Source organism: Tamandua tetradactyla, chromosome 1, assembly GCF_023851605.1.
Source record: "Tamandua tetradactyla isolate mTamTet1 chromosome 1, mTamTet1.pri, whole genome shotgun sequence".
Lineage (NCBI taxonomy): Eukaryota > Metazoa > Chordata > Mammalia > Pilosa > Myrmecophagidae > Tamandua > Tamandua tetradactyla.
This window is the reverse complement of record NC_135327.1, coordinates 56,026,560-56,094,023: the sequence shown is the minus strand read 5'-3', so window position 1 is coordinate 56,094,023 and position 67,464 is coordinate 56,026,560. Positions and strand designations below refer to the sequence as shown.

The following is a 67,464-nucleotide window of genomic DNA, read 5'->3' as shown; positions in this document are numbered from 1 at the left end:
TGAAAGATTCAATTTTAATAATAGCTCTTCTCTGAGAGTCTAGTAGCTCATCTTTTATTTCCATTACCAAGGTGTTTCCTCCCCAAAGGTCACAATGCCCTCTGGCTCTTTTATTTCTCTCTCTTCTGTATACTCACAGCACTGTCATCATCTTAGGGCATGTTAGTAGCTTCTAAGAGAGCCGTTTTTTAAAAGTGCCTGACAAGGTGATGAGAGTGGCCTGTTCATGAGTTACTGAGGACTTAGAAATCCAGCATCATAGAGTTGTTTGGGGTGAACACAGTCACCTCTTCTGCTCGTCCTTTTCCTGCTGCTTTTGCACTAAATTTCTCAGCTGTGAAAATCTCTCTAACGAATTTTCTTATTAAATTAGCATTAAAACATAAGCAAAAAAAGAATGACATACTAAAAATCTCCAAAGCGGGAGCTACACATAAATGTTACCAAAGATATTAGATAAGGAAAAGAATGCAATAAGCAATAGACTGACCATACATATACTCCAGAAAACTGGAAGAAAAAAAAATACAGACAAGATCTTCTCTAACTCATTGTTTCCTAAACTCCACGAAAATTAGAAGCCATGCCATCATTTCCATCAATATTGTCCAGTACCCGGTAAAGCACCTCTACATAGAAAATATTCAATAAATAATTGCTAAACGAATGAATAAGCTTCAAAAAGAAAAAAAAACCTAATAGAGCATGTGCTCCATGAACCAGGAGATCAAAGAACAGGGAAGAGAAGAAAATAGAAACAATGAAAGAGTGGGAGGAGAGGAAAACTTGGCTGATGAGATTAAGAAAATAAATTGGAGAAATAACTAAAACCATCACAGAAATGAATATCGCAGTACAGATAAATTAGATCAATGTGTCAGAAAACAGGCAATAATATGGGGGCAGCCTTTTAAAACAGAGAAAGCAGCAGGAAAAAAAAGCTGATAAAGAAAAGGTGAAAAGTAAAAACCCAAAAGCACATGCGAAGAATTAATTTATTGTTTTAGAAATCACATCGTGCATTATACTGTCCTTCCCTTGGCCCACACCCCCTCTTTAGTCCCTAAGACATGGAGTGCCTCTTGGAGTAGGAGGAGTGGGGAAACAGCAAACCAAAGCCATCTTCTTCCCAGCTTCTCAGGGCAAAAGGGAAGATCTGTAGTGAGAGAAGACTCTTAAGGGGAACCTGTGCTACCTCCCTACAAAATTCCCAGGGAAGGGTGAGGCGCCTGAGAGAAGCTTTTCCTCAGACTTATGGGAACTACAAAAGGAGAGGACTTCGATCCGCTTCTCATCCGGAGATTCTGAAAAGCAAAAGTCCCCAGAGGAGCCTCAGGCAGCAAGGTGTAAAGAAGCTGTCTATGAGGCACCCACTGAGAAAGTCAGCAACTACTGCTGCAAGTGGGGATGGCATAAATAGGTTTGGAAACAAATACAATCTCCTTTACTCAGCTAGTGAGAGAAGAAATGCATCGCCATCTAGAAGGAAATCTAGCCACAAGCCCTCAGTGTGGCATGGCCATCAGTCACTGCGTTTTATAGAGGTATGCCAATCTAGCTCGTGGAAGGCTCAGATTGGGGCAGCCACAAAACCCAAGAAACCACTAGGCACAGAGTCAGACAAGAGTTTTGTTAGGACTTACGAACAGGAGAGAGTCTCGAGTGCCCGAAAAGGCAGGAGTGTAAGGGGCAGCTTATAAGGGTTTAGGGCAAAGACATTCTGTAGGGTTTCAGCAGGGTCTAGCGACACAGTGGTCTGGAGATCTGTTATCAACATATTCATCGGGGAAGAGGAGTTTTAATGCTTTACAAGATAAGTGGTTTACGATACCATCTGTGCATTATTTCCTCCCTGAGGAGGTGTACTGACCTTTAACGTCTGTCCCGGTCACATAGGCAGCTACACGCAGCAACTTACTCTCCGAATGGAGGGGGGAGCCCGGGCCCTGGGTCTCCACAAGAGGGAATAAAAAATGATTGTAAATCTGGCAAGCGAGTTGTAAGGAGGCAGTTTAAAATTGTGCCTAAATTTATTTGCCCCGATTCCACCAAGAAAACCCAAAATGGGCTGGGGGCCTGAAGACAGAATTTATTTTTTTTCAGTTATAAAATTTTTTAAAATTCCCAGGCACACTCAATTTGTGACTGGGAATATTATACCTCTTATGTGCATAACTGAAGTTTTTGAAAATAGAGATAAGAATTGTTTCAAGAAGAACTAAAAAAAATTAAATAGATCAAGAAATCCTGGAAGAAGTACAGAGGGTTGTCAGACATACAAAGAAATACCACTGTCATTTCCATGGGTGAATTCATTCCTTTCTCACAGTAATTAGTCTGTTGGTGCAAAATCCCTTCTCTGAAACCTGACAAAGATGGCACAGAGAAAGAAATCTGCAATTCAAAGATTCCTAGGAATATAGAAAGGCATTTCCAAGCTACCTATTAGCAAATATTAAAATAATAGCACAATTTGTTATTTGATTCGATATTTGGAAAATTGTTATAATAAATATGCTAATAAATAAGGGATAAACAACAAAATAGTATTTTATGAAATCCAGTATTCATTCCTGGGTTTTCTCAATTTTTAATAAAATGGTAATAGAGATTTTCCACAATATAAATCACAGCACCACGCTTAAATCTTTAATAAAATGGTAATAGATAGAGATTTTCCACAATATAAATCACAGCACCGGGTTTAATGCTGCCGAATCTGGAAGAAACCTCATTAGATTTAGGAACAAACAGGGATAGACATTAGTACCACATTATTCACCCAGGTTTTAAAAGCCTCACTCAATCCAATTACGGAATAGAACAAACTAGAAAACACTATACACAAAAACGGCTCCATTATCGTAATTGATGGATGCTATAATGGTGTTCCTGGAACTTGAATGGATCAACTGAAAACTTTAGAAACAATGAGAGAATTTAATAAAGTGAGAGATTATGAAATTAACATACGAAAACCAAAGATTTCTGTGGAATCAAACAGTAATCAGTTAAAAATACAAAGAAAGTGGAAAAATAATGAAATGTGACCAGCCATACAGCATACAAAAAAAAAAATACAGTGAAAGAAAACACTCCATTAGAGATGGAAATAAAAACAATTTATATGGACATAGTTTTGATAAGAAACGTGGATGTCCACATAAAAGTAACTACAAAAATCTCTTGAGAAATGTAAAAGATTTGAAAAGATAATAATAATGATAATCTCATTAGCTAACCTTTTTCTTATGGGGTAGGCACTTGCTAAGCTCTTTCATGGGTTATTTCAGGTAATTCTCCCATTGACCTGAAGCAGGTATTATCATTACTCTGCTCATCATAGACAGAACACTGTTAAAGTAAATCCTTTCTAATATAGATCGTCTTAATGCCATGCCAACCAAAATAGCAAGAGATTAACTCCCTGGTCTACTGCATAAACTTAGGCAAGTTACTCACCATCTCCATTTCCTCATTTGTAAAATGGAAAGAATGAAAGTTCCCATAATAAAAGATGAAATTAGTTAATACTTATACAGCATTTGTAACTGTGTAACCAGTGCCTGCTGGCAATGGTGCCAGCTGAGCCTCGTTTCAGGTTTCATGAGTCTAGACACTTAAAGAATTTAGAGACAAGAAGACCAGTAGAATAAATAGTGAATTTTATTAAAGAGAAAGAGAGAGTACACGTTAAAGAAGTTAACGTGGGTGTTCAAGGAGAAACAAGCACTGTGTGCAGTGGGTTAGATTGTTTTGTAGGAGAGTTTGACTGGTGACAGGTTTCCACAGTAACTTTTGAGTACCAGGTGTTGTCATTATGCTGGTTCTCATAGTGACCTTTGAACGCCAGGGGCTCACATGGTTTGTGTTAACCAGGTGCTCACAGGATTAGCATTGTTTCAGGAAGAGATAACTATTGATGTTTGTGACAAGCTCATCACATATCTAAAATTTGTCTTTGGGCAGATATTTAACAATCTTTATAACCCTAGCCTTTTTGCTATTAATTAAGACTTTGCTTCAGGCCCATGATTTTACAAACTTTTATGGTTTGGGGAGGTTTGGGGAAGTTTGGGAGCTTTAGGAAAAATTTTTTTCCCCATGAAGTTTGCAGCTTTGCATTAATTCCTTTGAAGCTAGATAGGAAACTAGGGGCTCACCGTTGTTCATAAACTCTTTTAAGAGCTGGACAAGTTGCCAGGGACTTGCAGTGTCCTATTTTATCCTGCTTTAACAGTACCTGGTGACTAAGGTGTGAATATTAGCTCTATCATTACCTGCGGGTATAAACATGAGCAGAGCCCAGGAAATTCTGGGCAGTGGGGGGTGCCCGAAGAGCACTATAATAGGCTAGTCCTATCAGATATGAAAATTGTCTACAGAGCTACAATAATTTTTTAATTAAATATTTTAATACTGTATTGATGTGTTCATATCAGCATCATGCATCCATTCAATAATTTTTTTTTAAGAAAACAACATGGAATCGGCAGAGATAAATGGAATAAAAGAAAGTGTAGATGTAAACTCAAATACATATGAGAATTTAGTACATTATTTAAAGGTGGCATTTCAAAGCAATGGGGAAAATCTGTGTTATACCAAAAGGTTTGCAGAGACGATCTGCTAAGCATTTGGAGGAAAACAGCTGCTCCCACGATGGGCAGGCTACGAGGAGGCAGCAATTGCTGCTTCATGTTTCACTCTCAGTTCTCAGCACAAACTGCAGAAACTTGGTGTTGTGATGACAGAGAGGGTCTCAACAGATTGCAACTGATGTTTGATAAAAAAGGAAAAAATCCTTTTCCATCCAGAGATCTAATGTCTCTGACCATGGTCTAATTATGCTATATAAAATTATCGTTTACTTCCCAAAGAATATACGCACACACACCGTTTTCCCCTCTCCCTCTTTCTTTTATCTTCACCATTCCCCCTTGTTCACTCACAATAAATCTGTGCCTTAAAGGGTTTCCTTGGCAAGAGTGAAAATAATTCTAGGAAAAGTCAAAACTAGGTAGCTCTGCTGAGCTTGAATTTCATATATATAAACTAAGGTTCTTAATTATTTCCTTTGTGGCAGATGGCTTCTCCCCAAGCCTACTTTGGGACCACAAGTAAAAGGGGGAAGGGAGATTGTGAAAAGGGACTTGAGAGGAGGGGGGGGGAGGGAGTAGGCCCAGGGGAGCCCCCTCTAATGAAAAGGCAAACCCCAGCGTTTCCTCGGGAAGGCAGAAGGCGGGATGAGCAGGAGAACTTCTGCAATTCTGAATTAGCGCCTGCTTCTTTGGCAGTTTGTCTGCTCAACTACAGGTCCAACAAGGGTGAAAGCAGGGCCCAACATGCTACACACATGTGGCTCCGGCACCCACCCACCTCCTTAACACTCCGGGCACGTCTTGATCCATTGGTGGAGTGTGGTGGGTAGAGGAAGGGTTTCCCGGTGCTGAGCATTTTCCCCAGTACCCTCTGCTGTGCGTCAGTTTAATGGGAACTCACACATCAGTGGAAAATATGTCACGTTCAGACCAACTCCGGCATCCCTCCGGCTCCCTTCAACAGTGTTCACAGCTAAAGGCTCTTGCTCCTCAGCCAGGCTGCAAACACAGCTGCAGCACCCGAAAGGGAAACGGCATCACCAAAGAAAAAGAGGAGCTCTTTGAAGAAGAGAGAAACTCCTACTACTGAAGGGAATAGGCTGTTCTCTGCCTGCCCCATCCCCACTCCGTGCTGAAACTGGCACTGCATCCCATCTAAGACACTGCCATTGCCTATCCATCTCCCATCACCATAATAGAAGTGAAACTGCTGCAGAATGTGTCCTTCAAATTCACATCTCATCCTATGGACATATAGTAATTGCATCTCTTCGCCATGGATTTTATAAATTTAGCTCTTATCACAAAGCACATCAAAGAAATATTGGCTTGGAAATGTGTGTGTAGTGTCAGCGCTCCAGATAAATGGCAGATCTACCACATTTTGGAGATCTGGGGTGTTCTTGGCTAATCTAGTCACACGGTGACCATTAACATAGGGTCCTAAGCACAGAGAATTTTTACCCGCAAATCCATTCTCCATAAGGCAGCCAGGATTATTTCTCTTACAAATATACCCCAGAGCCTACCATCGCCAGCTGCTCCTCCATTCACACAGAAAACTGGCACTTGCCCCTGCTGTCCCCCGTGCCTCTATCGCCACTTTCCCAGAGTCCACAGGGCTTACCTCTCATTTCCTTCAAATATCTACTCAAACAGGAAGAAGAAGGACTGGAGATATAAATTGGGCATCACCAGCTAACAGAAGTTGTTTAAGACCATGGGACTGGGTGAGAGCACTCAGGGAGAAAAGAGAGGGAAAGGGGCACTGTAGCCTGAGTCCCAGGGCAGGTGGCCACGCACAGATTGGCAGTGGGGGGAAAGAGAGCGGTGATAGTGAGAGGAGGGGAACCAGGAACGTGGGCTCCAAGAGCCAAGGGAAGGACGTGGCTGAGGAAGGATGGAATGATAGGTACTTCCAGATAAAAATGGCAGCTTGAACCCAGGTAAAGCACAAACGGGCAAACACAAGGAGGATGAGAGAGGAGACCGCAGCTACCATATTTTGGAAGTGGAAAGCAGATTGAGGAGAGGTAAATAATGTAGCTGACCCAAGGAAACTGACTCCTAAGCTATCAGCAGGGAAAGCTGAAAACCAACCTTATTTATACTGTTGAATCTTCACAAGGCTAAGAAATGGGGGATACCAGGTCCCTCTGGAAGCAGGAGTGAAGGACACGGTTAGAGTAAGAAGAATGGACTGAAATAGTGTTTAAGAAGTGGTCATATCCCCAGATTTCTCCAACTCTGTTCAACCAGATCGTGGACCTGCCCTCCCCTGCAGAAGACTGGAGTCTTATTTCCTAAAGAGGATGAATGGTTAGTGGATCTCTCAGCTAGCAGAGACCAGATTCAGTAGAAAGCAGGGATTCCAAATGCAAAACAAGGAAATTAAGTAAATGTAAATATTCTGGATGCTGACAGCCTTCCCCTGTGCTCATCCCTCACTCAGCACATAGAATACTAGCCACCAGGCCTCCCCAATCCAACAGGAAACTGAGAGAGGTTCCCAGTAAAAGGACCCAGGCAACTAGAACTGACAAGCTTACTCATGCATTCAGAGCTTCCAATCAGCTGTTTAGTTCTCCAATCTTAAACATGAGCAGGCAACCAGAGATTACCAGACATCTGAGAAAAGTATCTACCGTGAAAGACAAATCCAAAACAGACACAAAACAATCAATGAGAGGAAACTAAAACTATGAAAGGAGAAGAAAACTTAAAAAAAAAAAAAAACCTACTAGTAATACACTTAGACAGATAAGAGAAGAAATTGCATCCATGAAATTATAAAGGATGCTATAAAAAATAATCCAGGGAACAAAGCACTTAGAAAATAAAATCATGTAACAAAACTGGAACACAAAATACAGGGAATGGAAGATAAAATTGGGAAAACCTCCAGAAAGTGGAGGAAAAACCCAAAGAAATAGAGAAGAGGAAAGAAAAGATAAGAAAAAGAAGACCATTCTAGGAGGTCCAGTAACTGAATACTAGGCATACCATATAAACAGAAGAGAAAAACTGGAAGGGAAGAAGTCATTAAAGGAACAAATTAAGAAAAATTTACAGAGCTATAAAATATGAGTTTCCAGACTGTAAATAACTATCCAACACAAAGAAAGAAAATTGATCTACCCCAATCACATTACTATGAAATTTTAAAACACTGGAGACAAGAAGAAGATCCTACAAGCTTCAGAAAGGAAAACAGATCACATACAGAAAACCAAGAATCAGAATCGTTTTGGACTGCTCAAAGGCAACCCTGGAAGCCAGAGACAATGGAGCAATACCTACCAAACTATGAAGGAAAAACATCCAACCTAGAATTCTACACTTAAAGAAAGGAAAAATTTTTAAAGTTTGAGGATAGAATAAAGATACCTTCAGAAATGCAATAATTAAAATATTTACCTCCAAGATCTTCTCTCTCAGGAAACCACTGGTGGAAGTGTTTCATCAAAATGAGAGCATAAACCAAGAAAGAGTGAGACAACAGGCACAGAAAAGAAGAGATCCATCATGGGTGAGAGGCAAAGGGCAGCCTCAGGGTGGTGGAGGAGGGAAACTCTGGATGACAATTGTGAGACTGGAGCAGGTCAGAAGATGCAGGAGAAGTCTTCTTCAGGAAGATACCTGAGGCACCTAAATACCTTGTGAGATTCAGACAATTGAAGAAAAGTTTGAGGTTGGACTTATGTTAACACAAAGGACAAAAACAAGCAAGTAATTATTAACTCTAGGAAAACAAAAAAAATTAGGCAAGAAAAATAACCATAATTTACTACATGGCGCAGCTTGACTAGCATTTTCAGATCATGGTAAATATAAACACCAAATATTGATCTACATAAAATTACAATATATTTTTATTGGGATGATAGGGTGGGATACAGGAAGAGTATATGTGGGGAGTGGGCAGGACAGGGAAAGAGCTAAATTCTGATCTTCTGTAGTGGATGTCAGAAAGTAATACTTAAAGAAAAATCAAGACAGAGCAATGGAAAAGTGTTATTAGGAATATAGGGCTAAATATCAAAATAATCAGTTAAAAGAGACAAAAGTATTTTCTTCAAAAGAAGAGAATGTTGCAGGGAAGGAAGGAGGTGGAGGACTGCTAATTTCCTTACAAATTCTGTAGAAGGATTTGACTTCATAAATTCTATGTACGTATAACTTTGGTAAAAATGGGAACAAAAATTAAAAATAAAATTACATTTAAAATCTGAGAGAGTGGGACGTCCAGTTTCTGAGTGGAAATGCAGTAACTGAGAAACAGTTTTATGTAAATCACAAACACATTGAAAGAGAAAACATTGCCATAACAATGTATTTCATAGAAAACAGTATAAGGAACTTCAATGATAATGAAGACAATTAAATTCAACCAGAGAAAAAAGAAATTCTCAATTTTCTGTACTTTCCACACTACTTTTATTATAATGCCAAATATTTCTCTGGCACATTTATAAAGGAAAAATATCTCTAGTGTATTCCAGGTATATTGGTTTGTTAAATGCTGCTGGGATGCAATATAACAGAAATGGAACAGCTTTTAAAAAGGAAATTTATTAAGTTACAAGTTTACAGTTCTAAGGCTGTAAAAATATCCAAAGTAAAGCATCCAGAGAAAGATACCTTGACTCAAGAAAGTTCAGTGGGTCTGGACCATCTCTGTCAGCTGGGAAGGCAAGTGACTGGTGTCTTTGGCTTCTGGTTTCAAACAGCTTCCCCAGGGACATTTACTTTCTGCATATCCAAACATCTGGGTCTCGTGTTGGCTCTGTCGGCTCTGTGCTTTCTCCAAAATGTTTCCTCTTTTAAAGGACTCCAGTAACTAATCAAGACCCACCTTGAAAGGGCGGAGCCACCACATCTCCATCTTATCAAAAGGTCACACCCACAATTGGGTGTGTCACCTTCACGGAGACAATTCAACCAAAAGGTCCCTCACAAACTGGGTGTATCACTTCTCATGGAAACAATCCAAGCAAGGTCTCCACTCCACAATATTAAATCAGGATTAAAGAATATGGCTTTTCTAGGGTACACCACCATTTCAAACCAGCGCACCAGGCTAGATATAACAGCATTCACAATGGTGGCCAGAAACACAGGCTATAAGATCAATAATAGTAGTAATTATACAACTAAGAAGGAGAAGAGAGACCAAGAAACCAAAAGCAGGCAATTTAATGGATGGTTAGAAATATTTCTTCCTCGCTTTGTCTCTTGGGATTCTAACAACCAGGACTTCCCATTTCAATGTTAAAGTGATTGGAAAGGCTTAATCACTGCTTTAAATATTTAAATACCATTTTCACTTATCGAATTGGCAAAAATTAGAAAAATGTGGTCATCCTGCTGGACGAATTGTGGGTAGTGGGTGCTGATGCACTTGCTTCCAAAGGTTAAAAACATGAACATCCTTGATGCGTGTCCTGCTCCCAGCATTGTATTTAGCTGTAAGGATGGTCATCCAGCCATGTAATGGAATTAAAATATGGTGCTGCACATCTGTATTTTCATGTGAAAAGCTTATAGAAATTGTTATATAGGGGGAAAAGCTACTTATAAAATCATGATTCTATTGCAGTAAGGAAAAACTGCATGTATGTATAAAAGTCACCTCAAAGTGGCAGAATCATCAATGTTTTATTTTCTTCTTTATAATTATCTGTATTTTAAAGGCCTCTTTAGTGAACATATACTGCTTATGCAAGAAAACAATTTAAATGACCCCCCCCCCAAAAAAAGGAAGGAGGAACAGAATAACTGTCTTAAATGCTGCTGAAAGGTCAAAGAAAATGAAGACTGAGAACCGAGCTTTGGATTTAAAAGGTGGCAGTCAGTGGTGACCCTGATTAGTTACGATACAGTGGTGGTGGAGGCAAAAAGCCTTATTGGAGTGGATGGAAAAGAAAATGAATAGTGAAGAAATGGGGATGCTGAGTATAATCAAATCTTTCAAAGAGTTTGTCTGAGTCCAGGGGCAGCTTTTTTGTTTTGTTTTATTATGGGAGGAATTTCATTATGTTTTTATGTTGATGGGAATAATCCAGTCATTAGAGAGAAACTGATGTAGCACGAGTGAGAAAGTAGACTTTTCAGGAGAAGAGTGAGTGAATAGATAAGAGCTGCTGGGACCAGTGCACTAGGGCAGGTCAGTAGATCTCAAAAAAAGAGAAAGGGTAGAGTAGCAGGCACGGATGCAGGTTGAATGATAGCGATGGTGGGGAGACAATGAGGTAGTTCTCTCGTACCTGCTTCTCTTTCTTTGGTGAAATAAGAGACGAACTCATCAGCTGAAAGTGAGGAACAGGAAGGGAGGAGAGAGGAGATGGTAAGAAACAGGTCCTTCTAGTCTTTCTGAATAATGGGAGAGTGAAGTGACTAGGAAAATGCAACATGAGGGCCAGCAGCATCAATGGCTCACTTGAGGTTTGCAATCTAAATTTTAAATAAGAACATCAGCATGTTTGTGTGTTTTCCTTCAGCCTGTACCCAACTGATCAGGTGTAAACATAGAGAAGGTAGAGAGTTGGGTCTGATTGTGGTTGAGATTGAGCCAGCTGGCTGTGATGAGACAGGGTCAGAATGAGTTGAGGTGAGAAGGTATGGGATTGCCAGGATTCAGACTCTGAGACAATATTAGCAGGAGGTTTATTAGGGAATACTCTCAGAATCGATACCTGGAAGGGAAAGGAAGCAAGTAGGATTGGGCAGAGGGAGACACTGAGCTGTGATGCTATCACAAAATAGGCCTCAGCCAACCCAAAGGCAGCTCTAGAGCTGTGGGAGCCTTCAGAGTTGCCTTAGGTTGGGACAAGGGAAACAGATCTTCATACTCCTGCATCAGCCTGGGCACTGAATGTGGGAAGCCCAGGAAGGGGGTATGACCTCAGAAAAGGCCACTCCCTTGAGCTGAGGCACTTACCCAAAACAGCTGACAGTTGAGGGTCATCTCTAGCAACACTCCCAGCAGCTGCAGAAATAAGTCTTTCATTCCCAAAAGGGGACTGAGCTGTACAATGCATAGCCCACCACAGTGGGTATATTAGCTAGAGTTCTATAGAGAAAGAGAATCAGCAGGAGATATTTGTAAATATAACATTTATAAAAGTGTCTCACATAACCGTGGGAGTGTAGAGTCAATGCAAAAGACATTCCCCTTAGCTGATTACAAATGCAATCAGCTGTGGATGCAGCCAGTATAATCATGATTTAAGTCCATGAAATGTCCTCATAGAAACAGATGGACCAGAAATTGCCCAATCAGACAACTGGGCACCACCACCTGGCCCAGTTGACACAGGAACCTGACCATAATAGATGGTATATAACGATATGAATATAGAGCTGGACAATGAAATCTTTAAGGGTAAGGAAGGACAAGAGGGCAAGTAGATGGGCCATGAAAAAGAGCCAGCATCAATATAACCAAAGAATTCTGGAGATAACTGAGAGAGTGCCCTGGAAAAAAAGGGGTGGTAGATAGAAAATGGAATTTTCATTTTCAAGATTTTGAAAGTGTTACAGGAACTGGAAATGACAAAGTCATTAGGATCATGGGAGTGAATGGATGGATTTGGATGGAGGAAAAGAAAGTTGGGACTTTCAAAAGGAAGAGGGATGGATACTTACGCAAATCACTTGCCTAGCCAGAAACCAATTACCTATTCAACAATTATTTATGGAGTACTGACTATGTCCCAGACACAACCATATTCTCTCAAAAACATAAGAGCTGCAGAAATTGTAGTTGGATGCAGAGACTGTAGATGCTAGCCCAGCAGCCATGATGTGGGAATGGAATGAAATGGAACAGAATGAGAAACAGACCAAAGAAGGGTGAGGCAGAGATGAATAGGACCACCCAATCTTAGAGAAAGAGTTGTGAGATCCCACAGCTTCAAAAAACAGAGGATGGTTTTAGTTCTGACTCTGTCCCCATCAGCAGATCCTATGAGGCATGGCTGCCAGCTGTGTCTCCAGCTCCCAGGGGAGGCGGAGGGATGGTTTGGGCGAGGTGGGGGGAGGCGGAGGGGGTAGACTGGAGCGGGTAAGGGTAATCATCTATTGTTGCATTATAACAAACCTCCATTTACTTGACTGAGTAGGCTTCTCTTCCTTGCTCTAACTAACTCAAATTTTGCATCAGCAAGGGGAACTAGCCAAAGAATAAACCCATGTATTGATTTTTTATTCTACCACCACCAAATCCACCATCGAAAGCTTTAAAACTTGTGAAAATAAAGTCAAATCCTCAAAATCTGGAACAGTTGGGACCATCTTATATTCTCTCTACACTAGGATTAAACAGCCGCCTTGTCATCTCAGACCATTTCCAAGAAGGCACAGTTTGGTTTTGAGGTTTGAACCGCAAGTATGGCACTCCTCTCTCAGGCACAAGTTTTTACTTGTCCCAAGATGTAATCAGATCCGGAAATGTGAATGCATTTAGAGCAAGCGAAGGCTTTCTCTCCTTACCCATCTGAGCCTTTCGGTCCCCCTACTGCAGCGCTCATTCACCCTTTTCCCCCCTCGAGGTACTTCTTCCTGGAAGAAAATTAAAAGCAAAATATGAACAAGTGTAAACCTCCCTTTTTAAGAGTAATTTTCAGATTACTTCAAAGGCAGAATTCCCAACCCTAGTCTGTCTCCTTTATCCAGTAGGAAAAAAAAACAACATTGCCAAGTACAGCCTCATCATGACCTTCAATCAGTTTTATATTCATATTAATTTTGCTGTTCAATTTTGCTTCTGCTATATTGTTAATTATTTCCACACTCCACTCATTTAAAATTTTTCTGAAATTTTCCACTGTTGTCCCACTCGAGCAATTTCCACTTATGTAAGCCAACCCTGCTCTCAGTTCAGTCTTGGCATAAAGTCTCATTCAAAGAAACAGCAGTCCAACGCAAAATTAAAACAATTAAAAATGTTAAGTGCTTCTCAAGCAAGTAAACAAAAGTTGTGCAAACAAGACAGAGAATCTACATTGGGAGAAGGTCCCCTGAGGCAGAGTTAGAATTTTGATGTGTGAGGTACCAACAGCAAGTTGTGAAAGAAAAAGAGCTGTGTGGTAAGAGCTGCAGGCCTGGAAGCCAATCCTGGCTGGCATCACTGAAAGCAAAAAGACAAAGATCCAGCTAAGGGGAAGCACAGAGGGCGGTGGCAATTGTCCTGGTGGAGAACAGAAGGCACCGTGTGAGACAGTGGGCTGGGAGTTCCCAAAACTAGGAGTGACGGAAAGGGTGTTTGAAGATGTGCCTTGGAAACCTGACATTAGAGAAGGAGGACCTACAAAATAGACTGAAGAGTGATGCATTTCACACAATAATCATCTGCAACATTAACACCATTTTGACACATTTTCACCCTCTTGTTTCAATAAAAAACATAAATTACATGTAAAACCCATTAAAAGCAAAGTCCATTTCTGATGTAGTTCAAAATAACCTCCATGTTATTGCAGCATAAGCAAACCGTGTTTTATTAGCAGAGATGGGTAAAGGAAACTGAAGAGGAAATAACTTCTTTTATAAATGCTTCTTTATTTCTGTCACCCCCACCAGGATGCATAAAGGGCTGGGGGTCTTGAATGTGAGAAGGTTAGAGCACTACAGTAGGTTTGGGAAACATCTGGATTCCCCACCAGCTAATATAGGACTTCGGTGCCTGCAAAGCACTTTCCGCCCATCCAAGAGTTTGGGGAATGCAGATCTGCTCATGCATGTTCAGGGTAAAGTCCCTTTCCCAGGCGCGAGGCTACCTGGGCACCAGGTCCCCCTCCTTGGGTGACTGAGGTCACCACTGCTGACGTTCTGGAAACCTAGATACCAGAGGGCCTTCCACAGCCACACAGGGATTTAAGCAGAAATGAGAAAACCCCCTCTGCCTTCTCTGTTTTACTGGAACCCGAGTAGCTTCGAGCACTTGTGTGAGAAAATGCTTTCCATTTTCTATCATTCGCCCACCCTCTGCACAGAATTCAGACTTTCATCTGTAGGGGCTGGACAAGAAGAGATAAAGAACAAGTGGCCTTGCTACTAGGCCAAGCTTTGCTGATTGACTTTCTCACTCCTCAGAGAAGTCCTCTCTCCAGGGACTCCCGGCAGTCAGGGCCACCAGGCTGTAGGGCCCACCTGACAAGTTTGTGCTCCAATCACGCAGTCTCCCTACTCCAGCCTTTCCCTCCCCCAGTGTACCAGCCACACATTAATAGAAACTACAGCCACGAGGACGCATAGAACCCCTAAGGGAGCAAACACAGGGTCAGAGGGCTAGCTTCCTGGACCATGGCTGAGAAGGCAATATTTGTCCTCAGAGGGGAAGAGTGGCATCAACAGGGAAACATGTTTTAAAACAAGGCAAGAGCTAGTTTCACCTCCCAACCACATATTATCGACAGCCCCTTCCAACATGAAAAAGTTAGAATGGCCATAGCCCAATACCCCTAAAGAGTGGGAGAAAGATCAAAGGTGATGATGAAGTTATACAGAGAAGGTAAGATTTAACAAACAAATATGATTGCTAAATCATTAAATTGATATTTCTTTTAGTCTCCAGTATCTTAGAGTAACTAGAAGTAAAAAACCTAAAATTGCGAAATTGTAACCCATACCAAACTCTGAAATCTGTTCCACAACTAACTGTTGCACTGTACCTCGAACTTCATTGCTTTGTTGTATATATGTCATTTTTCACACACACACACAAAGTCGACTGTGATGATAGAAAAATATTGATTCCTTCTAAGCCTCCAATGTTCTGGAGCAGCTAGAAGGAAAAATCTGAGATGATGGTATGGTAGCCCATGACAAATGGTCTGTCCTGTAACTACTTGTTGAAGATGCTTTGAAAACTATTGCTTTTTTCTTTCTTTGCTTTGTATATATGCTATAATACACAGCAAAAAAAAAAAAGTTTTAAAAAATTTAGGAAATGTTACACGCCTTCACCTTCAATTAAATGCTGTTAATTTTTAAGCATATAACGGATCCTCAATTACTGTATTTGGAATATGTTTTATGAGTATATAGTAGGGTTAATACTTTACATCAGAAAACACATGAGATGCTATGGTTAAAGGACAATTACACACATTGCAAATTCTCCTGGTTCAAGCACACCGCATCTCTGCAAAGTGCATAACCCCACACATAAGCATTTCCTTGTAATAAAGAGGATAACTTGCACCTGTGTTCTCAAGTAGCATTCTGCCACCAGCCATCACAGATGATCTACTAAGTGCATACAACCAGATTGCCTGGATGTTATTCCAGCCACACTACCAATTAGTGGGGCCCTATGCTGTAAAATGAAGAGATTAATAGTATTGACCTCATATAGTTTTGGCAAGGATAAAGTACATTTAAAAAATTGTAAAATGCTTAGAACATTGCCTGTCACATAACACTTATATATAATATTTCTAATGAATTAAAATATAAATGCTTATAATTTTTTATTTGAAAATCATGGTCATATTTATACCTCTTTCATTAAATTAATATATGAATGAAGAAAAAAAAAAAACTAGACAAGGACACTCTGGTAAAGCAAGACTGAAAGTGCCAGAAGAAGCATATTAGGTAAAGAGAAAATGCCAGACTCCCTGATTGGCACCATTCCCAGAACAGCCTCAGAAAGGACATTCAAATCTTTTTGCTCTGGTTATAGGTTCCTTAGCCACACTCCTGTGTTAAGGTACTTTTTACCGGTGACTTTGAGCAGCCAGGGCCAGAACTGCTCATGACACCCAAAGGGCCACTCCTTCACCCCCACAGACCCAGGCTCCAGCCACCACTTCACCACCTCACCCTAGGGCGAGCCAATGAAAACGAGGCCCACCTCAGCATCACCCATCTCCCTTCCTTAAAAAAAGGGGGGCAATAAACATGAACCAAATCGCAAACCCATTGTGAGGCTGGTAGACCAGGCATCAGCAACATTATCAACAAGCCTTTCACCAGCACTGATAGTCTTAGAAAGCAGTCCTTTCCTCTGGCATACAAGCTGCAATTCTGGGGGCCACAGACCCCTTTTTCTTGCCACAGTCACTAATGTCTCCCAGCCACACATGCACACTTGTATACAAACATCCACAAAATCACCTTATTTCTATGACAACATACTACAGTTACCTTTTCCCCTTTCATTTGTATTTGCGTATTTCCTGGAAAACGCCCACATGTCTTTCTCCCTGGATAATGCTTGATTAAATATCATTAAATGGTATTTATTGAGATTCATAGTCTTTCTTCTTTCTGCAAGTGTTAGACATTAGTGAAGTAGAAGAAAAAGCAAAAAAAAAAAAAAGTGCAAATCAATCCAATATGTTATCACACTTCTAATTCTATTTGTGCAATATTTAATTTTACAAGTTATTATTTATGTAAATTTTTAACTGTATCCTTTTTGGAGATGCATTATTGTCTTGCTTAGTTTGAGGCTGCCATAGCCAAACTTTCTGCTGCTGTAAAATAACAACAACAACAAAAAAAAACACTGTCAAAGCAACACAGGCATTCAAAATAGCAATTTAACAAGAGATGTGTCTGTCCTCTATAAATAAAACTACAAAGCTGTGTGTTGGAGGGGATCCTCTAAAAGCCCACACTGAGACTTGGATGCAAATGGCTGATTTGGGAAATGATCACAGGAAGGTCAAAAGAGGAAATGGGAAGCATGAGACAAGGGAGAAGAGCAAACAAAAGGTATGTTAAAGGGCCAATTATCACTGTGGACAAATAGGGCTCCAGCCTACAGGGCACCTTCAGGGAGATGGGGGACACACCTCAGGTCATTCAACTGCAGGATAGAGAAGCTGGAGCATTTATTCACCAACGCCCATCTCCCATTGGTGAGGCTGGCCCCTGGAGCAGGCACGTTTTGGGGGTGCTCCTGCCTGATGGTGCCAGAGAAAAACCTCCAACAGAGCAGACAGATGCAGACTTCAAGGTGGGAAGGTGTCAGCATTGCGGAGCCCACAATTCAAGTGAACTCAGGTGGGTCAAGATATGAGACAAAGCTTCACCGACATGTGCCACATGTCTATGGGGAGAACACAAAAAACCCTGAAAACATGGAGATTTGTTTTTTTTGTATTACTTCCTTGGATACAGGAACAAAGGCCTCAGTTCTTCGCAAGTTCATTCATAACTGTAAACTCATTAAAATGAAAATCCCAACAATGAGTTTCATAGAAGTTAACAAAATGATAAAATTAATCCAAAAGGAGACGTGACTAAGAATGTTAGAGTATTCCAAAGCAAAGAGAAGGTAATGGGGGACATTAGTCCCTACCAGGCATTGCAGCATATTCTAAAGCTTTTATCAGCCTTTTGGATTAGTATTATCTGAACTTAATAGAGCATGAGAGGAAATGCCTCTCTCCCTCTCACACAATCCCCAGTTGTATCAACCTAAATTGCATGATAATGTCTTATGTACAAGCTATATAATAAGAAGGTTGCTTGTACACACTGAGGGCTGAGTGAGGATGGCAGCTGGCTGCTCATTGGTGATGAGAAAAATTACCAAGGCCTCGGGAACTGCCAGCAAAGACACAGGAAGGCTCCAATTTCCAGAATAGAACAAGTCAGAAGCCAAGCCTGGGGGTGGGAGGCAAAGAGAAGAGCTGACAGAATCACAGTTAGTCCCATAAAATGTGACACAGAAGAAAGCAGGTGGAGAAGGGCCCAAGCATGGTAAAGGATCTAGGTGATACCAAAATTGTTTTGGGTAGAAGGACTCCTCAGACATGGTAGATAGAAAGAGAAAAGGAAAAAAATCAGGAGGAACAAAGGGGGAAATGTCACAGCAGCCATATCAGTGAATGGGAGAAGCAGCTACACCTAGAACATAATTTGCTGGGCACCGACCATCTGCAAAGCACCAAAACTCTTCTGCCAAGGAATTCATAACCTAGCTAAAGACCGACAGGTAGCTATTAAGGCATAATAAAACTGGGTTGAACTGCAGTACAAGCCAGGAATGGCCAGAGCTAGGAGAAAGGAGCCCTTGAGCCCCAGCAGGATTTCAGAGGAGCATGCGTCTGGGCTAGGGCCCCACAGAAGAGACGTGGGGTCAGGGCTGAGGAAACTGCTGGAATACAGCCTTACTCAGCAAGGCAATTAAAAAAGGGACAAGTGGTCCCGCTGCCCTGCAGAGATGCTGGTAGAAACAGAGTCAAGGGTTTTGCAGAAAGCCTTCAACTTGGAGTCTAGCCATCAAGGAACCATCAAGTGTTTTCAAAGAGTGGACACTTGAGCCACACTGCATTGCAGCAGCAGACTGGCTAAATTCATGATCAGACACTTTTAGGGAAAATGTTCCTCAACCCTAAGAGATGACCACCAAAATAGATTTGCCCTTTCCTTCCTCAGGCTGTAGTAATGTCTGATGTGATACCTCAACTCACTGTAGCAATCAACGGCATTCTGGGACAGGCACAGTGGACAGAGGGGTGGAAGGAAGGCATCATTGACTTGGCCCAGCCTGAAGAGGACCGGCCACTGTTAGAGGGACAGAGAGAGATCAAAATACCTCCCTTGAGCCCACATTCACCCCAGCTACTGCCTATTTCCCTGCTCCTCTCAGAATAAAACCTCTCAGGAGAGTTATCTCTACTCCCTCACCTTCCTTTCCCTTTTGAATATTCTTCTGACCCCATCACTTTATTGACACTACTCTTCATAAGTCCCCAACCACCTCCACATCACAAATCCAGTGAACGCTCTCCTGCTTTCACTCTGTCTGGCTTCTCAGTAGCTGACTCCTGTGTTCTTGGAATGCTCTCTTGTCTGACCTCTTGGTTTTCTTCCTACCTGGCTGGCCATCACTTTGCAGGTTCTCTTGCTGGCTACTCCCCCTCCACCTCAAATTGCGGTCCTGGGTCAGTGACATCAGTGATACCTGGAAACATGTTAGAAATGTAGATTCTGGAGCCCAACCCCAGACCAAATGAATCAGAATCTCTGGGATGGGGTCCAGCAATCTGTGTTTTAACAAGTCCTCCAGGCAAGGCACCTTAGAGATTGAAAACCACTGGTGGAAAAATGTCAATGTTCCTTGTGGTTCCATCTGACTCCTTTTCTCTGATTACAATTTTTCCCTTGATTTCACCCAAGCCCATAGCTTTGAAAACCATCTCCTTACAACAACTTCTAAATGTATATCTTCAGCACCTATCTTTTACCCTTTCCCCTCCTTGCCAAGTCCCAGAATCCCCAGATTGACCCATCTGGATGTCACAGGCATCTCAACTTCAGCATGTCCAAAATGCAAGAAACTCCTGATTATCCCCCCTCCATTTTTTTCACCATTTCATGAAACAATTCCACCTTCCCCCAGTTGCTCACCGTCCATTAAAATACTTGAGTCACCCATGATTCCTCCTTTTCCCTCACTCCTTATATCACTGATATGAGTATATCTGGTTTCCCCACCAAATTGTCTTGAATCCATCCTCACCACCACCCTCGACCAAGCCATGGTTTTCTCTCCCACAGGCAAAGCCACCTAGGCCATCCTTGTCCCCTCGCACCCCACATAACATCCAGAGTGGTCTTTTAAGAAGGCAAATCAAAGTTTTGGTAATGGCTGGCGGTGATAGTAGTAACACACTGTGAAGCTAATTTACACCACTAAGGTGGTCAAAATGGAAAATTTTATGTTATATATATGTTATAACAATAAAAATTACCAAAAAATAATTTTTGGTAAACACACAAGAAAGCAAATCAGGTCATCCCACTCCCCTGCTTAAATCTTCAGAGGCTTCCCATCACATTTAATTAAAATCCAAGTACCTTACCATGGTCTGTTAAGCTCTGCTTGACCTGTTCACTTGTGATGTCCTGTATTCTCTTTGAAGTCTGACATCAAGAACTGTATCCGTCTAATTTACACTAGGTGCTTGTTTTAGTTTGCTAAAGCTGTCAGAACGCAAAATACCAGAAATGGATCAGCCCTCATAAAGGAGATTTATTAAGTTACGAGTTTACAGTTATAAGCTACAAACATCCAAACTAAGGCATCCAGAGAAAGGTACCTTGACTTGAAGAAAGGTCAATGTCGAATACATGGGAAGGCATGTGGCTGGCATCTGCTGGTCCTTATTTCTGCTTCATTGCCTTTAGCTTCTGATTCCAATGGCTTTCTCTTTAAGCGTCTACAGGCCCTTACTTAGCTGCTCTGGGGTGAACTCTGGATTTCATCTCTTAGCTTTCCTTTGCTCTCTCCAGATCCTGGCTTACTTAGCATCTCATGGAAAGGTACATGGCTACATCTGCTGGTCTCTGGTTCCTGTCTAGCTTCTGTTGGCTCTCTCAGTTCCTGGTGCCTCCTGGGACTTCTGCATTTCCAAACATCTGTGTTGGCATTCCAAGCACCTCCAAAATGTCTAAGTCTCAGTAAACTAATCAAGGCCCACCTTGAATGGGCAGGGTCACATCTCTATCTAATCAAAAGGTCACACCCACAATTGGGTGTGTCACATCTCCATGGAAACAACCTAATCAAAAGCTCATGCCCATAACTGGGTGGTCACATCTCCACGGAAACAACTAATCAAAAATTCTACCCTAAACAATAGGTCTGCCCTCATAAGCGCGGACTAGATTTGAGAGGATTTGGCTTTTCTGGGGTACATAACAACTACAAACCAGCATGGTGCTCAGTAAAGTTGAATGAAGTCATTCTCCTTCTGTGCATAGATAAATGTACCATCTAGCTTCTTTAGCTTCATCGTATTTGCTGAGTAGGATCTACATGAGATTGACAAATAATTCTGAGCTGGGACACAGGAAATGCAAAGGGAAGACATCCAAACAATGACTTGAAGGTGCTGTGAGGTTCAGCACAGGAGGAGACAGGAGGGCCACCAGATGAGGTCCCAGAGGACAGACCCTAAACCCTACTCTTTACCCAGTGGAGAAAATGCCTCCGTGATTTATACAGGAATACGGGTGGGTACAGCAATGGGAGAGGCAACTGACTGAGGTGGTAATGAGAGACGTGCAGGGCGTCTTCTTGTGGGCTCTCCACTTCTGGGCTGTTCACGAGGTCACCGAAGGCTCTTAAGAATCTACAGGCCTTTATAGGAAAACTGGGCCCTAGGCCGCAAGCTCTTACAGCAGTCACATTTATTCTGGCCAGTTCAGTTAAACAACCTATACACATGGATTGGGAATGAGGTCTTGCAATTCGGTATAGCTTAATGTAATGCTGGGATACAGTCCAGAGTATATTGGGCAGATAATAAAGAAGTATTGGCAAAGTCCCTTGGGGAGCTAGAGAAAAAAACATACAAACCATTAAACTTTCCCACCTGGGAAATCAGGACTCCCAAGCTAATAGGCTAAGCCCTTGATCTTGAGGCTTGTGCTTATGAAACTTATTTCTGCAATGGAGAAGGTAAGCCAACCTACAATTATACCTAAGAGTTACTTCCAGAGAACTCCTTTTGTTGCTCAGATGTGACTTCTCTCTGCAAGGAAAATCATTACCCAACTCTGTAAGGAAAATCATTTCCTCTGTAAGGAATATCACTACCTTCCCCCCTATGTAGGACATGACGTCCAGGGGTGTAAGTCTCCCTGGCAATGTGGGACCAAAAGGGGGAAAAGAAATGTAATAAAACAAAGTATCAGTGGCTAAGAGAGTTCAAATATAATCAAGAGGTTATTCTGGAGATTACTCTTATGCACGCTTCAGCTAGATATTGCAAATTGCCATGGTATGCCAAGCCCCAACCAACAGTATTCCTGTAAATCCTAAAGAATACCAAGGGTTCTATCTAAGACTCTCTAAAAGTTTCAGTCTCTAAGCTTATTTTTCAGAGATGGTTCCTAGGCCAGTTAAGCCCTGAAACAGAAAGGTACCGGTCTCTATAGGAGCATCAACCAGTTGCATCTCCCTATACCATAATGTCAACGTGCCTTTTTAACATGAAGAAGTTAGAGTGGTCATTGCCCAAATATTCCTAAAGATTGGGAGAAGGATCAAAGGAGAAAGAGGAGTTGTAAGAGAGAGATAGGATTTAATAAATGAGTTTATGACTACTGAATCCTTACATTGATATTTCTTATTCTCCAGTGTCTTAGAGCAGCAAGAAGGAAATACCTGAAATTGTGGAACTGTAACCCATTCCATATATTGAAATTTGTTCTATAACTACCTGTTAGAATGTACTTTGAAATTTACCATTTTTTGTATATATATTTCACAGTGAAAAATGTTTTTAAAACAATGCAATGGGAAAAAGGAGTTCAAGGCATTTCCAAAAAAATATTAACTTGATAAAGTGATAGAGTTAGACCATGATATTCTGTTGAATGTCCAGATGATCAAGGTCCCATTGGACTATATTATGACAGAGGACAGGTGAGTTGATACAGCCTGAGGACATGACAATAAATGCATACTTAATTCTATTGCAAAAAAAAAAAAGAATCTACAGGCCCAGCCACCAACCCTAGTGTGGTATAAGGCCTTGAAATTAGGGTTCAATATCCAGTATTGCTTTGACAGCTGATGAAATTGGGAGGGCCTTGAAAGGCCTACTCACAAGTTCCCCTACACCTCTGCGCCTATGGATAAGGTCCCCGAGCCAAACAAGCCTCCTTATCAGGGGGCCCAGGCACTGCTGCTGTGAGAAAGCCAGCCACACGGAGAAACCAGGTGTCAGTATTCGGGTCAGTCCACCTGGTCTTCCTCCCAGGCCTGGTGCCAGCCTTCAGGGAGCAGGGTCAAGTCCCACTGTGCCGGTTCTACACAATCAGTGGGCGCAATAAAATGGCTGTTGTTTTAAGCTGCCAAATTTTGGGGTAGTTTATACTTAACAATCATTACCAGACTAGCATATAAGGCCCTCTTTGGTTCCTTTTGATTCCCTAATCCCTCCTAAATCCCCTGCTTTTTCCTCTCCCCCCGTTTTTTTCATGATCCTTTTGAGAAAAAGCTTGGTTTTAGTATCTCCCAAAAATTTACAGAACCACCTTCTGTCAGGGGGAGCAGCCCTTTGCTTGTCTGATTCTGGCTACCCACTCCCAACCCCACCCCAGCTCTCCTCCCAGCAGCCCAAAAGCCTCCCAGCCACTCACAGATGCTTCGCTGGCCCTGGTTCACCCCCAACAAGTCAGCTTTGAAGAAAAGAGGTAGGGCTCTAAGAGCACGGTGACCTAACCATTTTATAAGTCTGATGGGATTTAGCCTTGGTATTGCTGCCCAATGCTCATTTCTAACTGGCCGCTATCCCATCCTCCCTTTTTACTGAATCATCTCCATCCAATGGCCATGTTTTCCAGCCCCTCCCATATCCTTTTCCCAGCAAATCCCTGAAGACCCCGGACACGTTGCACATATTACCCCTGGCTTCCCATCACCTTTATTGTGTACAATCCTCCCTGGCTTCTCCCCTTCCACCTGAGTGAGCACTCTTGACATTCAGGAATTCAACAACAAATCCTGTTTCCAATGAGGGCCTCCATACTCTTAAACCTCTTTTCTTACGAGCCTCAAAGAGTCTCCCACCCATAAGGAGGGTACTGGAGGTCCCACTCTCTAAAGTGCCCCGATGTGGGTAATAATTTATATGGTCCTCCTAACCAACTCCTGTCCTTCTAGCACTTCATCCCTGGCCTTCCTTGAAATGAGACAAACCCTAACTAATTTTTTCAGCAAGAATGAACAAGAACACACGATTCCCGTTTCTTAAAAGATACCTCAGGTAATGTAAAGAGCCCACTTGTTAAATTGTAGGGCGTTTTTTTCATTGGTGAATTTATCAATACTCTAAATCGCCTCTTTCGCATACAATAAGAGTAATTGAAGAAACAGGGTGACTGCCAATTTCCATTCAGTCTTCAAATTTTATGGGTTTATGTAAAAGTTCTTAATATAGAACTCAATCTAGAGACGCATTTTTTTCCTCTTTAGAAAATTCTAGCTACCAAAATTCCAGAAATTACTTTCTCATTCCCTGATCTTTGATTTTCTCCATTACGTAACAAGAGAGCTAGGGTTGGGGGCCGAATTTCCCATTTAAAGATGACTTTTTACAGTCAGTGAGCAACGTCAGGCAGCTGATGCAGGTGTTGAAACGAATCCCAACTCATGTTCCGATGACTCAGACCCGCGGCCGGGGTCGGGAGGGCCGCCAGGCTCACACGTAAAGCTGGCCGGGCGGCTCCGGGTGGGTGCGCGAGTCCATTGGCCCCAGCGCCGACCTCTGCCCGCGAGCGCCGCCGCCTCCCTTCCCCGCCCCCTGCAGCTCCGCCCTCGCCCCGGCCCTGCTCCGCGCGCGCCCGCCCCTCGCGCCAGTCGCTGACAGCCGCGGCGCTGCGAGCTACCTCTCCTCAGCTCCGGACCGAGGCAGGTAAAGAGCCCCGTAGCCCTCGGGCGCCTGCGGGGGGGCGGGGGTTCAGAGAGCTGGGAGGCGGCGCGGGGCGGCCCGTGGGAGCGCCGGGGTCCCGGAGGCCGAGGCGCGGAGGCTACGGCCGCTGAGCGCGGGAGGCAGCCCTTGACCGTGAGGGGCGCGTCCCAGGCCTGCCCCGGCCTGCTGGCTTCCTTTCGGATGACGCCGCTTGGACTCACTCTGGACGGTTCGGCAGGCCCTTTTCACTCCGAACCGGGGTCGTCGGGGGTCCCCAGGGCGTCTCATGGCCGACGCCGCGGGGCCGCAGGGCGGGGGTTGGGACGCTCGCGGGCCCGGGCGCCCACCGCCCGCGCTGACGCGGCGGCGGAGCCATCCCAGGAGGGGCCCGGCTCCCCGCCGGCTGGAGCTTACGGGCCGGGGCCGGGGCCGGGGTCGGGGCCGGGCCCCCTCTCGGCGAGGCCAGGCCCTCCGCGATGTCCCGAGAGCGCGCCGCGGGCTGCTGGCAGAAGCTCCGGGTTCGCACTGCTGGGAGTCTGGGCCGCCCTCCACCCACGCGACCCGGCCTTACCTGGCGGGGGGGGGGGGGGGGGGGGGCGGTTCTCCAGGTCCCGGCGAGGGGCGGTCTGCGGCGGCCTCTCCCTCCACGCCGGCGGGCCGGGGTCGGAGCGCTATGGCCTGGTGGCCCGGGCCGGCCCCGGGTGCAGGGAGGTCGCGCTAGCCCCGCTTTTCGCGTTCTTTTCTGCCCCTTTGCAGAAGAGTAGCTGGCGATGGAGGGCCCTGCGGGAGGCACCCGGCCCGGCGGCTCTCAAATAATCACATACTGAACATTTGAGACGTTTCCCTTTTCCATAAGAAAAAATTGCAGAGTAGGAGGAAAGGTTTTTTGCAAATCGTATTTGAAGAAAAAAACAGAAAATTAAATTAGAATGTCAGATCTCGGAAAGAATCGACTACCTCAGATTTGAAGGAAGGAAAAAAATCAGATGCAAAATCCTCTTTACACGAACACTGAGAAGCTCTCACAGTGAAAAAGAGTTAGAAATAAAAAGAAAGCAGGGAACTAGGATGTTATCTGCATATCATTTTTATATAACAGTGGTTTTCATAGCTGTGAGAGGAAAATATCAAGGTTATAATAGGTAATTGGTGAAATGAGTTATCTATAGGATACTAATGCAAATGTAGGTTGTTTTACATCTTTTAAATTAAGCAAACAATAACAGTAATATTAACAGCAACCTCTTCCGGACGGTTGCCCTGAAACTTACCTGTTGAAGGGTACAGGGAGGTGACAGGCAGGACTTGGGGGTTAGAAAGATGGCTTTGCATTAACTCATGACTTTGGACATCTTATTTGATTTCCTGATCTTCCTTTTGTCCATTCTCAAAATGGAGGACGTTTCACCCACTTCCAGATTTGTTGCAGAGTTAAACTTTCACCATCCATGTAAAACCGATCCCTTAGTATATATGTATCTATTCTTTTTCCTATTCACACCCATTGATGACACAGAATCCGTTTCCACCCTTCATTAAGCAGTTGGGTGACACTTTATAAGAAGTTAGATCCTGGAACTCCACTCCTGGGAATTTACCTGCAACGGAAGAAACAAACAACAGCAAGCGCATATGCAGGCACATTTTCAGGCAACTTGATCTAAAATTAGAACTGGGAAATAACCTAAATGTATAACAGGTAGGACAGTAGCTAAGAAAATCATGGCTTAATACCTGAAAGGAACATTATGTAACCATCAGAAATCATGCTTATGAAGCCTGTTGTATATAGAAGAAACTGAGATGTCAAAGTACAGGTTACTAAGCTGTCTACTTACACATGATGTATATCTGAAAAATTTGAAAGAGAAAAAAGCACAAGAAAAATATTTTAACAGAAATTATAGATTTTAATTTTCTTTTTGTTGATACAGTACTTTTACTATAATTAATTTTTAAAAATATTTCACGTTTAAAATAATGTAATTTTAAAAAATATTTAAGAATTATAAAAAATAATTCTTAAAATGGAACAGACCCACAGTTTCCTGTGTGAGGGAAAAAGGGAGAAAATCTTCAGGGGGGTTGCTTCATAGAATAAATTGGGTCACTTATCAATTTCTTTGTTTTAGAACAATTTATTTGGGAATTATCAGTTCTTTACATGTTTCATCATTGTATCCTTCCTTTCCTTTAGGTGAGAAGTAAAGAGGTTAATTATTTTATAGTTTTGATTTTATATTTTTGTAGAAAATCATTCCCTTAGCTTTCAAATTTAGAAACAGTTGTGCATGATGCTTCCTCATTATTTTAAAACATTTTTAGGCAGCCTCTTTTCCTATTTCAAATACTCTGGTTTTTTCTTGAATAGATTTATTAGTGGTTTATTGATTTATATATGTATTTTTTTAAGAATCGTTTCTTATATTTATTTATCAATTCTACTTTTTGGATTTTAAGGGCTTCTGAATATATTTCAAAATGAACAGTTTCAGCCAGGTTGAAGCATTCTGTCTTCCTGGAGGCACAGATCCAGCTTAGCTGAGCAACGACAGATTGTACATGCCCTGCCTAGAATCTCTGTGGTCTTGTAGTGGTTAAAAGTCACCAGCTGCCACTGGAAATGAGGGTTGGGACAGGCTGTGCTCACAACCCCTTGCCCAAGAGGCCATTGAGGTCTATATATAACTCAAGCCTATTACATCATCATTGATCGGTAAAGGCAGCTTGATTTTGCAGAGAAAGGACCACACCTCTTTCCTAGAATTATGTTGAATTACATAAGAGAGCAATCATTTTAGAAGTAATAAAAGCAGAAAACAACAATAATCCTATAACAAATATTTCTATATCACTGAGCATGACTATCAACCAACTGATAAAAACCAAGGCAAAAGGTTTTCTAAACTATAGTTTTAACTTACCTATTCCATTCTCGCATTTTGGATCTTATTTCTTTTTCCCTGGCTGTGAACTGTTGCCTATTAAACATTCAGAACGTGTCAGTATCTAACCCACTGACTGCCAGAGCATTATAAAATAATGCTTGAGAGAACAGTGTGTTGCAGCAGTTCCTGTGTTTGGGAGATTTTTTCCCTCAATTTGTTAAACAATCCTGGTATCCTTTTTTTTTTGTATTCTACTTCTTATTGTTGCAATATTGTGCATTCAAGGAAAATGTGCCCTTTTGTGAAAAGCATCATAAAATGTGAATTGTTAAGCTTCTGAAAACGTAGTTCCCAAGACTGACAAGTAGTGCAATTCCCTGGAACGTTTGTACAGTCCCAAAACCTGTTGCTAGACACTCAGGCTGTTGACCTGGGTTAGGTTCCAGCAGTGTTGGTTTTTAAAAGCTCTTCAGGTAATTCTGACATTGGGCCAGAAGGAGGACCCTTTGTCTTTCTCAATCCAGAGATGGGCCTCAGCACGCAGCAAGAAACCCCCACCCCAAAACTCGGTGTAAATTTTGTACAACTTTTATCAGATTCTTTAAGAAAAGATTAAAGTATGACAAATGAGTTCTACTTAGTTCAAGAAAGAACAAGAAGTTCTCCTGGGGTAGGGGTCGGGGGTAGGGGCAGTATCCGTGGAATGGCGGGTAGGCACCATTTGATCACTATTTGACCAAAATCATTATTTGATCCTTGCCTTTCCAATTAAATTTAAATTTAAATTAAATTTAAAGCTGTAATATATTCTGGCTCCAGCGTGTTTCTCAGTAGAATGGAAGGTTTTGCTTACTGTATTTGGATCCCAGCTCCCCCACTTTGGACCGTTCTTTCCTGACTCTTTATCATCATCTATAAATGGGAATAAGGATCAATGTGATAACCACTGACTTTTTTGTACCTTCCCTCGAGTTCCATTGCTCTGTCATTCTGCTCATGTACCAATGCCACATTATCGTATTTATTGTTGCTTTATAATACATTCTAATATCTAGCAGAGCAAGTGCCCCCTGCATTATCTTTTTCAAACATTTCCTTAATCTTTTTAATATTTAGTGCATGTATGTGTGTATATATATTTTTTTTTTAATTAACTCTGTGAATTGTGACTGAAATTGTGTTGACTTTATGAATTATTTGGGGGTAAAATGATAATCTTTCAATATTGGTTTTTTCTTCCAAAAAAATGTGGTATGTCTCTCTCTTCTGTGTCTCTCAGTAAAGTTTTATAGTGTTGTCCATAGAAGCCCCACTTTTTATTTTTAGATTAAATCCTGGATAGTTTTAATTTTTAATTGCCATTGTGAATGGAATGTCCCCCCCCCACCCCATAAATTTTCTATCTAGTTATAACTCAGTTAGAGGATCACTGATTTTTTTATATATATTGATTTCAAAAGCAGCCACCTCTAATGAGCTAGATATTTGGGAGTGATTTTCCTGAATTTTCCAGATAGAAAATTATACTTGGCTAGAATTTCCAGAACAATTTAAAATAACAACAATGCCTTGTTTCTTGTCTTGTTTCCTGCATTAACAGGACCACTTTTCTCTTTCAATTAAGAGAGGGATAGGCTTTCGGCTTGTGATCACTTCTCTTGATTACATAAACCCGTCTACTCCTCCTTTCTAAAGGTGGCTTTGCTGTCCATGGACATCAATTTGTCCAAGTATAGTTTAGAATAAATGGTATCTTATTGAGCTCTTCAAAAAAATTCAACTAGAATTTTGGTTGGCATTTTATTGAAACCATAGGTTTGTATAATACTAAGTTGTTCCAACCAAGACCATGGAATGCCTTTCCTTTTTTTTAGATCATCCTCTGTGCTCTTTAGAGTTGTAATGTTTTTGTCCCTGTCGAGAGTTTCTCTTCTCTCAATTAAGTCAGTTCCTTAAAGCTTAGTTGCAATTGTGAATAACTTATTTTTTAAATCATTTTTTTTTCCTAGTCAGTTATTGCTGAAATGGAGAAATGCTACTGACGTTTATAGGCTAATCTTTTATCCCACAACCTTGCTGGACTCTAGTATTGGTTCTCATATTTCCTGTTGATTCTGTTGGGTTTTCTACGTAGACAATCACATTAATGCAAATGACGACAGCTTAAGCTCTTTCATTCCAATTCAAGTACCTGTTTCTTGTTTGCACTTGGCATTTGGCACAGCCTCTAGTCCTGAGAGGGGGCACACCCTTTTCTTTTCCTACTCTTAAAGGGAATGCCTCTAAAACTTATCCTGAAGTGGTTGCTATTTTTGTCATATAGCCCTTATCAGGTTACAGACATTTTCTTCTATTCCTCAAATAGCTGTTAACCATTATAAAGTGTTTAACAGAATGTCTTGAATGCTTTGTAAATAAATATGGTTCTCTTTAGATAACGATTTTAGTTTTTTTCTTATGCTTTCTTAGAGATGTTTTCATACTCATTCACTCATTCAGCGTTTTTTCTGCGTATCTGAGTCAGGCACCATTCTAAGCGCTAGGGACACAGCTGTGACCAAAACAAACCTCTGCCCTATGGGAGCTTACATCCCAGTGGAAGAGATGAAGGATAAGCCTGTGATAATGTATCAAGTAGCCATAATTGCCCTGGAGATAAATGTAGTAAGGGGATAGTATAGGGGTGCTGATTTAGGGAGGGTGGTATGAAAAGCCCCTCTGAGCTGACAGTGGAGCAGACGAGCCCTATGATTAACTGAAGGAAGAGCCTTCCTGATAGTGGGAATAGCAGGTGAGAAGGCCCAGAGGTAGGAAAATGCAGCTGGAGCCAGGTCTTGTCGGGTATAATTGGCATAGTCAGGACTTTGGTGTTTATCCTAAGTATGAAAGAGCAACATTTGGGTAGTTAGGGGGCAGGGGAGGTGGCACCATGTAACCTGTATATTAAAAGGCTCCCTCGGGCTGCAGAATGGAGAACATGATGCAGACAAAGGAAGAAGCTGGGAGGCTAGGCGAGAAATGGTAGAGTCTTCAGCCAGGATCTAGTGTTGGAAAATGTGGGATTTGGGATTTATTGTCAAGGTAGACTGATAGGATTGGTATGATAGATTTAATACATGGTGTGAAAGAGAAAATTCAAGAATAACTCCCAGGTGTTGACTAGGTTTGGCTCTCCACAGGGGTGAATGAAAAAGTTGTCATAAAAACCCTTCGGATTGGGAGTTGTTAACTAAGGTAATAATAATAATCCTCCAGTTCAGTTCCCTGAGGTGTTTGAACACAAGTGTGTGAGCTGGGTCCCATGAGAAAGTGGAGGGGTGCCTAGGGAGGCAGGCCTGCAAAAAACTGGGGTGCTCGGAAATGCGGAGTGCAAGAAAGGCCAGTCAGCACGTCCCAGGATCCCTACCCAAAAGAGTCTCCAGAAATCCTAGTTAGCCTGATCTAACTTAACTCTATTTATAACTTATAAATGTATTTTAATTTTTTACCACCAAGACAGCACGTCTGATTTTAATAGTGGTAGAAGAATAAACAGTATCAGTTCATTCGTTGGTTTAGCAATTCTTCCTATAAATGTTCCCCAACTTAATGTTTAGCTCTGAAGGATGTAAAAACTCATTTTCTGATATTTGAGGCCACTTTTATTTGTCCTTTTACTGGGGACAAAACTAACATCAGTGTTAGGGGCTTACCATCTTATGTAGTATGGCATGTAATGACACATGACGACAGTTTGATCTCTCTTTGGACCGGAACGCGCAGGCTAATAAGATCTTTAATCTGAAAGGAGATTTTTACTTTGCCAAATGTAGATTCCACAAAGGGTCATGAACTGTCATCCAGGTGAGTTTTTTTTTTTCTTGAACTACACTAGCCCTGTTAGATGACTGTTTCTTTTGTACTAAAAATTAGAAGAAAATAAGTTACTTATAAACAGTAAATGCCGAACTGAAACTCATCAGAGAGCTGAGTGACTGCCTTTCTTACCCCACCTCGGGTACGGTTACATACCTGGATGCATACAAAGAGAGAGATTGAGATGAATTTACAAGTGAGCTTGCAAAATACTTGATAGTTCCTATTTCCAATGAAATTATATTGAGAATCCCTTTGAGGAAGTTCTTGGCATTTCTGCATGTAGGGGACATTAATTCTTTCTCATAAACATCTATCATATGCTGCTCAGTACCAGGCAGTGCCCTGGCCTCTCCTTACATTCCTGCAGAGGAAGGACAACATTAATAAATAATTATTAATTAGTTTACTCTAATTACAGTTATTTAATTATTGTAGTGCCCACCCAGGGTCTTCCTAACTAGACAGTAGACTTCACAGGACGTCCATGGGCCACACTTGGCTCAGCTTACCCAGAAGTTCCTCTCCAGCAGGGGGAGTCCTTGTCCTTGCATAAGTTCACGCCGCAACCAGGACCTTGTTTCCACCCCCAGCCCCCACAAGCGACTGCTCTGGGCTAGGGAATGAGATCCATGTTGGTGGACAAAGGGTTCCCCTGAGCATAGAAGCCCTGTGCCCCACAGGAGCGGGGATCCCTTATAATAGTCTGATAGCTGCTTCCAGAGTCCCCCAAGGACATGCCCAGGTGAAATAACTACTGAAAAGCTCAAAGCAATGGCAAACCAACCAGATATTTTTCATTTTCAGTTTTCCCAGTCCAGATGCAATTTGCCAATCAGCAATTATTTTTACCATAAGCAGTGTTGCCAGCATTGCACTTATCGGGTTTCCAGGAAGCAGAACTAGAAATTAATATAGGTCAAACTTGTCCTTGGAAGAGAAAGAGCTTCGCTAACCTTTCACATGCTGTGAGTAGAAGTGCAGCATATCAAGGGCATTTATAACTGAGGAATCCAGCATGATTGCTATTTGTTCATTCATTCATTCATTATGCAGCAAAAGCAGCCGCTCTAGGTTTCAACACTGACATCCACTTCTTTTTGCAGATCAGCCATCATGGTGAAAAGCCACTTGGGCTGCTGGATCTTGGTTCTCTTTGTGGCCACATGGAGTGAGGTGGGCCTCTGCAAGAAGCGACCAAAGCCTGGAGGAGGATGGAACACTGGGGGAAGCCGATACCCGGGGCAGGGGAGTCCTGGAGGCAACCGCTACCCACCCCAGGGTGGTGGCTGGGGTCAGCCCCACGCTGGTGGTGGCTGGGGTCAGCCTCATGCTGGCGGTGGATGGGGCCAGCCTCACGCTGGCGGTGGATGGGGCCAGCCTCATGGTGGTGGCGGATGGGGTCAAGGTGGCACCCACAGTCAGTGGAACAAGCCCAGTAAGCCGAAAACCAATATGAAGCACGTGGCGGGAGCTGCCGCAGCCGGGGCAGTGGTGGGGGGCCTCGGTGGCTACCTGGTGGGGAGCGCCATGAGCAGGCCCCTCATACATTTTGGCAATGACTATGAGGACCGCTACTACCGAGAAAACATGTACCGTTACCCCAACCAAGTGTACTACAAGCCCGTGAACCAGTACAGCAGCGAGAATAATTTTGTGCATGACTGTGTCAACATCACCATCAAGGAGCACACGGTGACCACCACCACCAAAGGGGAGAACTTCACCGAGACCGATATCAAGATGATGGAGCGTGTGGTCGAGCAGATGTGCATCACGCAGTACCAGAGGGAGTCCCAGGCTGCTTATTTCCATGGAGGGTCGGGCACAGTCCTCTTCTCCCCTCCTGTGGGCCTGCTCATATCTTTCCTCATTTTCCTGATAGTTGGATGAGTAAAGTCTTCCCATTTGCCCCGTCTCTTTGGTTTTTACCACGTTGGGAGAGGGGGTATTTACCTGCAGCCCTTTTAGTGGTGGTGTCTCATTCTGGCTTCTCTCTTTGTCACCCATAGGTTAATTCACCTGGCACTGATGGGCACTGGGAAATGTAGACACAGGATGCTATTTATTCAAGCCGCCTTTGGTCGAGTCCTTAATAGGTTGATGCTAGAAACTAAAAAAAAAAAAAACAGGTTGATGCTAATACCAAGCTGATAAGGCTATAACAGCAAATAATTCTTGGTTGGTGTAGGCTTCTTTTTTGTCTAGTGAGACTAGACAAAACAGTTTTTAAATGGCTAAAGATCTCCAGGCCTTCCACAGCTAGAATCCAGTAAACTCATGTCCCAGTTTAGCAGCGACTTCATAGCAATCTGGAAAATTTTTAGAAATCTGTTCTAAGAAAACCTGACTGCACTTTCTTGCTCAAACAGCATTTCCGCCAGATCTGGAAGGAGGCCACATGATATACATTCAGGAAAAAAAAAAATTAGAAATCCTTAGCTCTTAGACTGTGGGCTCAGCCTGGGGCAGGGGGCGGGAAGGGGCGTTCCTGTCCTTTGCATGTTGTGGTACAGAACACACTGCAGCTGTTGCATCAAGAGTAAATATTCATGCAACAATAGTTCTCTGACCAGGGGACATTTTCACAGGGAATGAATCTACTGTATATAAAAGGCTTTTGGGATCTGTAGGAGGCAGTCTCCCATTTTGGATGTTTACAGTATCTACATGTAGCATTCCTTTCTACAGTAACATAAACTATAGGTGATTAAGGCAGCAAAAATTAAATTAGATTCTAGACACTGAAGGCAGCTCTCCTTTGTTCATTTACCTGGAAACCTGAATAGTTGTTAACATGTTTGGTTGAAGCCAGGAGGTTTTATCATGAGAAAGCTGCAGCTGTTAAAAGCAGGATTATCATAGAGGATTATGTAATGAATAAGTGGTTGGTATACAAAGCAAAATATTTGCAATTTTGTTACTGTCTCATAACTCAATAATCAGAACTAGGTCAAGGTCTTAGTTTCTGTAATTGGCTTTTGAATCAAAAAATAGGCAGATGGTCTAAGAGTACTTCAGGTTAGAGATGATATGCATATGATCCATTGAAAGTGGAAAAAATGTTAATGTTATTTAAGTAAGGTAAAATGATTCCCTGAATTGTTCACTATTGTCACCTAGCATAGATATATTACTACTATTCTGCAATGTAATTTGCTTGCACTGTGGATATTCTATGTAAAAATATATATATAGCATATGACAAGCAGAAGATTTGTTTAGAGCATTAACTTAAGTATCTAATGCATTAACTGTTTTTTGTAAGATGTTAATACTTAATATGTGGGAAATCTTTTTGCGTGGTCTTGGGCTTACAATGTGCACTGAATAGTTTTGTATAAAAGTCCAAAATGGACACCATTAACTGGTCTTTGAAATATGCATGTACTTTATATTTTCTATATTTGTAACTTTGCATGAACTTGTTTTGATGTGTACAAAATTTATAAATGTTTACTATCTGCCTAAAATTAAACAGGAGCTCAAATGAGCGTCTTCTGGCATGTTGGCCATAGTTTTCACTCGGGCTTGTCCATTCTCTGCAGGCTCATCGTGGGGGTTAATCTGAGCAAAGTGCCCCTCTCAGTTCTCACACCGCAGGTGACGGCTGATATTCCATGATGCTACCCTTACCTTTACTTTCCAGCCACATACTGCTGCCTCTTCATTTTCTCCACAAGTATCATAAATGTGCTTTGCACTGGATAAATACAAAAACAGACCATCACAGCAGAAAGTACACAGTCCTTGCATGCTGGAAGCTTTTTTCCTACATGTGGAAATAGAAGGGATTTCTTTGTTGTTGTTTTTATCAAGAGGAAACGTAAGGTGTTTTTTTGTTTTTGTTTTGTTTTGTTTTTATTAAAATAAAACTTAAGTTCCTCTAACTCAGGTCCCATGAGCCCCTAGTGGGAATCATCTCTTCAGATTGAAATTTAGCACCGTTTTCATTTGTCACAATCTTTTAACTCATTCTGCATGTTTCCTGCCTCCTTTCTAGGTGTGAGGCACCAGTGCTAAGATGATCATAGAGGTCCTTGGCAGAGGTATTCCACAAATAATTTACTAAAGGCAGGAAGTAAGCTTAAGTGAGTGACAGTGATTGGAATCACAGTACTTAGCAAATACCAATATCCTGCAGTAATTAGAGGATCAACCGTGTATTAAGAAAGGAAAGATAGAAATCAACAGCCTGAAACCCCATAATTCACAATATTGTTGAAACAAATGGCATATACATTCTCAAAAGTATCACTCATTTAAAAAGCCATTAGCCAGTGTCTAGGACCCGTGCAGGCCTCTTCTCTGTCCATCCTGCCACAGATGGAGCAGGCCACAGGTGTACACGCTTCAGTGTTTGAAAGGTAGACAAAGGGTGGCTTTTGGGGGCAGGAGGCTACAGAGAGAGCTGGCACATGTAGGCCTGGGTGTCTACATCTGAACGTGAGACCCTTGGCGGTGCAGGATGGAACCAGAGTGGGAAGAGAAGGCCTCCCAGGGGCTGTAGGTCTCCATTTGGATGCTTCCTCCAGGCCCTGCTAATATTCAAGGCAGTCCTACCCCCGAAGCTTAGCAGGGAAATCACTGAAGGCTTTGCCATAAAGGCATTTTTTCACAAATGTCCCCAGAGTCGTTCTTGAGAAGGCCAGGCTGGTTGTGTCAAGTTCCAGCTCACCCCTTTCCTTCTGAGGTCCCTCCAGCTTTCACACTGGTGCCTCCCACCCAACTCACCACCCCTGGCTGCCACTCCTCGCATTCTTCCCCACGCCCAGTTCCTCCACGCACACCCATACTCCCAAACGCCTTTTAGATGAACGTGTAGAAAGTGACAGGTGCTGCTGAAATTTCTTGTAGTATGTGCCCAAATCTAAAGACTCATACCAGTCAGATGACAGCAGTCTTTGCTTCCACCGAGAATTTGTTAGCACTTACTTCTAAGACCTGACCTAAAAGCAACCAATTGTCCATTCAGTGGAATGCTACACAGCCACTAAAAATCCTACATTAGAAAAGTTATTCACTGCAAGGGGAAGTGTGCATATAATTTTAAGTAAAAATCACTATGAATCTATAAGGACAGTATATCCAAATTTATGAAACAAAATCTTTAAATGCACAGACAATATCCTGGAAATGTGTCTTAATGTTAACTGGTTATTGCTGGGTGGTGGGATGATAGGTGATTTTTATCTTCTGTATTGTTTCTATGTTTTCTAAAGAATTTACATTGACCAAATATTTTTATAATGAGAAAAAGATCAGTAACTATTCCTTTTAAATCCTTGATGGTGTGGTAACCTGGCCAATATGTCTTTAGGGGCCACAGCTATAGTGTTTCCTCAGACTAAAGTACAGGTTTTAAGAGTGTTTCGTGTATCAGGCTCTGTGGCAGACACGTGGCATACATGCTCTCATTTGATCTTCACAACAATCCCATTTTAGGAACCTGATGGTCCAGAGACATCCTGCCATTTGCCCAAGTTCATACAGCTGGTATGTTCCCCCAAAGAACATTGTGGGAAACTCTTTGCCTTTAGTTTGTGAGAATTTAAGGGTTTGATATAGAAGTCCTAGTCCTGGGGTGCTGTGTACACAATTCATGGCCTATTTAAATGGTGCCTCTGGACTTATGCAGGGCACCAGCTTCAGGAAACTTTGATGACTTCACATGGTTCCTGGTGGAAGGGTCAGCAATCCTGAAAGCCAACTTGATATCACATGCTACCTACCCTGGCCAGAAACTCTGTCACTCCTGTGCATGCCCCTCTTGCACTAATACTTCATCAAAAGCCCAAAGAGTGTCCACAGATAGTGGCCCCTCCAATGAAACCGTGGTCCTCCAGAGCTTGGGTGACCCCCTGCTGGAGACCCCAGGCTTGAGGCCACCAGGATACTTGAGGATAGGGGTCCTTTGCCCCCTAGCTGTTTCAGAAAATCCCACCTTCCTCCCTCCTCTAAAAAACCAAAGTCTTAATCTTAATTCTTGTGATGGGCAAAGACACCATCCCTTAGCTCCATTACTATACTCAAGCACTTTAGAAAACCTTATAGGATCCCATTTTCCTTGTCCTTCCTGGGTGATTATACAAGCTTTCTAGAAATAGCATAGCAGCATGTAATGTCACTCTTTGAATGTCACCATTCAAAGACATTCCCAGGACTGCAAGGGCCTTGTGGACACTCTACATCCATACACTGCCCAGGCTTCTGATAATTAAGATTGCCCTGTGCCCTCATATAGCCTGGGGCTCCACCCACCACTCCACCTTAGTATTGCCAAAGGAACCTACCTAGTAGTGCCCATTACAAAGCAAGTAGGGATTCTGGATACAGTCCCTAAAATCCAACCTCCATGTCCCCTTGGCTGACACACAGTGAAGCATTTAATGATCAACCAAATTTGTTTATTTCGGTTCATACCTATGAAGAACCAAAACTCTAAGTGAACTAATGTTCCTCCCCTCCCCTGAAACAAATACATTAAAAAACTCACCTGGCTTAGGTTTTTGCTGATTATGATTAATTAACATAAAACAGTGAGTGTTAGCTGTAATTCAGTGGATGCTTTGGAAAGCCAGCAAAATCCCCTTTTTTCCTGCTGCTAAATGCCTAATTCTAGGCATGCCCATCCTCCCGCTCTCAGTGGCTGCCCAAGCATGGAATGTGTCCATTCAGGTTTTTTATGGCTCAAGCTCAACTTGCCAAGCACCCAAAGCCAGCAGGGAGGGGGGATGCCACTGAGGAGATCTCCAAGATTCTAATCCTCAGGGCTAAGTGCCAGCTGGCCTTGCCCATTGTCTAACCTCAGACCAAAGAACCTAATGAGAAGGGAGACTATATTTTATTTTTCTAACCACTGCCATCTTTTCCTCCTTTCTTCTAATGTCTCTAAATCTCCTTTGATTCCAGTGTTGTAAGTGGCTATTTCTTCCAAACCAATTTGAAGACCTCTTTCTCTACACTGCCTCCCAGGAGGTGACTGACACACAATGGGTTTGTCATTTACAGCATTAAACAGTGAGGCTATAGCTGTGGACCAGACTAACCCAGAAGGAGGGTTTCCCACCTCCAATAAGGGTTTGATATAGAAGTCCTAGTCCTGGGGTGCTCTGTACACAATTCATGGCCTATTTAAATGGTGCCTCTGGACACCTCTGCAGGGCACCAGCTTCAGGGAACTTTGATGACTTCACATGGTACCTGGTGGAAGGGTCAGCAATCCTGAAAGCCAACTTGTAGATATCAGAGCCATCAGGTAGAAATAACCGTTCCTCCAGAAACAGCTGTGGACCTCTGATGCATGAAGAAAAGAATGAATGAATGATTCATTCATGAGACCATTCTCAGCTTTGAGAATTTTTATAGCATAGTTCCCGCTGCCTCCTATAGACAAGATTCATTGTCGCACTGCTGCACTTCTGATTTCAACCAGGTAGGCCTGGCACACTACCAGAGGCTGCCAGGAGATGAACTCACCAATGAACCAGCACGGGCTGTTTGATTCCATCCAACAAAGCTATGGAAAATGTCTGTTGAAAGCCACCGTCTTACTTTTGGCATAATTACACCCAACAGTAATTGGATAGCTGAAACATTATTTTATTATCTCCCAGTTTGTGAAAGTAAAACCACAATATAAAATGGAAGGGTAATTGTGTCCTCCAGGCTGAAGGGCAGCCTACACCTGGTTCATTAGAAAACCATATTAACCATACAATAAAATATTATTTGGCCATAAAAAGAATGAAGTTCTGATACATGCAACATCGTGGATGAGCCTTGAAAACATTAAGTGAAAAAAAGCCAGACACAAACGGCCACATTTATATGAAAGGTCCAGAATAAGCAAACCTTCAGAGACAGAAAGGAGAGGGGAAAGGCTGGGGGTGGGGGGGGTGGGGGAGTAGGGGAGTGATAGTTAATGGGTTTCTTTTTGTGGAATGACGAAAATGTTCTGAAGTTAAAAAGTGGTGACGGTAACACAACTCCTCATACTTTACAGAATTGGATACTTTACAAGGATGAAGTTCATGGTATGTGAATTATATCTCATGAAGCTGATATATATATTTGTAAGTATAGAATTACTTACCTGAGAATGAAAGTGATGAGAAGGTGAAGCGAGGCTAAGGCATGGAGATTGGATTTAATCTAAGAACTTTTCTGCCCACTCGTTTTTCTCACAGATTTTGTTTTTTGGAAGCATTAATAGCGTTGGGTCCACCATGTTTATAAGTACTAAGCCCAAAGCCCTTTCTGGCCACATAATCAACGCTAAAAAAAAAAATGAATTAAAGTTGAAAAAAAGTAATATGACAGTCTTTGGTCTTTATAAAGTTAAGGAATGTGAAAAGGAGTACAGCAATGTTTAATCATAGAGTGGCTGAGTTTAAAGCTTGTTTGCCCCTCCTGTAATATGTTATACTGGAAGGCCTGCTGGTGGCCAAGAACTGACAATCGTTACAAAGAAAACAAGCTTGTAACCTACATGTGGTAGAAGCCCAGCCCCCTTTACCCATTGTTAAATGTCAGAGTTTCCTCAAGAAAAAACTTTGGATCTTGATGAAAAAATGAATGAATCAAGCACTCACACATGCTCAGGGGCTTGGGAAATTGCTTCATGTGACAGTTTTTGTGCTGCTTCCAGCAAATGCCTTGTCCACGAGATTATAAATGACTCTTCACACAGACTACGTCAACACATTGCCATCCATCTAATGGAAATTGACCTTTTCCCCAGAAGACAGCGTTTCTCCCATCTTCTCTAATCTCCCAGTAGAGGTGGCCCCAGCTATCCCTTGTCTGCCTTGCAGGGAAATTGCGCAGATGAGTTTAAACATGCCCTTGACAGGTGCTGCGCTCCTTTGGAAAGAGTGTGTGTCACGAATACCAGGGCTTGCAAATGGAGCTCTTGTCTGAGTCTTGGGTTCTGTAACTGCCCACATGACAATCCTTTCATAGTCACCTTGACAGGTTTGCTCTTGTTTTGATGACTCACTAGATCCTTTAAGAATCGAATGTCCCATCTGAATCACGCATATGCCATTTTGGCTTCTGCTCCATTGACCTACATTTACACCTGATCTTCCTTCCCGGTGTCATACCAAAACTACACGTCACTTCCACTTGGGATCAAGAGATCAGAGAAGGTTGGAGTCAACGTCCATTTGGAAAATCTGAAATGTTTCCACTGGGCAGTTAAGAAAAGAGGAGGGGGATCCAGTCTACCCTTCAGATCAAGGATGTTGGACCTGCCTTCTCAGTCTCTGAACTGCTAGAGAAGGTGTAACCAAGCTGAGCTGATTGGACTCCCAGGGAAGACCTGGAAAGGAGAATGCATTATTCAGTAAAATGTTAGCCCTTCCTCGGGACCACAAGGCTGAGGTTTGTGGAAAAGCTTGCAAGGCAGAAAAAGTTGTGGAAGAAATCCGTGAGAACACCAAAGATGTCAATTCTCTCTCCCCCCCTCCCCAGGGGCACTCCTGCCCTCCATTAGCACATCTAGAATAGACACTCTGCCAATCCTCACATCCCCCCAAGACTTCGCCTCCTTATCTTCCTTTCAGAAAACCTTCTTCGAGGGCCTCCCCTGCAGTGGTCTAAACTCTGATAGAACTTGCCTGGTATAATGCATCAGACAAGGTGGGCCAAGGGGCTGTTTCATAGCTCACAAATAGCAATTACAGCTTACTGCCATTCTTATTATCCAGATCTAATTTTAAAAGGTGTGTTCAGACTCACCGAGAATTCTCACCTTAGAATCACTCCTAAGGTGCTTCCATTCCTTTCCTCATGCTGTTCCCTCTGCCTGAAATGTCCTTCCCTGACCCTTTCTCCACTTGGCAAACTCCTGTTTATAAAAAACGACCCAGCTGAAATATCTATCCTCGCCATGAACACCTTTGTCAGTCTGGTCAAGCTTACGGACTCTGCTCAGAATAATGTTGTTTTTTTTTTTTTCAGAATAATGTTTTAAATGCCTAAAATAAAAGACATAGTTTGCAAAGAAAATCAATTATACTGAAATATAGCTATTAAAAAATTTTAACTCATTAAATTTAAATAGCTTTAAATTCACTAAATAAGATCTACAACTGGTTTTAATCAGTATTGTACTGACACAGTGATAAGAATAAATGCAAGCCCTGGAATTAGAGTGACCAATGTGTCCTACCTTGCCCCAGACTGGTTTTAGCAATGAAGATCCCACATCCTGGAGCCCCCTCAGTCCCTGGCAAACCCTTGGCCACCTGACCTGTGCAGTGACATGAAAAAGTCTGTGATTCCAGTGGTGATAAGGTCCCCATTTGGCCCAATGCTACTGGGGTTAGTGGCCTGCATTCTTCAGGGAGGAAATGCTATATTCCAAGGAGAAGTTAGTGAAAATAAAGATGTGGTTTTTCCATTTCTCTCCCAAATTCTATCCATGGACAGTCCCCTTCCAGGTTAAGACCTGCCGCCACTAATGAGACACAGTTAGGCCTTATCTTCCTCAAGCTTCTTCATATTTTGTTCTTAGCTCTATTGTAACTTGTTCAACTGGTTGAACTTGCCTAGACGAGGCACCAAAAGTTCTCCATCCAACACCTTACAGGGGAGAGGCAAGAGGTAAAAGAGGCCTCCTGTGCAGGGGGGCTGGCCTGGGGCAGCCTTCAAAATGTCAAGTCCCTACGGACCTGGTGGGAGTCTAAACTGATTGAACAATGAAAACTGGCCATTTCACTGCAGCTGCACAGACATCATCCAGCATTTCCACCCTGGGTACTTGCCCAACAGAAATGACAGCTTCTGTTCACCAGGAGACATGCCCAAGAATTTTCATGAGAGCTTTATTCACAGTAGCCCCAAACTGGGAAGAACCCCAGTGTCCATCAAGAGGTGAATAGATAAATACGTTGTGGTCTCACCGTTCAGCCGAATGCTATGCAGAGAGAAGAACTAGGAAACAACAACTCCACGTGGCAGGATTGATGTCTGTAGCAACATTAATGTTTGGCAAAGAAGCCAGCCACACTAGAGAACATATTGCATGATTCAGTGGATGGAAAATGCAAAAGACAGGTGAAGTTGGCCAGGGTGTTAGAAGTCAGGGCAGTGGCTACCTCTGGGGGTACTGAAAGATGGTGTGAGGGATACTCCTGGAGGCCTGGGAATATACTCTGCTGGCTAGGTAAGGGCGTTCGCTTTGTGAGCATTTGTCAAGTTGTGTACTTATGAGCTCTTTTTTGATGTAGGTAATACTTCCATATAAACATTTCGTTTAAAATCTTGGGTCCCCCAGTATTATCTCCTGCAACATCTAGTCTCTGCAGCCAGCAGTCCAGGAAGAGCACTCTGTCTGCATTTTCCAGTTGAATCAGCTCTGAGGCTCGGCCAGGACTTTCTGCCACTGAACGCAGCCTGTGCCCATCCCTCCCCGAGCTCGAGGCTAGCCGGGTCATCAGCCTCTGCCCACTGCTGTCACAGCTGTGAGCCCCCCATGACTATTTCTAGCAGTCCAATAATTAACATGCCAACACGCGCCTGTGAATTCAAAGCAACTGTGGGACCTTAGCTTACTCTGCTTTATAACATTTTGGAAGGATTCGTATTGAAGTCTGCATTTCCAGCAGTGCCAAAGCAGGGTCTGCACCCACCGGAACCGCGGTGAGAGGGGCCTTGAGACCCCACCCACAGGCGTGAAGATCCCCCGTGGCGCCAGCTTCCGCCTGCTGCAGAAGGGCTACCTATTACCCTGTCGGGGCCTGAGGTGGGGGTGCCTGAGATCAGAGAACGAAGGCCAAGGCTCTCCTCCAGCTCCTGGGACTGTGGGGCCTCCAGTGGTGGGCAGGGGCTAGCATCTGGATTTTCTGCCCTCCCAACCCCCACCCCGCTGCTGTGGGTCTCTCCTGAGACTGAAAATCATCCCCTACCCCTCACCTGTCCCAGGTAACCTCCCCATCCTGGCGGAGGCTTGTCTCTCTCTGGACATTTTCTGGCTTCTTAGGGAGAAAAGACAAACTGCAGATCAACTTGTCAATTATACTTTGAAACAACACATCACAGACAATGAGAAAAGCTGCGGAGGTGGAAGGAAAGGCGGCAGCTGAAGGAGGAACTTTAAAACGCTGAGGAGTCTCACTGTCTCCCCCCAACATGGGACATGACTCCCAAGGGTATAAACCTCTCTGACAGCGTGGGACAGAAATCCCGGAATGAGCCAGAACCTGGCATCATGGAAATGAGAAAGCCTTCTTGACCAAAAGAGGGAAGAGAGAAATGAAGCAAAATAAAGTCTCAGTGGCTGAAAGATTTCAAACAGAGTTGAGAGGTTATCTTGGAGGTTGTTCTTACACGTTATATAGCTATGCCCTTTTTAGTTTAAGATGTATTAGAGAGGCTAGAGGGAAGTGCCTGAAACTGTTTCAGTAGCCTTGATTTTTGCAGATGAATGTATAATGATTTAGCTTTTATAATGTGACTGTGTGATTGTGAAAACCTTGTGTCTGATACTCCTTTTATCCAGGGTATGGACAGATGAGTAAAAAAATATGGATAAAAAATAAATAAATAATGGGGGGACAAAGAGTAAAATTAATTGGGTAGATGGAAATACTAGTGGTCAATGAAGGGAGGGGTGAGGGGTATGGGAAATACGAGTTGTTTTTGTTTGTTTGCTTGTTTCTTTCTTTTTCTGGAGTGATGCAGATGTTTTAAAAATGATCATGGTGATGAATACCCTGCTATGTGATGACATTGTGAGCCACTGATTGTACAACATATGTGGACTGTAGGTGTGTGAAGATTCGTCAATAAAAATATTTTTTTTAAAAAATGCTGGTGAGTCTGGCATTTCCTGCCTATCACCATCTCAGGGTCTGGTGGCTTCAGGCCTGAATTTTTATAGATGGTGCCCCGAGAAGCAGCATCTTCAAGCCCAGCCTTTATCTTCTTACCCCTGCCCTAAACCATCAGTGGCTTATTATCTTCTCATTTATAAATGTTCTACTCCTGGTGGTATCCAAATACATAACTGCCTCCCGGGGGCCCTGATCTGCCAGGAGGGGAGCTCTCACCTCCTTCACCTCCTTCACCTCTTTCCTACACCCCCCACCCCTGTCCCCACCTTCCTTCGCTGTATCAATCCCCCAGCCAAGCTCCAGCCACCCACTGTGGCCCAACAGGGGAAGCGCAGAGACCTGCAGAGAAAATGGCCTTCCAACAGGGCAGCCTCTGCTGCCTCAAGTACAGGTGGCCCTTTGGGCTCATGATGCTTCTAAACAACTCTACGTCACAGAATTTCAACTATCATCCAGACAGGTCTTGGCCCTGCTGGCCTTGATTTTTTTTTAACTAACTGAAAACAATAACATTTATCCCTGTTAAATCTCGTCTTGCAGTTTTTCTACATCCCAGCCTGCTGAGATTCGGGATGCCATGCCTGCCCCCTGGTTCACAGCCTGCCTGGCTAGCTTTGGTCCATGTACAGCTCTAGGAACAGCGTCCTCATTGCAGGTCACTGATGAAGAAGGGGACAAGAGGACTGGGGATGCATGGCAGGCCCTGCCCTGGGTGCAGAGCAGACCTCAGTCAGTACATGATCAACAGTATGACAGCCAGATGACTGCTGCCCTAGGCTTTTGTGCCGTGTGCTGAGGGAAGCCACATGTGACATCTGCACAAAGCACAAATCAAATGTCCAAGTATGAACAGTGAGTGTCCGTATATTCTGTGACCCGGCAGGTCTACTCCTTGGTATACACCCGATAGAGATGGGATCCTATGTCCACCAAAAGGCACAAACGTTCCCAGCAGCCCCATTCCCAGGAGCCCAAACTGGAAGCCACCCCAATGCCCACCAGGAAGGGAACGGCAAATCAGTTGTGGACTATTCTCACAACGGAGAGAACAATCTATAACCACACACGATGGGGATGAGTCTCACAGATGTAATTGGAGCAAAAGAAGACAGACATCAAAGGTATTTTCTCCATAATTCTATTCAAATAAAAGGCCAAGCAGGCACAACCATTCAATGGTGCAAAAAGTCAAGCCGGTGGTTACGCTCGGGGAGGGAATAGTGACACAAAGGGAGCACAAGGAGGCTTTCGGGGTGCTACAGAGTTCTGTTTCTTGATCCGAGTGCAGGTTACATGGGTGTGTTCAGGTTCTGGAAATACGTCATCCTGTACTGTTCTGCATACATAATAGACCTCAATAAAAAGTAAAAAATGATATAGCTGTTAGACAACTACAAACAGCTGTCTAATAAGTATTGTTTTCCAAAACACATTTCAATCATTTCTCTATCATTAGACCGCGAGCTCCTCTAGCAATGGAATCTGGCCCATCCATCTTTATGTTCTCAACTCCCTGTGCAGCATGTCCCCACACATATAACCAGACGCCTGATAAATCTTCAAGAAGCAAAGATATCGTCCACACAGTGACCCATCAGTGTCCAGTTGGTTTGACAGGGCATGTTGTATCCCTGTATTTACTTATAAATGCTCTTAAAGCCAATCAAAGAAAGGCATTGACATAATTAATGACCCATTTTTGTGTTCTAGAGCTCAGCCTTTCCTTGTTTTTAACTTGGCATAATATTCTATTGTTCATACATTCAACAGAAGTTTGTCACAGTCCCTTGTATCGTGGAGCACAGCAATGTGGCATCAATCTCAGCCTCCATTTTTTTCTCAAAAATGATCTACAGGAATTATGTTCCTAATATAATTGTTGAAACCAGGGGGCATAATTCCCTCCTCTCCAGCCTCTTGGCTCAAGGGAAGAAACAAATGCTCCTCACTAATGCCATGGCTGTCTGTCTATCTTTGCAGCTGGGGAGGTGGATGCAAGGCAAGCTTGCAGCAGATCTGCATCTAGCGGCTTTCTTACCTTGTTTGCAGCCTCCCAGGGCTCCTCCAGCCCGATGTCTTGAACATTTTAGTCTCCCACGCTCCCCTGTGCCTTTGAGAATGGCCTTTTGTTCAGGACAAGAGGAATCTGCAGCCTCATCAGCTCTAAATCAACCTCCCACCGCTGCTGGGCGAAGCGCTGCTCAGAGAGGGAACAGAAAGAAGAGGGGTGGAAGGGCCTGAGATGATTACGCCTGACTGTCGGGCAGAGGGCAGGGGGACAGCGAGTTCAGAACGGGCCGTGAGCCAGCAGGAGCGGCACAGCGCGCCCCACTGCGTGACCTTGGGCCTGGCTGGACATGTGACCTCAGTCCGGGGGCTGGACTAAAGAAGTCTGAGTCCTTTCCAGCTCTAAACACGTCGAAAGCTTACTATGACCCCAGACATCTGTACATTGAACAAAGTTGTTCCTGCACTTGTCTCTGGGAAGAGAAATACTGAGAGAATTGTTTTCTTCTCTTTCATATTTTGCAAACTGTCTATAATAAATAGTTTGCACATCTGTGAGTACATTCGCAAGCACAAAAAGTCTGTGATTTGAGAAAGAAGATGGAAACATGAAGGAAAAAAGAGGCTAGAGGAAAATGAAATCAAAATTTAAAAGAAAAACAGAGGAGAAAGAACGACTCAACTGCCGCCCCAAATCCAACTAGAGGGGAGTCGTCTGGAAGGCGCGGGGTGAGCTGCGGGATTTCCGTCCGTCTCGGATGGTCTTTTTTAAGCTCTTCTCGCGCCATCTGCTGGTCATCGAGGAAGCGACAGCTCAATTAGGCTCGCCAAGGGCATGAAGCTGAGCACTGATGAGCGTCCTTAGAATAAGATGGCATTCTTCCTTTCGGGCAGATCTCGCCCCGCAATCCCTTCCGGAATTCACTTTGATTTTTGTCTTGCAGTAATGATGGTAACAGGAACACCCGAGCCAGTCCCACTGTATAAGGTCCAAGGATGGTCATCCCCCAAATATGTGCAGTCCCCTATGCCCTGTGGACCCGCCTCCGGGAGCGGTTTTCGTGTCCCGTCCCCACCGCACTTGGGCATCATGCCGGGGGGAAGGGCACTGAAGACAGCCGCTCTCGGCCCCCACCGTCTTCAAAGCGCTTGGTTTCATCTCCATCTGCCTTGCCCCCCGGGTTTCCACAGACGTTTACCCAATTGGCCATCGGGCTAATTCGGTCGTTGGAGCATTCCCTCACAGCCCCAAGCAGCCCTCTCATCTGTCCTTTCACCCGACGTTAGCCCCCACTTTCCCTCCTACCCGCCGGACGTGTGGCCCCTCCCCCACTGCGGGTCCCAGCTGCACCCTTTAGGTGCAGCACAGCGCGCATATCCAGCGGGACTATTGAAGCTGCCACCTTGGTTTACATATTTATGGGAGAGCATTTTTCCTGCTAACACTTCCAACTCCAATTCCAAAAGTCTGATTCTCCCAAGTCTTTCTGAACTTCATCAAGACCTTCACGTGGTTTTCATTTCTAAAGAGGCATGTGGTGCTCCATCCCGGTCAGGGCAGAGGAACAGCCCAGGCGCCTCTGATTGGCCCTGCAGGGGGGAAGGCCTGCCATATTTGGAGATGGCAGAAGCGCCCCCACCCCCTCAGCCCCCATATAGCTAGGCAGCCCCAGCCAGTGCCAGGTGTGCTGGGGACAGCGCGAGCCAAAGCTCTGGACATTCCCAGCTGCGAACCCAAGGTACGTGCCGGGCAGAGTTTTTGCATGGATCCCATTTCTGGAGTCAGGGTTTGCTCATTTCCAATTTGGTCTCTACCCCAGACTGCACACCTGCAGTGATTTCTTTACTCTTACTTTCCGGGATGGGTCCCAAGTCAAGAAAGACTTGTGAGAATTTTCAGGCATCTGTGGTCATGAATTTCTATTTTTCCAGGCTACAATAAAATGCTGTTTTCATTTGGCTAGTTGGGATTTTTTATTTTGCTTTTAAGCTCTTGCTTATGAAAACTCATTCCCTTCTCAAAATCTCTGTGCTTTTCTTTTCTTTTTTTTTTTAATGTGAATTGCCCCTGATGATTTATGATGTTGTTATTCTTATGTAAGACTTCTGCCACCAAGAGGTGTGGGGCTGATAGGATGGGGTGCGACCACCTGTTTAGGAGATAAATGAATGTTTGCTTCACTCTTGGATCTCAGGAGAAAGTCAGTCTGAGCTCACTGTGGTTAGGGGGTGGGGGCTGGAAGCCTGGGGCGTATAGGCTGCTGCTAGGCACACATGTGTCCACCCAGGGGCAGAGACAGGCAATGCCCAGAAGTGAGGAAGGGTCACTGGAGGTTTTTGGTGCTTCCAGGGTGGCTGGATGAGGACTTAGATTGTTTTGTTTTTTTTTCTGCGTAAGAACCAATGTCACCCAGTAGTTGAAAATTTCAACAGAGATGTACAAACTCCTTTAGGAACACTGTGGAGGGATGATGGCAGGTGGTTAGGGACTAAGCAAGCTAACTGGCTTTTAAGATTCCTTTCAGCTCCTTGGAGTCACAATAAAGCTTTGTCTGGGAAATGGCCTAAGCATGCTCCCTTATAGTAACTCTTCCTGTTTCCCTAATTCTTGGGGAGGAAGGTCCAGGTGCTAAAACGCCCTGAAGAGTTGACCTTGGGAGGATTCCCACAATGGCTATTGTACTTTCAGGAGTCAAACGAGACAAACTGCTGGGGGCAGGGGTGAGGGGGGTCAGCAGCAGCCCTGAGGATGCCATGGGGTCACCATGACCTGCTCCCTCAAGCCCCCCTGTCCTTTCCGACAGGGCGTTTCCTCTGAAATTCCCCTTCTCTCCCTCTCTCTCCATCTCTTGGCTGCCATCGAGCCCTTTAGGATCAGCAGCCAGTGGCTTTCTTTGCCTGGATGGCATAATGTGCCCAGGTAGAGGTGGCTAAGAGCTATAGAGAATAAAAAGGGAAAATAAGAAACACACTCTATGTCCAGAAGCCTCTGCTTCACCTCTTCTACTGCATTTTCGTCCCAGAGACCCCTCGATTTGAAAGACTTGGGAGAACCAAAGCAAACCTGTGCATCCTAAATTTTCAGCACCCGTCTCTTTTCCCAGGCAGATTCAAAGGCATTTATAATTGCCAGCTGCAGCCCCTTATCTGTCTGAGAAACAGGATCACAGCCCTCATTCCAGACAAAAGCAAAGGCGCTTGATATTTGCATTAACCCTGTGAAGCCCAAGCGTGGGAAAGCTCTCATGCTTTTTTGAAAAACGTTGCAAGAACGCCCTTCCTTATCTTACAATTTCCTCTACCCAGGAGAGGGGGCAGGGGAGACGGGGACCCCACTGGGAAAAGTAACTGGCCCCCTTTGCTCTTGCAGGGTCTGCCACGATGAGGAGGCATCTGGGAGGATGGGGGCTGGCCCTCGGCTTCGCCTTGCTGCTCAGCCAGCTCTCCGGGGCCAAGGCCAGAGGCATAAAGCACAGAATCAAGTGGAACCGGAAGGCCCTGCCCAGCACCGCCCAGGGCACCGCGGCCCGGGTGGCCGAGGACCGCCCAGGCACCTTCATCAAGCAAGGCCGGAAGCTGGACATTGACTTCGGGGCCGAGGGCAACAGGTACTACGAGGCCAACTACTGGCAGCTCCCCGACGGCATCCACTATGATGGCTGCTCCCAGGCCAACGTCACCAAGGAGGTGTTTGTTGCTAGCTGTGTGAACGCCACCCAGGCTGCAAACCCGGCCGAGCTGTCCCGGGACAAGCAGGGCAAGCTCCACCAGCGGGTGCTGTGGCAGCTGATCAGAGAGATCTGCTCCCTCAAGCACTGTGACTTATGGTTGGAAAGGGGTGGGGGGCTCCGGCCCACCGGGGGGCAGCCGGTGGTGTTCTGTCTGCTGGTTTTCATCTGGCTCGTCGTGAAATAAGCTTGCAAGGAGGCTGACAGCCCACAGGCATGAGGCAGGAGGGCAGACAGGGAGCGGCTCCCCCAGTTTTTCTCCCCCAGCCCTCAGACCCACGTGTGTTCTGAAGGTACCAAAGAGCAATGATTCATCTGTCAGTGATTCATGTATTACTCTCAAGCATTTGTTCTGGTATTTGTCTGTACTTGATAAATGTGTGTGCTCTGAGCCCCCCACCCCCACCCCAGGCTCTCCCAGAGGGTGGTGGGACTATGGCTCCTTCCTGGCTGAATTCTCAGCTCCTAGGGGAGTGTCTGGCACAGAGTATTAGGCAATAAATGTCGGGTGCAAAGATTTAAAAAAAAACCCCAGAGACTGTGCCAAGCACTTCACTATGTTTCCCAGCAACACTTTGAGGTAGGTGTCATTCCCATTTTACAGACAAGGAAACTTGAGGCTCAGAGGGGTAAAGTGACTCACCCAGAGTCACACAGCTAGAAAGAGGCAGAGCTGGGATTCAATGCTGGCTTGTTGGACCCCAGGTTTCTCACTCGGTCCAATTCCAGAGCTGTCTCCTGATCACCTCACGGCTTGCCAGCACCCAGATCCAAACATATCATTAATGATACTTGAAGCTCCTGCTTTGGAAATAAAGGAAAAGTCCTGTACCAAAGGCCGTGTACTTTGATACCTCATTAGACGGCAGTTTAATTTCATTCCTCTAACTAAAGTTAAATAGAAATAAAGCTAGATAAAGATGCAGAAATCATACTGTAAGGAAATGTTGCCAGGCTGACTCCTAGAACTGACTAAATCTACAGCAAGATTTTTCCATGCTACAAGATTTTTTTTCAGAAACAGGGTAAGTGTTTGTTGTTTCCATCTCTGAAATATTCTGTGTATTCAAGAAAATATTTGTAAACATGCTTGCTTTCTCGTGTTTCCCTAAGCCCATGTGTGTTTCTTCATGTACATACATAATGAGTATTTTTAAATATACTTTCCTTTACACATGGGCTCCGTACAATCAGTTACTGGTTTTTTTAACACCACTTTGGAGAGGGATTTCCACTTCTGTGAACCACTTGTCCTATTAAAAAACAAGCCTTTCTGACCACAAAGGTTAGAAAAGAACGGGTGTTTTTAAGGAGACCCAATAAAGAATTCATTTGTGCTGTAAGCAGGAGTAGACATGCCACCTTGTTAGTGAAATATATGCTATAAAAGATGCATATAATTTAAATAAAAGTAAGTACTCTAATGCTGCAAGATGCACTGGGGTGTCCTCAGGGAGCCCCACAAGTTGCTGAACCATATTAGGACATAAAAGCTGCTGAATCTTTAAAGTTCTCCTTTAAAGAGAGTCTTAAAAAAAAAAAGCGAAATGTCAGACAATTTACCCTAAGTATTTTAAGACAGGATGTTGCTAATGGTACCTCTTGTGCTTGAGCCCTCACTGCTTCTCAAGGATGCACCTGGAAGGTTTTGGCATTGGGAGCGGGACTGGAGGGCAGGGCGGGCAGCGCAGGGCACAGCATCCACCTGCCGGGGCCGCAGCACTGAGATGCCGCCTGCTGCTCAAACAGCGCAGGGCATGCAAGACCTACCGGGTTTCTTTGTGCTGCAAGAACCCCGCTCACCTCCTGCTAAATTCTAGGCCAGAGAAAGAAAAAAGAAAAAGTATGGGATACATAGAGGTTATTTCTTGCATGCCAATTTTTTTATTATTAAAAAAATAGTAGCAATAAAGAAAACAAGAAGAAGTATTACTAGGCTGACAAAATTTCAAGTCCTGGCTCATGTAAGTTTAATTAAAAGGGTACATCAGAACCAGGCCAGCAAAATAATTTCATTTCCTATGTGAAAAGGCTTAGGTCATTATGAAGTATACTTTCTATAATTGCTGTCTTTTCTCATTTCGTTAATAGTTCTAGAAACCAGATTTAAATAGGGAGTAAAGTGAATGTGTACATGATGATTCAAATACAAAATGCATTTACAAAGTGTGCAATGAAAACCCTTACTCTTGTTTCTGAATTATGAGGTCGAATAAAGGCTTTGTGAGTCTGTTTTCTCACTTTAGCAAAAAGTGTATCAGGTGCTTGCTACGTGCAAAATATCGTGACAGGCTTTTGAATTATTCTTTATAGAGTCATTTAAAAACATGAATAATTTTCCCAACCATCGCTTTCTTGTCTCCTCTGAGTGTTGACTTTTTAATATATGTCTATTGTAAAAGTGACGTTAAAATTACAACAGAGGGCACGGTGGCTCAGCAGGCAGAGTTCTCGCCTGCCATGCCAGAGACCCGGGTTCGATTCCCGGTGCCTGCCCGTGCAAAAAAAAAAAAGAAAAATTACAACAGAAATACAAAGCAAAAAATTGCCCAAAATCCCAACATCCAGCTAGGTCGGTGTTTTCATTTTGTCTCATAATATTCTAGTCCCTATCTACTTGCATATATGAATGTACATATTTAAAATAATAATCTTAGGTAAGAGTTTATGTTCTAAATGTTCACTTCACAGTATTGCCATTTTTTTCATGTTTCTATGGTTTTTGTTTTCTTGCCTCCTGCTCTACCTTCCCCAGCCCCTTCCATCCCTCCAGCCTGATGCAGCTTCCGTACCTTTGCTGTGCTCAGATATATAAGCAAGATTTTCTTGTTTGATTGCTCCTTTGAAAAAGACTATAATTGTTTTAAAATACCACAATTATGTATATATTATGTTTATCCTCTGCCATTTGCTTCTCTAAGTTAACAAAAACATCATGACCTCTCTCCAGGTCAATAGTTAACTAGTTACCTAACTCGTCCTTTTAAATCACATTGCCATAATATCCCATAGTATAATGTTACCACGGTTTATTTAATCATATCCTTGTTGATGGGCCCTCAGGTTGTTTCTGTTTTTTTGCCACTGCTGATGATAAACATCCTCTCACATACAGACATGTGTTCGGATGCTTTTGTTTCTGTGGAAGAGAATCGTACTGCAGAATTTTGTTAACAAGGTCTGCATGTAATTACATTTTACTAGACATGACCCTGTCCCACCAGCAGTGTATGGTGTCAACTTTTAAGAGTTTCTGTGTGTCTCTTTAAGTATGAGAAAACACTTTTCCCATAAACATTGCTTGAGCATCTCTCCTCTGCCTATGACACACCTAAAGCTTTCCCAAATCATTTCTGACAATAAGCACCATTTGGAAATCCTAAAACTGTTAGAAATTCCCCTTGTAAGCCAGGTTCTTGGCCCAAACCGTTTGGATGCAAAGCCTGGACAGCAGGCAGTGAACGTGCAGCCTTCAGTGCAGAGGGAGTGGTGTCTGCACCACCCATACACCCCAGCGGCCAGGAGAGGCATGGGGTGAAGCTGCCCAGCACTGCTCCCCCGTCTGGGCTCGGATAGACTCTCAGCACCCCCTGGAGCCCCCTGTACCTGGCTTAGGATGCGCCTGACACCACTTAGAAAACACATCCCTGCTTCTACGGGGTGCACCCCACATAGCAGCCCCGGGTGAGTCCAGAGCTGCACACACTTTCTACCTTAAGTTTTCCGATAAAAGCCTGTTGGTGGTGACCAGGGCCAATGACGGGTTGGGTCAAACTCCTACTTCATGCCCGCAGCACATGGCTCCGCCTTGCACCCCCATCCGTGTGCTGTATGGGGGGGAGGGGCGGTGGGCAGGGGCGCCCTGGGGTGCCTGCGTGTTGCTGGGTGGTACATTGTGCAGTCCACCAGGGTTTCCACTGAAATGCTGGGGCAGGCTCTGGCATTCACACGCAGGTGGCACAGTGTGCGCCCTCATGACGGGGGGGTGACAGAGAATAATGCCATGACAGGCTCCTGCACCTGGCTCCCAGGCCGTCCTGCTGAAGTGCTCTCCCCATACCAAGAGCAGACAGGCAGAGGCAAGCTTCGGGGTTCTCTCTTCTCCTCTCTCCACAGTGACTGGAAGACCCCATTGCAGTGAGGCTCCCGTCTCCCCAGAGGAGCTCTCCCCCTGCCCCTGGGAAAGGCACACCGCTGCAAAATGGGAATAAGTCTGACCTGGGGCCCTACATCTTCAAGACATCTCTGAGTCTATCCCAGACCCCAAAGCCTGCCCGAGAGGAGCAAGCCCAGCTGTCCCCGGGCACCATGGGAGCCTTCATGGGCCCAGGGCGCTGCAGGACCACCTCTGAGCGGAAACATGCCAAGGGGGCAGAAGGAGAGTCCATCCCCGAGCACTGAAGGGTGGGAGACACCTTCACACAGTGGGGGTCACACAAGACCCCCCCACACTGGGGTGGGGCACCTCTCACTGGTCTGACCCGAGAGGCCTCTGACTGAAAGGAGCACCCATGCACTTTACCACCCTCTTGGAAAAGGTCCTTTCTGGGAGCTGCACCCAGCACAAAGGAGACCCCAGAGAGGGCTTGTCCTCTACTGTTCCAGTGCCACTGCCTTCCCTAGATGCCTGCCCTCCCCATGCCTGAATCCCCACCCCCTGTCCTTGGGAGTCCCAGATCTTATTTTAGTGCAAACCCTTTTGTGGGAAAGCATTGCCTTCTTAGACAATAGGGATTGTCTTAACTCCAACAGACCCGGCCATAAACTGTGGAAGGAAACTGGCAGAAGGCCAGAGAGGAGCTGGAGGAAGCTGGACACAGGCAGGTCACAGCCACAGGAATGAACCCCGCTGGTCTCCCCAGGTGGAAGGAGGGGGCGGTGGGGAGGGCGCGGAGAGGGGCCCCTGTTGATGTCCAGGGGAGAATTACAACTCTGGAGCATCAGAGGTGACCTCAGGGTCCGGCACGGAAGGGCACTGGGACCCTAGAGGCTCCTGGGTCCAGGAACAACGTTCAGCACCAAGGAGAGGTATTTTCCAGAGCGGAGCAGAGTGGCTGCCCAGGTAGCGCCCGGCCAGGTGTAACGGTTGGGTAGTGCTTGAATTTCCCAGTCCATGGTTAAAGTTTCTCATTTGTTTTTTGCTTTTTTCTTTAGCTTCACCTTAGGCATATTTAAATAAAGTATCCATATAATCATCATGAAGCTAGTGTTTGTGCAGTAAGTTTCACAAACGAATTTAAAATTAAGGCAACAAGGGAAAAAATCTACAAATTCAGATAGCAAAGTTCTTAAATTCTAAGTATTAAACACTAAATTAGATACCATTTGATCAGCTGTCAAAACAGTGAGTGTTCTCAAAATATCAAGTAGGAAATTCTTACAAATATCTACATTGCTATAGCAATGACCTATGTTAGATATAAATATTTTTACATCTAACATATGGAATTTTTATAATATCCCTATGGATAAGCTAAAATATCCATTTTAGGTGGTTAAGATTTCTAATTTTTTTAATGGCAATTTTGACTCAGGGCTTCTTTGCAATCAAGAACAAAAGGAAGGAATTTATGGCATCTTTTAAAATGTTCATTATCCTTTTCTGTGCCAAACCTAAACCCCCACAACCACCCCTGCTCACCCGGGGTGGGGGTGGGGGTGGGGAATAGAGGGGAGCAGGAGGCAAAGGGCGAAAGGCTCTCCCTCTGCTTTCAGCCCACCTGACAGCCAGAGAGTGGAAGCCACCCACCCACCCCAATTTAATAGTCTTTTCTGGGCTCATTAACATGAGATCAAGCTAGAAGGAGCTCCTAGTGGAATTGCAAACCTGGCATGATCTGCAAATCTGCTCTGGCTCAGCTGGGAGGAGGGCAGGATCCTGCCCTGATACTTGTATCTGCAAGTCCAGCTGCCAGCCTCCCACCCAGGGCAGGGTCCAAGCCCCCTCGTCAGCCCTGGGGCTTCTCAAGGCCATTGGCCCTCTGCCTTGGCAGGTGGCCTTGACTTCAAATGACATGTAACTCCACCCCCCTCTGGGCACGATCTCTACTCCTAACTTATGTTTAACATTTTCGTGAATGCCTTTTTTGCTTCTTCTTTAGGTACTTTGGCTCTCTAGAAAAAAAAAAGGAAAGAAAAGAGGAAGCCCCAATTTGTACCATTTGCCAACCTCTGTGGCATCATTGGTGGCCGCCAGCAGGTCAGAAGCCACATGCACAGAGCAGAAAACCTGGGGTCCAACAAGCTGTCATTGAATCCCAGCTCTGCCTCTTTCTAGCTGTGTGACTCTAGGTGAGTTGCTTCACCTCTCTGAGCCTCAGTTTCCTCATCTATAAAATAGGCCTCTCCCAGGGCCTGCAGGAGCCACTCCAGCGCAGCCAGCCTACTGTTTACTTGATCAAAATGGCACATATTAATTCACTCCCATAAACATTTTATCACCCTCTTAAGTCAGAGGTGATGTCGTTTCAACTGGGGGATTTAGGTTTTCCCTCCAGATCCCTATCACCACATGTGGGACCTGGGGGTAGGTAGGAGACAAGGTCAGTGCAGCAAGGAGGGCAAGGAGGTGGCACGTGGGGCGACCTGGGGTTCCATTCACTTGGCCGGCCAATGTTCACCAACTCTCTGCCTTGCCTCTCTGGCCCCTAAGGGGACCACCCCACCCTCAAGGGGCCCGTGGCCCGACAGGGAAGGTGATGAAGGGACAATGATCATGCAGCGTGGGTGAGTCCTGTGTAGACGTGGGCATTCGCAGGAAAGGATTTGCAGACAGGGCACGTTTGGAAGGACAGGTGGGGCTATCCAGGGGAAGAAGATGGGAACGAGGCGCTATCGCCGCAAAGAAGAATCCGTGGAACATCCAAGGAGCTGCAAGCTGTGCAGCCCAGCAGGGATGGCGGAGTGTATGGAGGGACTGAAAGCTGGAGGACAAGAGGAGTGAGATAAGAAAAGGTCCCTTGTGCTGCTTGTCCTGTGTCCTCCAGGGCTGCACTTTTCAAGCTCTAGAGAGCACACGCATTCCCTGGGGATCTTGGTAAAATGCAGGTCTGGGTAAGCCAAGTTTGCATTTTTAACAAGCTCCCACGTGATGCGACCCTACTGGTCCCTGGACCCCTACCTTGAGCAGCAAGGGTGTGGGTAAGGGGGGAGGATTGCAGGGTGTTTCGAAGGTGAAAGTCACGATCAGCCTGGTGTTTCTGGCTGCAGGGTGGAGACTTGGCTGTAGCAGCCACAGCTGCAGGAGCGAGGGAGAGGGAGAGGCTGGGCAGGTGAGCCTGGCCCACGTGGAGTTGGAGGTGTTCCTTTCGGATTCTGCTCCATGCCTGGCTCCCTTGTCCTCACCACCTGCCTCGCCTGTTTCTCCTCCCCCTGGGGCTATTCTGGGGCCCCCCACGCTCCTCCCACTCCAGGGGCCTCTCGTCCTGTCTCTGTGTGGCCAGCCTGCGCAGTATCGCTCCGCTTTACAGTTTCTGGCAAAAATCCACTTAGCGTCACTCAGTCCTATTGCACAGCACAGTGGAGTTGTTTGTTTTAGGAGCAGAATCTATTCAAGCAGCTTTCTAAATAGCCACCCCAGAGTATATATTCAAACCCTAAAGGGTATTGATTTAAATTTACTAATTAAACTTGACTGCACTTTATGGAGGCAACTGTGCTACAATCACGAAGATCCTAGGATGGAATGCTGTGGAATGTCCAGAGTCCACAGTGACCAGGAGGGGTCAGGGGCTTGGACTGGGGGCCGCTCTGGGAGTACAAGAGAGGAGCCGTAGCTGGCCCCGGGCACGTTGGAGATGAGACTTTGGAGGTGGGACCTAGAGGCTGAAAGGTGTGTCCAGCGAGAATGAGAGGAGGGGGCGGGGCGAGCCTGGAAGAGGGAACATGCCCAGCATCCGAAAAGACCAGAAAGTGATGACAGGGCCGAGCACCCACACAGCCTGGCGCAGCGCCAGCCCAGACCACAAGCCCGGGCCGAAATGAAACGGGGTGCTCATCAGACAGCAGGACACAAGGAGCCCCGGTGCCAACACAGGGAGCTCGCCGCCCTGCCCCCCGCCAGCTTGTTAGGGAACAAGCCCTCACTGAGCGTCTCTTACCTGCTGGGCGCCTGCTCCAGGCCTTGAGGAGACAGTGGCAGACACCACAGCTGAGCCGCCTAGAGCAGAGACATACCTGAGCCGCGAATACAACCCCTTCATTAATCTCACACGAAACATGACCGGGTAATCACATCGCAATATAGTCACACGATGGGGTCCCTCTGCCGGTCACGCAATATAATTCAGTAGAATAAGCTACTGAAACACAGACGACACGGACAAATCTCACGGCCATTACATTACTAGGCGAAAGAAGTAAGACACACCCTATGTCCATATAAATGGAATCTACTGTGTGATTCCATTGATATAAAATTCAAGAACAGACCCATCTAATCTATGGTGACAGAAGACAGAATGGTGATTATCTTGGGCATGGGAAGGGCTAATAACTGGGTAGGAGCATAAGGGAACTTTCTGGAGGGACTGGAAGTTTCTATGTTTTACTCAGTGTAGTAGTTACATATGAACAGATGGACACATAAATTTTTCCAAGCTTTATGCTTGAGATTTGTATCCTTTACTACATGTATACTGAGCAGCAATTGTTTTTTTTCATTGTGGAAAATAACAAATATACAAAAAAAAACAATAAATTTCAAAGCACATCAACAATGTATTATAGAACAGATTTCAGAGCTTGGTATGAGTTATAGTTCCACAATTTTAGGTTTTTACTTCTAGCTGCTCCAAGACACTGGAGACTAAAATAAGTATCGATATAATGATCCAGCAGTCATACTCATTCATTAAACCCTACCTTCTCTGTATAACTCCATAGCCTTTGGTCTTTCTCCCACTCTTTAGGGGTATTTGGGCTATGCCCATTCTCACTTTTTCATGTCGGACGGGGTTGTCGATAGTATGGGATGGGAGATGGAACTAGCTGATGTTCTAGAGAGGCTGGCCCCTCTGGGTTTCAGGACTTATCTGGTCTAGGGAACCATCTGGAGGTTGTAGGTTTTTGGAAAGTAATCACGGCGCATGGAATCTTTGTAGGAAGTCAGATAAAGCCCTAGGTGTTCTTTAATGATTGTTTTTAAAGTTCCTAAAATCCCCACATCCACCAGCCCCAAAGCAGGCAGACTGAATCCCCGCACTTTTCTTCAGTTGTTGTCCTCCACTTGTCCCTACCAAGGCCACCCAGAGCCACTAGGATTCCAGCCACACACACACAGAGGGCCTTGACCCCTGGACCCTGGTTGGAGGTGGGGGGCTCTGCTGGTCACACACTGACCCCCAGGCCCTCAGCCTTGCACAACCACCAGCCAGAGGAGGGCAGGCTCTGCCACCCCGGTGTCTCCTGACCCTCCCGAGGCCAGCAGGAGAGGGTGGGCAGGTGTGCCCTGTCCTGGGTTCTGGGGGAGGCCCGGGCTCTCTGTGAGCTCCCTCTGGACCTTGGGGCTTGCAGAGAACCTTCTGCCTTTGCTGTGAAGGTACCCGCGTCCCTCTGGGACAGGGACAGAATTCGGAAGGACACCAAAGAGAAGAAGGTGTGGAGGGAGGGCCTTTGTTTCCCGGGGGAGCTGGGTGAAGTCCAGTTCAGGGGATGAGGCCCACACGGCCTGCACCAGCCAGAGCCAGCCCCATGGCCTTCAGCCAACCCAGAGGGAGGTAGAGTCAGGGCGAGGGCCAGAAGAGCAGGTTGGGAGGCCACTGACCACCTGGTCGGACCCACCCCACAAACCGAAGTGCTTGGCCGTGCCCCACGCCCCCTGGGATACATCTGTGCCCATTTAACAGAGCCCCTGAAGCCTGAGCTCATACTACAGGTCAAGCCACAGAGCCTGGCCTGGACCCTGCTTCTTGCCCACGGCTCCGGGCAGCTTCCAGCCCACTATCACCTCTCAGTGTGGGCAGGGGTCACACACTTCAAGAATACAGACACCTGTTTTCTGTCCAGGACATTGCTCCCTGCCATTTATCCTTCCAGATCCTTTAATGCTTCCCATGCATATTTTAGGATTTAGCTTGGAAACCCCCTAGAAAACAACAATGAAAAAGCCACCTCATGGAGCAACTATGTTTTTTATCTCTGGCTTTTTGTTCTAAGAACACAAAAGAGTGCACAGATGAATGCAATGGAAATCCCCCCTTTTATGAATGAAAATTCCTTCTCTGCCATACAAGGTCCAGCATCGTTGCTACAATGAGTTGTGCCACAGTCAGGGTGATAAAAATTCCTCCTGATGCCAATAGTTATTTTTAAAAAACCTGAGAATTCAAATTGTTCACACCAGCAACATGTCTGGTCGTTTGCAGAATGACAACGGCGTTGTGAGGGCTGGGCGGGGGCCGAGAGGGACACTGAGGACAAGTTAAAGTCACAGCCAACAGTGATTCCCTATCGCTGGGATGGGCAGGCATATTTGGATGTGACAATCTACACAAAGCCACCAGCTGAGTAAAATATGTTAGACTTTCCCCAAACCTCCCTCTAGAGCACAAGTAAAACGATTACCCACCAAGAAAGCTAGGTCCGGAAGATTAAGACGTTCAGATCGAGCAAACAAGAGATGTACCTTTATTTCATTATTGAGTGCATGTTGCACTCGGGGTTGGTATCCTCCTCTGAAGTGCTCAAGGCCCTTTATGGACATGCTGTCTTCCACCCGAACATTACCTTGAAGGAGATACTAAGCACAGGCCAGTGGGTAGAGCAAAGACTGACTGCCATTATAAATGGTCATCGTAAAGCATTGCTCATAGTGACAGCCCAGGGCCCCAGTTCTTCATCCCCTCTCTATATCTATGCCCTTTGCCATGGAAGTTTCCAAGGTCCTCCTGCTGTGACTCTGGACTTAACCGATGAGGCAGGACTGATGGGGTGCCAGTTCTAAGCCTTCACCTCAAGAGACCCAGTTTTTGCTTGCCCTTTTACACTCTTGCATCACATGGAAAGGATATGCCCAAATTTTCCTGCTGGTCCCAGAAGGAGGATGAGAGATTTGTAGAGCTGAACTGTCCTAGACAAGCCCAGGTCATAAGCTAGTGCTTTAAGTCACTGAATTTCTAGATGGTTGTTATGTGGTAGTAACTGACTGATACACTTATGGTGAATTTCAAAGCCAAAAACAAGTCTAACTACTCTAGTAGAGTCAGCTAATGATGAGAGTTGCGGCACAAGAGGAAACAAACAAACGGCAGACACTGTCTTAGTTTGCTGGTTGCTAAAACAAATACCACACAATGGGTTGGCTTACACAACAAGAATTTATTGGTTCTTGGTTTTGAGGCACCAGCAAGGCAATGATTTCTCCTTGAACATGGAGGCATTCTCAGCTGGCTGCTGGTGATGTTTGGGGTTCCTTGGCTTTTCTGTCATAAGGCAACACACAGGACACAGTCCTCTCCTTCCTCTGCCAGCCTTCCATGACTTCCAGCTTCGTCCTGGGGCTTTTTCTCTGTTTCTAAAGGACTCCAATAATCCGGATTAAAGCCCAACCAGATTTGGTTGTCAACACTTTAACTAAAAACAACATATTCAACAGGTCCTATTTACAATGGGTTCACACCCAGAAGGAACAGACTAAGATTAAGAACATGATTTTCTGGGGTACGTAATTCAATTTACCACAGATACTTTAATAAATAAGCTCAAATGAGCTCAACCTGACCATCAACCATCTGGGCAACCCCACTCACCCACTAGCATATTTCCATTTCATGTCCATTACAATAAAGAGAACATTTCGTAAAGCCAAGCCTAGCCTCTTAGCCTGTGTACTAAGAGCACTTTCCACCTCCGGGTGAAACCCACAAACAAAAATGACTCTAAGCATACTTTGAGTATTTATTCTGCTAATAGCTAATATTGCCCCACAGCTTAGTTTGAAGTCCTTGTAAAGAAAATGCCAGAAAAGTTTAATAAGGATTTAATCTAAAAAGTAGGGCAACAAAAGTCCCCTTGGGGGAATGGTAAGAAAGGGGGAAAATATGACTTCCCCAAGTAGAGAATTCGTGATATCCTCACAAGCAGTGGGGACAACCAAAGCAATAGGCTGAGCCCCCAATCTTGGGGTTTGCTCATACGAAACTTAACTCTGCAAAGGATAGGCTAAGCCTACTTAAAATTAGGCCTAAGAGTCACCCCCAGAGAACCTCTTTTGTTGCTCAGATGTGGCCTCTCTCACTCAGCCAACACAACAAGCAAACTCACTGCCCTCCCCCTCTATACATGGGACATGACTCCCAGGGGTGTAAACCTCTCTGGCAATGTGGGACAGAAATCCTAGAATGGGCTGGGACCCAGCACCACGGAACTGAGAAAAGCTTCTCAACCAAAAGGGGGAAGAGAGAAATGAGACAATATCAAGTGGCAATGGCTGAGGGATTCCAAACAGAGTCAAGAGGTTATCCTGGATTTAGTTAATATTTAGTTACGCATTAAATAGATATCACCTTGTTAGTTAAGGTGTAACAGAGAGGCTGGAGGGAACTGCCTGAAAATGCAGAGCTGTGTTCCAGTAGCCATGTTTCTTGAAGATGATTGTATAATGATAAAGCTTTCGCAATGTGAATATGTGATTGTGAAAACTTTGTGTCTGATGCTTCTTTTCTCTACCTTATGGACAGATGAGTAAAACATATGGATTAAAAAGAAGTAAATAATAAGGGGAACAAATGTTTAAATAAATTTAGTAGATTGAAATGCTATAATCAGTGAAAGGGAGGGGTAAGGGGTATGGTATGTATGAATTTTTTTTCTGTTTTCTTTTTATTTTTTTCTGAATTGATGCAAATGTTCTAAGAAATGATCATGATGAATATACAACTATGTGATGATATTGTGAATTACTGATTATATATGTAGAATGGAATGATCATATGGTAAGAATGTTTGTGTTTGTATGTAGGTATGTTTAATAAATAGAATAAATTTTTTTTAATGCCCATAAAAAAATTGGAGTAAACCTAAATGCCTATCAATGGTACAGGTAAATAAATTGTGAAATACTTCTCAAAAAAAAAATGTGGGGCAACAGTTAAATTTGTTACTGTTCAGCAGAGGTATGCACATCTAAGCAGTTAAGCTGAGAGTAGCTTCAACCTCTAATTACAGAGACTTTTTACAAAGGAGGGATCTTATTAACTCATCTTGAGTGAGTGTTGAAGATGATGAAGACATGGCTGTTAAGCTCCAGTGCCCAGAACCCCAGAGATAGGGTGCAAATTCCAAAGCTCTGAGTGTGCCTTAAGTTTGGGAGTGAGATGCAACAGGGTCTCTGGGCTTTCTGGGGAGGGCTGGACTGCTATGCATTCCCACATCAGCAAAGGTTCTCTGTGTATGGTCTTGGGATTTGGGATGCCTGTGCTGATGACTTCCCTTCCGAAACCACTCTTCTGCACTGTGGCCCTACCCCTGCCTGGAGTTCTCCCAAATCAAGTCTACACATTAATGTCCTTCAATTGCTTCAAAACCAGCAAAAAATAATTTCTGAACCTACAATGATCTCTCTATCCCATTGCAATGTCCTTAACAGCTATCTGTAGTTATACTGCCCTATCCTACTATGCTAGTCTTACCTCCTTCTTTCATATATTCCCAATTTGTATGTGGGTTCCCCCAAAGATAAGGGCTGCAATTTCTGCTTCTTTTGTATCCCACGAAGCTCCTAGCATAGAGTTGAGCACATCAACTGAATGAATGAAAGAGTGAACAAATGAATGAATGCCATTTTGCCCACAGAAGCCTGGTTTTCTCCTTGCTACCACTCCCATGGCCACGTAAGAGATGTGAGAATGTCTTCAAAGAATTCGCGTCTCAGTTAGTGTCATGGCAGCACCATACAAATGGTTCAAAATACTCGGGATGAATTTCTTTATCTTCCCATGCAAATGAAAGCCCAAGTGCTCCAGAGCTTATCTGCGTCTTTAAAAAGGCAAAGTACAGGCTTGTTGAAAAGAGATCAACAATCAATAGAGATTGTTTCAGAAACAACCCAGTTTGTAAACACAGAATAAAATGGTCCCTGTGATCGGTTTTGAATCTACAGGTCTCTGTTTCTGAGGCCCCCCAAATATATTCAGAATCCTTTAAGAGCATCCCACTCTGCACAGAAGATCGCGGCTCCTCTACAAAGCGCATGAGCACCTTCGCAACCCGGGCCCCATTGTGTTCTTCAAGCTCACTTTCCATAATCCCCAATATGTGTCTTACAGTCCCACCATATGCCAAACCCTCTCATGCCCTTCCGCCACCCCCTGGATAATTCTTCACCCACTCTGTGGGGGCAGCTCAGCTATAGCCCCCAGGAAAGCTTCCTAATGAACCTAAGCCAGGTAACTGGCTCCTTTGTCCCACTGAGACAAGGACCCACGCGCATGTACATCTCCCACAGTGGACCAGCACCACCAGACCCAACAACGCATTCTGGTCGCCTTGAGCTCCTCTACACAGCTGCAGCCCCAATCTTGCCAGACTGTCTCCCGAGACTAGAAAGCTCCAAATGGGGTCCTCAGAGCCTCTCTGTCTGCCTGACTCCTGAATTCCACTGACCTTGAATCTCTTTCCTTCCACTAAGATCCTGTCCCTTCCTCTTGGAAATGCCAGACTTTGCTTTTCATACGCCCTAGGGAATTTGCTCCACTGGCCAGAGCTGCGCAAACCCACTGGCCAGGGCTGGCCTTTCCTGACGGGAGGGTGGCAGCCACGTCTGGCTGTGCTTAGCTCAACATGTTGCTTTGAGGAGCCACCTGCCTCCCAATGGAGCCCCAATATAGCATTCTATTGGATCTTCCTAGAGCCGCAGGATCCATCCGTGTCCAGCCCCTTTTGTCCGAGGGCGATTCCCTACCGGATGTGTCTGTGACTCTGTGAAACATAGCTTGGACAATTCCTCCGGTCCCACGTCCAGCTGGATTCTTCTCCTTCCCTTTATTTCTGTTCAATTAGACAATCCTAATGCCCTAATGCCTTGAACTGTTGAGAAAGACAGCAAGCTCTGCAGAGAGTTCTATATTTGCCTCGACTGTGGACCGGGTATTTTGGAGCTATCAGATCTGCATCGGCAATCCTGCCACACCGAAAGGTGGGAACACTGAAAATCTCCACTGGGAGATGGAGGCAAGTGAATATCTAATCCTCTCTGATGGCTTCAGTTCCAGAAAGTATTTCTTTATATTCTATTGGAGCATTTGAGTGTGGTTTTTAAATATGCTTTTATAATGTGCCATCTCTTTCTTTCTCTGATAAATAAAAGGAACTATCTAATGTTGAAAAAGAGTCAAATTCTTCAGGTTTAACCATTTGTACCACAATGTTGATTTCTTAAGAAATCCTGCTATCTAATCCACAGAATTTTAAATCGTGTTATTTCGGCCCTAAAGATATGACTTCACCAGGTTCGATTCCCAGTGCCTGCCCATGTAAAAAAAAAATCCGTATGACTTCAAGCTGTTTCTGGATACTGAATGTGTGGCTGAGATACATTTAAGCCAGCCACTCAAAATCATGCACACATTCTTTACTGCATTATCAGTATTATGGAGAAATGTTTTTACTTCATTCTACATTTCAAAAACCTGTGAGCACTCTTCTTTTTTGTTTGTTTTTTATCAGAGAAGTCGTAGCTTCACAGAAAAAAATCATGCATAGAGTTCCCATATACTACTGTTAACACCTTGCATTAGTGTGATACATTTGTTACAATTCATGAAGGAACATATTTACAATTGTACTATTAACTACAGTCTGTAGGTTACATTATCGTTCACTATTTGTGTTGTACAGTCTTATTTTTTGTTTTAATTTTTATTCTAGAATACACAGATGACCTCAAATTTCCCCTTTTAGCCACATTCAAATGTATAATTCAGTGCCATTAATTGGGTTCACAGTGTCCTCGCATTTCTTACTGACAACCACCATGGAAAAGCAGAATTCAACCTCACTGCCCATTTCTTCCCACAGCCTGTGGGAAAGTCCGTGGCTCTCACTTGGTATTAGGCTCCATTCTCACTCGTCTGTCAAGGCTGTGTAGAACTCAAGACGCTTTTACTGGGGCCACCACAACCTTCCTTGGTGCTCTGTCAGCACCAGTCCTAACACACCTTCTCCCACCACTATCCCAGCACAAGACAGTGATCAACTACCCAGAATCGGCAAAACTCCTTTCTCCTGCTGCCTGGTCTTTTCAGGAATATACAGAACTGAAATCACATCACAGCAATTACATAGGGTCAAATAATTGAAAAAATTCATATGTGTCCGCAGAGTATATTTACAGAAGACTGTAAGGCAATGGATATGGTACCTCAGAAAAAAGAAAGCCCAGGTAACAACAGAGATCCCAGACCTCCCCGCCCAGCTCCAAGGTCCTCTCAGGGGTACACGATATCCTTGTAGCTCCTGGTCGTGAGCTCCTGAGACACAAGAATGATACCTCAGTCTCAGGACAGCTCAGGCAACAGTTCACCGAGGAATCCCTTAGATCCCACGGGCCCCACGACCAAAATCCAGTTGTGTGACCAGGTAAACCAGGCACAAACCAGCACAGCACCATGTACTTTTTTATTTTTTAAAATTTTTACTGTGAAATAGAACATATATGCAAAATAGAACATATATGAAATTGAACATATATACAGAAAAGCAGTAAATTTCAAGTACATTTAAATAAGGAGTTATAGAACAGATTTCAGAGTTTGGTATGTGTGGTAGTTAGATTCAGGTGTCAGCTTGGCCGGGTGAAGGCACCTAGTTCTGTTGCTGTGGACATGAGCCAATGGTACGTGAACCTCATCTGTTGCTGATTACATCTGCAGTCGGCTAGGAGGTGTGCCTGCTGCAATGAATGATGTTTGACTTAATTGGCTGGTGCTTAAACCAGAGAGGGCAAGGTAGCACAGCCCAAGCAGCTCAGCATTCCTCATCTCAGCACTCACAGCTCAGCCCAGGCCTTTGGAGATGCAGAAAGAAATCACCCCAGGGAAAGTTGTTGGAACCCAGAGGCCTGGACAGAAGGCCAGCAGAGATCACCCTGTGCCTTTCCATGTAAGAAAGAACCTCAGCTGAAAGTTAGCTGCCTTTCCTCTGAAGAACTAACGAAATAC

The 67,464-nt window shown here is 44.3% G+C and overlaps 2 protein-coding genes and 1 long non-coding RNA gene across 4 annotated transcripts; 2 read left to right on the top strand and 1 right to left on the bottom strand.

The window, feature by feature from the left end:
- The first annotated feature begins 24,903 nt into the window (after window positions 1-24,903).
- Window positions 24,904-33,880, top strand: PRNP (prion protein (Kanno blood group)). 2 transcript variants are annotated; one of them, XM_077116419.1, is made up of 2 exons: window positions 24,904-24,987; window positions 32,838-33,880. In XM_077116419.1, exon 2 carries the CDS (start codon window positions 32,848-32,850, stop codon window positions 33,622-33,624), a length of 777 nt encoding a protein of 258 aa, XP_076972534.1. In that variant the 5' UTR covers window positions 24,904-24,987; window positions 32,838-32,847; the 3' UTR covers window positions 33,625-33,880. The 2 variants fall into 2 exon arrangements, with proteins under 2 accessions (XP_076972534.1, XP_076972526.1); XM_077116411.1 differs by having other exon boundaries at window positions 24,920-24,991.
- An 11,815-nt stretch (window positions 33,881-45,695) lies between these two features.
- LOC143684400 (uncharacterized) lies at window positions 45,696-58,535 on the bottom strand. Its single transcript, XR_013176027.1, has 3 exons — window positions 58,408-58,535; window positions 46,612-46,770; window positions 45,696-45,926 (listed from the first exon to the last, which is right to left on the bottom strand). It is a non-coding gene; the product is annotated as an uncharacterized LOC143684400 (long non-coding RNA).
- On the top strand, window positions 48,223-53,422 carry PRND (prion like protein doppel). The gene is made up of 2 exons (XM_077116398.1): window positions 48,223-48,319; window positions 49,951-53,422. The coding sequence occupies exon 2, from the start codon at window positions 49,962-49,964 to the stop codon at window positions 50,493-50,495; it is 534 nt and encodes a 177-aa protein (XP_076972513.1). The 5' UTR covers window positions 48,223-48,319; window positions 49,951-49,961; the 3' UTR covers window positions 50,496-53,422.
- Window positions 58,536-67,464: the final 8,929 nt, after the last annotated feature.

Excerpts from the sequence above, each read along its gene's own strand:
- PRNP (XM_077116419.1), top strand. The coding sequence starts at position 32,848 with ATGGTGAAAAGCCACTTGGGCTGCTGGATCTTGGTTCTCTTTGTGGCC.
- PRND (XM_077116398.1), top strand. The coding sequence starts at position 49,962 with ATGAGGAGGCATCTGGGAGGATGGGGGCTGGCCCTCGGCTTCGCCTTG.